The sequence below is a fragment of the Arachis ipaensis genome, chromosome B8, assembly GCF_059453495.1.
Source record: "Arachis ipaensis isolate K30076 ecotype BB chromosome B8, ASM5945349v1, whole genome shotgun sequence".
Lineage (NCBI taxonomy): Eukaryota > Viridiplantae > Streptophyta > Magnoliopsida > Fabales > Fabaceae > Arachis > Arachis ipaensis.
In genome coordinates, this window is record NC_142443.1 from 117049507 (window position 1) to 117117140 (window position 67634).

General features: G+C 35.3%; 3 protein-coding genes across 3 annotated transcripts in view; 2 read left to right on the forward strand and 1 right to left on the reverse strand.

Moving 5' to 3' along the window:
• The window catches only part of LOC107613866 (O-fucosyltransferase 20), a 4113-nt gene extending 2613 nt beyond the window's left edge, over positions 1-1500 (forward strand). The window contains exons 5-6 of the mRNA XM_016316040.3: positions 1-224; positions 584-1500. The exon at positions 1-224 is cut by the window's left edge and continues 35 nt beyond it. Coding sequence (XP_016171526.1) covers positions 1-224; positions 584-808 — 449 coding nt within the window. The 3' untranslated portion in view covers positions 809-1500. The remainder of the gene's footprint in view (positions 225-583) is intronic.
• Positions 1501-15579: 14079 nt separating this feature from the next.
• Positions 15580-20955, reverse strand: UPM1 (urophorphyrin methylase 1). The gene is made up of 6 exons (XM_088497108.1): positions 20607-20955; positions 19248-20186; positions 18613-18690; positions 18425-18494; positions 17645-17922; positions 15580-16182 (listed from the first exon to the last, which is right to left on the reverse strand). The coding sequence occupies exons 2-6, from the start codon at positions 19785-19787 to the stop codon at positions 16036-16038; spliced, it is 1113 nt and encodes a 370-aa protein (XP_088353234.1). The 5' UTR covers positions 19788-20186; positions 20607-20955; the 3' UTR covers positions 15580-16035.
• Positions 20956-36259: 15304 nt separating this feature from the next.
• LOC107611358 (uncharacterized) lies at positions 36260-37902 on the forward strand. Its single transcript, XM_016313295.1, has 2 exons — positions 36260-37085; positions 37166-37902. The coding sequence occupies exons 1-2, from the start codon at positions 36260-36262 to the stop codon at positions 37900-37902; spliced, it is 1563 nt and encodes a 520-aa protein (XP_016168781.1).
• Positions 37903-67634: the final 29732 nt, after the last annotated feature.

A 67634-nucleotide genomic window follows, 5' to 3' on the forward strand; every position in this document is an offset into this window, starting at 1 on the left:
GAATTTATTGGGCTGGAGGAGAACCATTGGGTGGAAAAGAAGCATTGCTTCCATTAATCCAAGAGTTTCCTCATTTTTACAACAAGGAAGATCTTGCTAATCCGGCAGAACTAGAACCATTTGCAAACAAAGCTTCTCTCATGGCTGCAATTGATTACATAGTTTCTGAGAAGAGTGATGTTTTCATGCCTTCTCATGGAGGAAATATGGGGCACGCAATTCAGGTATGCTTATCAAGCTAGGCTTTGAAATTGTTACATTTTTTCTAGAACTTGAAATCAGGAAAAATACATCTCACAATTTGAAATAAATTTCTCTCTAGGAAACATGAACACTATTTTTAGTAAATTCTTGAATAAATTCTATTAGTTTTGATGTACTGACGGTATTACATGTGCATCTAATTATGTATTACCATGTCAGTAAGAATAACTACTTTCAACAATCAATGCTTGAATGATCATCTATACAGACAAACGTGATTGAATGACTCTGTAAAATGATTTGTGTGTGGGTACATCAAAATAAAACTCCTTTAGTGATTATTGCTAATTTATGAAACTTTGCATGTTATTATTACCAGGGTCACCGAGCATATGCAGGACACAAGAAATACATAACACCAAACAAAAGACACATGTTACCATATTTTCTTAATTCTTCCCTCTCTGAAGAAGAGTTCAATAGAATCATGAAGGAATTGCACCAAGATTCATTAGGGCAACCAGAACTGAGGACTATAAAAGCTGGTAGGGATGTAACCAAGTACCCTATCCCAGAGTGTATGTGCAATAATGACTCCCATTAGCACCAAAGAGCCTATCCTATCAACAAGGAAAGTGAAACCGATTAGATCGGCGGTCCGGTCCAGTCCGGTCCGGTTCAAGGTTTATAACACTGAAGAAGTGGGTTAGCAGAATGTTTTCGAATTCCTGAAAATTTTACACTAAAATCTTATCTTGGAATGATTTTTCAATATAAGACCTTCAGGAATGGAAAGCATTTCACTAACTATATGTCGCCGAGGAAACTGCTATAGTATTCAAAACAAACACTTGTTTTGAATACTATGTGCCATTTTCAAGCACACCTCTACTTGCAGGTGTATTCACATTATCCTTAAATATGCTAAATTTGTATGTGAGGCAAAGCAGATTATTATTATGGTCGAAAATTTTTTACATCTTCTTGAAACATATTTAATACATCTTCTAACAATTACAATAACTCATTTTTGTTATTATAAATGAAAAATGAGTAATTGTGATTGTTTTTTGAGTAAGCATTAAATGAGTGTGGGATGTATGTAAAATTTTTTCGGTCATAATCAATATGACAGGTCATGTTAACTTAATAATACACAACACATATCATTCTTTGATTTTGTTTTAATTTCTTAAAAAGAGATTGTATAGGATACATCTCCTCCTCTATGTAATTCTTTGTACTACTCCTACATAATGAGATTTGTATAAATTATATAATTTTATATTCTTACCATTTTATCTTAACACCCACTTAAGATAATCACTAGAAGAAACACATTATGAACTTGAATTATTGATGTTGGTATGAAATGTTGTGAATATTTTGATGAAAACTTAACACAAAGCTGACATGTACAGTACAACTTGTTTTGTTGCCTTTATGAGTAAAGTGTTTCACTTAATTAATATACACTAAAGCTGGTTCATGTTAGTACATACTACTAGCAATAGAAAGTTACACAGGACCACTTCAATTGCCAATGTATAACATTGTTTAAAGTTTTGGCGTCATATTTTTCTTCTGCCACATTGTTATGCTGAGTTGTAATCTTCACTTCAGTGAATACTGCCAATTTTTCAGAGCACATACTCAAACATTGCCTAACTTTTTATTAGAAAAATCCACCCAATTAACCCAAACTTTATTAGCAAATAATACCCTTTATATTTTAGAATCATAGTAGTGCACTGCAATTGCTCTCTATATATTTGTTATATTCAATTAGATGTGTCCCTTGCAGCAAAATATAAAATCCTCATTGTCTTTCAATGTTTTGGATTAGAATCTAGAATCAAATTGACTAGGCTTAAGGTTACTGAACAATCCATTTTAGCTAAAAAAAATGATAGTTGCACAATTTTTTAGTTACGCATTTTATTTTTTGAGGAAAAAAAAAAACAAACTTTAATGTTTACATCCATGTGAAAAATTGTCTTTTTCTTTATTAAAAATGTGTATAAAAGAGATGTATAAAAAGAATAGTATAAATATCGCTTTTTTTTAAAGAAATTCTTAAACTAGTTTCATCAAAATTTTGATTATTTTATAAAATTATAAAAAATGTAGATATTTGTACATATAAAAAAGAATGAAATAAACACACCCTTAAATGCAATTTAGAATGAAAACTTTTAATTTTATTCATGGGGTATGATTTGGGCTCTATTTAAAACCTTCCTCCTATGAACAAGGACATGTGATTAGCTTTAAAATCCTCATACAATTAAAACAAGTCAAACAACATTAGGGCCTACTCAGATTTTGGAGTTTCTACTTGTCAATTTTTTTCTGCCAGCATCATCTATAATTGGTTAAGTTTGAAAGCAGTGAACCTGCCGTGTGTAATAATGGTACCTTCTTAAATGATTTTGAATGATTTCGTTTTAACAGCATGTGCTTGCAGCTCTTCAACAAAAACACATGAAAATTATAAATTATTCACTGCGATTTTGCTGCTCTGCATGCATTCACCAATCAGCATTTGGATGAATACAATGTTATAGTCCTATAAATTTTGTATGATTATCATAAATACCTTGTTCAAGTTTCAAAATTTGTATAGACCAATTGGTAAAGGGTAATGCTAGGAAGAGAAGAGCTTAAGATATCTTATTTAACATAGTATTTATAATTTTATTTATATAGTATTTATAATTATATATTTATTATATTTTGTCATAAAATTATTTTTTAATTCTCCAAAAAATTTGGTTGAATTTTTTTTAGGCTTTCAGCTTTCTTGCTTTTTTTTATTAATTTTATGTTAAATTTATTTCTTTTTGAGTCAGTAAAAATAAATTCTAAAATTTAAGTTTTATATAAAAATTATAATATTATGTTATAAAATTACATCTTTTAAAAACTTAAATTGATATGAAAAGATACGTAAATGATTATATTTCTAATATATCTAATTTTATCTAATTATTTAATGATAATTAAGAAACGCAAATTAAAATAAAATAACTTTAAATGATTTTGATTATTTTTTATTATTTTTCAAATATTTTTGTTAGTAAAATACTAGAATTTCATATGGTCTAGAGATGAAAAGACCTAGTCATTATAAGATCTTTGACATCTATATATATATATATATATATATAGCTTTTGATATTGGTCTAGGCCTTAATAAAGAATCAAAACTTATACATTGTGTCCTCTAGTTTAGTTCCGTGATTCTGTATATTATGGAGATATGAACGTTTGGGAAAATATTATTAGTTTACATAGTTTTCTATGGCAAATGCTAATGTATTATAAAAAAAAAAAAAAAAATAAGTACAGTAGTTTTTAAATAATCCATTTACCTAAAAGAACTAATCGAATATATAAACGATACCATTGAAATAAGTTTACATTATTTTTCCGAACACACCATCGGGCATTGGCTCCCATAATATGTTGTTGAAGTTTCAAATTGGGTATATATAGAGATGAAATGTGATCGAAGGTGGGTTTGATTTGGCAATGTTGTGGCAAAGTTCCTGAGATTCCTTGATCAGAACACAAAGCTGAAAACTGGTCCCACATAAGACAAAGGGTACCAGCAGTTCAGTGCTATGCTTGTAACCTTGTGGGTGACCTGCAGTGCTAAGTGAGCATCAAAGCAGGTGTTGTAGGGGGCCCCTTTATATGTTGCAGTCTTATTGGAAAATTTTATGCTATCATGAAAAAATGTATAAATAGTTGTGGATAGGGAATGATAAAAACACAAATACATGCAGGGATTATCTGTCACGGGGATTAAAACGAAAATTCATCAAATATCTTTGAGACTGAGACAATCACCCTCCCCCCAATATAGCTATTATTAGTTTTGGTAATGAGATTTAGGCAATATTATCATTGAAATATAATAGATAATACATAAATAATTTTATGATTTTAAATTTATTTTAAAATGATATAGATAAATTTTTATATTATATTTTAATTTTATTTTTTTAATGAATAAGAATCAATAAACTTTTTATCTTTTAAATTATATTATATTATGCTATTTTTATTATTTTGTGTTTCTTTTATATATTTTTTTAAGATTTTATGAGTTATAATATTCACATCTTTCGTCCATCTCTAAAAAAATCAATAAATAAAATTTTGTTATGAAAATAGAAAAAGGAAAAAACAGAAAACATTTTTTTTTTAATTTGAAAACGGGTTCGGAAAGGGAGAGGTACCCGCCACCGTAGAGTCCCATCGGTTGTGGAAGGGCTCATTGCCTCATTGAACACTTGTTTGGACATAAAAAGCATGGCCACTTTATTGACCCATATTGAATTAGTGATATTGACACTTCTTCCACACACTGTTGAATTTTTTCTTGATGCTTGACCAAAAAAAAAAAAAACTTTTTCTCGATGAAAACTATCAAAATTTGAGTGAAGTACCAACCCGGCCCTATCCATTTCCAAGAATGACAATGCAACTCCTTAAAATAAAATCAATCCACTTCGATTCCTGTCCTTTAATTGTCACACAACACGGTCCCTGTGGGCATTTTTCTGTCAACTCTGAACAGAAAATGCTGACGGTCAGGTTCAGAAATAGACAGGGGTCTAATTGTCTCTAAATTTAAATTGGTTAGGGGTTTATTTGTCCTTATAATTTTTTAAACAATATTTTTTTAGATTATTTTTTTATTTATTATATTAATATTCTTTTTCCAATAAATTATTAAATATATGGTATAATAAGTACAAACTAATTAATAAATTATTCAAATTTAAAAATATCATTTATTATCAAACTAAATAAATCATTCTCAAATATAATTTTTAAATATATAAATAATAAATATTAAAATTCAGTTAATACATTAATAATAATAATCCTATGATATACTATTAGTATTATGATCTAGATAATTTTTCACAATAAAATAAAAACTAATGAACACATTACTTGATATATAGTAAAATATTTTTGAGTAATAACAAATTTAATTTTTTATCTCTTTAAACTAAATTAATAATTCTATTTAATATCTTTGTACTAAAATACACTATGAACAAGCTACTAATACTAAATGAAATAATTAAAATATATAACCTTTAATGAAATAATTAAATACTAATTGAAATAATTCTATTTTTTATCTCTTTAATTGAATTTTAATATACTTAAAATTTTAATTAATCTATATTATTCTTATATTGATAAATCTTTATCAATCTATAGCCTTATGATTATATGATTATATGTATTATTAATAGATTAATAATATTATTGATACTTTAAATTTGTTGAGTTTATAAATGGTCTCCATCATATATATTATATTATATTTTAATTATTTCATTTAGTATTATTAGTAGTTTATTCATAGTGTATTTTAGTATAAAGATATCAAATAGAATTATTAATTTAGTTTAAAAAGATAAAAAATTAAATTTGTTATTACTAAAAAATATTTTACTATATATCAAGTAATGTGTTCGTTAGTTTTCACTTTATTGTGAAAAATTATTTAGATCATAATACTAATAATATATCATAGGGTTATTATTATTAATGTATTAACTGAATTTTAATATTTATTATTTATGTATTTAAAAATTATATTTGAGAATGGTTTATTTAGTTTGATAATAAATGATATTTTTAAATTTGAATAATTTATTAATTAGTTTGTACTTATTATACCATATATTTAATAATTTATTGCAAAAAGAATATTAATATAATAAATAAAAAATAATCTAAAAAAATATTGTTTAAAAAATTATAAGGACAAATAAACTCCTAGCCAATTTAAATTTAGAGACAATTAGACCATGTCCATTTCAGAACCTAACACGTCAGCATTTTCCGTTCAGAGTTGACGGAAAAATACCCACAAAGACCGCGTTGTGTGACAGAATCAGGGGACAGAGACCGAAGTAGATCGATTTTATTTTGAGGGGTCGTGTTGTCATTCTTGAAAATGGACAGAGATCGGGTTGGTACTTCACTAAAAATTTCCTCTTCATAACACCCAAACAAGAATTCGCCTACGGAGCCATTGGAGTATTTGTACAATGTATACAATGAACTATTTATTTGGCCCAATATAAGTTACAAAATGAGCATTCAAGATAAAATACTATTAATTTTTCAAACACAATGTACCCATACTATCCAGAATAACCATCCGGATACCAGAGATAATAAACATCTGATATTCTACTGAATCAAACATCCCTAAACCCCATTATACACATTATACAAATACTCCGTTGACTCCTTATACTTTTTCCCTAAACAAACTTTAATTAGTCTAATATGATCGCGTATTACATATATCCAACCATGTAATACAATATGAATTTTGTAATTAAATCCTGTCCTCACAAAAATTTGAGTTAAAGTTAACCCCCACTCTTTTAAAATGACAAAATAACACTCTTCACTCTCCCTCTTCACTCTTCCTCCGATACATTTTTTCTTGTGCCCCCAATATCATCACAACCAACCCCGCCCCCCCGCCCCCGCGCATGGATGCATCCTTCCACCGCCGCAAAGACAATTGTTGATGCCACTGCCTCAGGCAAATCTTGTCTCTCTCACGACTTCGTTTTTCTCTGCTTTTTCTTTTTTAAACTCATCAACTCTGACAAATTTGACCAAAGCTATTGGTTTTTCTTATTTTTTGAGTATTTATTTATTTTAGTCATCAAAGAATTTTGGATCAGACACTTTATTCTTTAACTAAAATTAATTATTCGATTGGTCCTTAACAATTAATTCCATCAGTCACTTAGATTTTTGGCTCCGTCAACTCTAACGGAAGATAAAATGGTCCTTGACAATTCTAATAGGAGACCAAATGATCCCTGACAACTCTAACAGGGAACAAAATGATCATTTTGTTCGAAAACAACACTGTTCTTTCCCAATTTTTATTGTATTTCGCACAACTCTAACATTCATACTCTCCTTCTTCACCTTTATAGTCTTCTTTTTCATCTTTTTCTTCCTCCTCTTCAGTTCCAAGATCAAGTCATGGTGTAACTACCACGCGTGTCGTACCTACCTCAATATATCATGGACTACAAACTTCCTAAATCTCTGTGGCTGGTACCACTCACCTCCTCTGCAATTCACCAACTAAAAGCATCCACTTCTACGTCCTCAATAACAATATCACCTCCAACCCCGATAACGTCCACCACATTATCAAAATCAAGTTGCACAACTACCCCAAAGTCACACCTTTCTCCACTTTTCGGTAAGCAATAAAGATTGTTAGACATTAGGACATCATGAGAAGATTCTCTTTCGACATCATATGTAAATTCTCATTTAGAATGGACCTCGAGTTCTTTATTCCTTTTTTTTTCAGAGTCCAAGTTAGCAAACAGTCTCGACCTCACACCCAAGCTATCAGTACAACCCATTGCTGCTCATATGTAAACTGAAGCAATTCCTAAACATTAGTTTAGAGAATAAGCTAAAGAAAACGATCAGAGTGGTGGACAATGTGGTTATGGAGATGATAGGGCAGAGGAGGAAGGAGATGGCAACGACGAAAAGTACTTGAGAGACATTATGGGTGTGTTTGGGAAACTCGTTGGAAGGGAAGAAACACGTTTAGACTTCTTGAAAGTTTCAATTTTTGGTCTAGCAAATTTTTTTCTCATGAACGCAGAAGTGATTTTGCTACCAAAACCACGTTTACAAGAAGCAACTATTTTTAACTTTTTGTGTTTTCTTAACGGACTTTTAACCATAGATACTAACCATTTATTTACCTTTTACGAATTTTGTCCTTTATGTATGTTATTGTATTATTTATAAAATTCATGTTATTTCTATTTATATGAGTTTTATTTTTTTATTATTTATTGTTTTTATTTTTTTGTCAATTGTTTGTTTAACATTATACGCTTTTATAATTGTGATTTTTGTGTATTATGTTTGTTATTATCTTTTTATAATATGATTGATTGATTGATTCTATTAGGTAAAGTAAATTAAATAAAAAATTAACTGTAAATAATAATAGTAAAAAATTATAGCATATTAAAAAAGAGTACTAAAAATACTAAAAATATATTATATAAAAAACATCATCAAGAACTTTCAGATTTGTTTCAATCACTACAAAGTAAATATTTAATTTTTTTATTATTTTTAGTACTCTCTTTTATAATTGTAATTCTCGTATACTATGTTTTAATGTAATTTTTTATAATATAGATTATGATTCCATTAAAAAAGATAAATTAAATAAAAAATTAATCATAAATAATAATAAAATCATAAGCATTGGATTCCAAATTAATATTAAGAATAAGATTATTAAGAGTACTAGAATAAGAGTACGATGTAAAAAAATACTAAAAGTAATATTCTCACGTTAATACTTAGAAAAATGTAACATATTTGATTAAATATTCTTTTATATATATATATAATTTATATTTTTTATTTTTATTTAAAAATATATTTTGTCTATTTTTTTATGTTATTTTTATTTTAGTAAGTAAATATTAATTTTATTATAAAATTAACTAATAAGATCTATTTAAATATCTAAATTAAAATGATAGGATAATATAAAAAAATTATTTAAGTTGATGTCCATTTTAGTAATTTTTTATCAAAAAGTGATTTTGAATAGTATAAGTCAAACAACATTTATTTTACTATAGTCCATTTTGATACAAAAATTACCAAACATAAATCACTTCAACATAAACTTACTTTTTACCAAAATCAAGTTTGCAAAATCAATTTTATGCAAACTCTCGTTTGTAAACTGTAATCCAAACACACACATACTCATTAGTTTCCTGAGTATGAATTGGTTGAGAACAAGTTGAGGACTTTTCTTATTGTGAATATTAAAGTTGTAAAGTGTACATTGTGTAACTTGAAGTTACAGTGTTAAACTGTTAGTATTATGCGAGATATGATGGAAATTAGGGGAGAACAATGTCGTTTCCGAACAGAGGAGATCATGGACCTCTGTTAGAATTTTCAAGGACTATTTTGTCTTCTATTAAAGTTGACGGAGCAAAGAACTTAAGTGACCGATAGAATTAATTGTTAAAGACTAATCAAATAATTAATTTTAATTGAAAAAGAAAGTGTCTGATCTAAAATTTTTTGAGAACTAAAATGAATAAATATGTTTTTTTTCCTTCTTTTAACTAAATTGACAATAGATCCTAGCTGAATTTCTATATCACTCGGTTTTTCATTTCTCAAGTTGTGGGTCTTTTTTTTATTTTAGGACTATGCATTTTTGTTTTTTATAAAGAGTTGCTACCGTTTACTTGAATAAAAAAACGTAATCAACCATATCAAAAATACTAATGCTTAAAGTTGGGTCTTGATGATTAGGGATATTGGTATTGGTATGTTGCATTCCCTGTTGGCACATAGATCTGTTTTATTATACTTGTTTTTGATTTATTTTTGTTGTGGAGGTTATGTTGTTTATTGGATGTGGCATTGTGGCATGTAGTGTAGCATTTTTTATTGTTGTATTTTGCGTATTAGCCATAGATTTCTAAAAATAGTTAGCTTGCATCCATGTTCATGAGAAATAAATAGAGGAGGAAAAAGATTAGAGAGAAGTAAGGAGAGTTATACGAGTGATTTATAAAGAGTAAACGATAGGTATAATGGTAAATTTATTTTTCTTTAACTTTTTTTATAATATTTACTATTAAAAAGGATTTAATTAAAAAAAATATTAGTTTAGGGATCCAATTAAAAAGAAAAAAATATAAAAACCTAATAAAAACTGATAAATGTAAAATTTTAGATTTTTAAAAATTAAATAATTAATTATTTATGAACTAATATATTATATTGAGATGTAATTTTTAAAAAAATTATTTTTAACAAAAATAATTAAATAAAATTTTATGATTATTAAAATTTAATTTAATTATTACTTATTCTATTAAATTTAGATTATTTATCAAAAAATAATTTAATAAAATAAAAATTAAATTCATCATCATCATCATCTAGCCAAAGGCCATTTGGGAAGTAGCAATGAAAGCAAGCCAACGTGGCTTGAATTTAGGTAAATATATATACATATGACACCAATTCACTTCCTATATTAATCATTATTATCAACATCTTATCTTCCTTCATGAACCACCGAAACCATCAGCAAAATGAGAGACAAATCCCGTGAGAGAGAAAAGAAATGTCTCCATGGAATCGTGATCTTCAATCTTCGATTTTTTGTAATATATAACTCCAATAAAAAATTTAATTCAATAAAAGTATTTGTATTTTTTCTTTACGTGTTGGTGTCACTTTTGTTCGGTAGAAACTGACGATGACGTAGTTTTTTTTTTCTTGAATTCAGCCAATTAGAGTTCTAGGAGGTACAAGCGATTTTTGAGGTTTTTTCTTTAATGGCTTGGTCAGAAAGCTTTTTCGAAATTTCCATTGTTTTGATTTCGTACGGAAGTAGGGTTTGATAACTTTATAATAATTAAATGTGAATTTGATAAGTGAATGTTGATTATTGTTTGAGTTTGATTGAGTTTATGTTGAATTTATGTGATATATTGATGAATTTGTGAAATTCATAGCTTGGCTGTGATGAAACCCGTAAGGATTGAATTGTTTTGGTGATTTTTGGGGCTGGAATATCGTTGAGAATAAATTATAAATTGGTGGGGTGTGATGGCCGAGAGATTAAATTAAAAGTTACGAAGAATCGGTAACCGAAAAACTTAAGAACAGATTAAAGCACAAGTAATATTTTGAGAGGAAAGGGCTAAGGATTTCGGTTTTGGCATAAGAGGAAGATTAGTATTCAAACTTTATTTTTGAAGGGTAACATTGTATTTGTATATAAAAATCGAGGTACAATTTGTAATTATATAAGTTTTCGGATATTTTGGATAATAAATAAAGTACGGGGATAAAACTGGATATTTTATAAAAGTTTAGGGTTATTTTTACAAATACGAAAATAAGTGAGAGTTTCAAATATAATTTTATACAATATTAAAATTAAAAATAGGATATTAAAAAGTTCGTAATTTAGAAAGTAATTAATAAAAATTTAAAAAATAAAAATAAGATTTTATATATTAAGTTTTAAGTATATATATATATATATATATATATATATATATATATATATATATATATATATATTATCTTATTTATATTATTGTTATCATTTTATTAAAAATATTTAAATTAGAGAAGAGCAAATAGAAGAACTCTTAAAAACTTTAGAGGACGCAGTTTATTTAAGAATTTTATAATTCTTTTCTATAAGACACTTAGGGAAAGGCGAGAGAATAATGTGAAGATAAATTATATTATGGAATGATAGGAAAGAAAAGAAAAAGAAAGAAAAGCAAAGCAAAGATTAAAAGAATTTAAAGAACCTCTGCCACATGAGAGCAGAGAATAGGAATAAAAAAAACGAAAGAAAGAACGAAACGAAAAGGGGATAAGTAGAAGTAGTATTGTTTGGCCTTGAGAACGAGTTGAGATAATTATGTACCTGCTGAAAACGAGCAGAGATATGGTGGTGAGTCCACCGAGATTTGCTTCCAGAGATACATCGGCCAATGCAGGGGATGGTCGCACCTGTAAGACAGAGGTTGCTTATAGAGGTTATCAATACATACATTGGCTAGAGAGAGCATCACCTGTAAGACCGAGGTTGCTTACAGAGGTTATGTTTGCATATATCGGCTCAAGAGAGTCGTACTTGTAAGACAGAGGTTGCTTACAGAGGTTATGGCACTGAAAACCAAACTCAGACAAAGGTTGCTGAGTTGCGTCGGGTGCGGGTTAAAACCGACATATGAGCTCATTACCTGCAATAGGGATAAACATGTATATATAAAATGATTGTTTAAATTCTATGTTCTTTAATTGTTGAACTAGATGGTACCTTGTTGATTGTTATTGCTGACAAAGTATATATAAAATGAACTTAACTCCTAATCCCAACCCTACTAAGAACTCCCAAATTCTTACCCCATATTTTCATCCATTTCAGCTACAGGTGCAAATGTTTAGTCCGGAGCTACATGAGCATAGAAGATTATATTCATGAGTTGAGTTGTTAGAATTTATTTTTCCCTCCCCGGCTATTATTTTGGTTTTTAGAGTGGTAGGACTTATAATGGAAATTATTTAAATAAGTATATATATATATTGCTATGTGAATATATATGTATTTTGTGATTAAGAGGTTTAAATAAAGAACTTTTTATTTTCTTGATTAAAGTTTCGGTTCGTGTTTGCGAAGGCTCAATATTAAATAAAGATAGTATATAATTTAAAAGGTTTAGAGATAAGTAGCGCTCAAACTTTTAGGACGATAATGAAATGCTAAAAGTTAGGGTGTTACAATGAAACTATAAAGATCAATAAAATAATTAAACCTATAATATACAAAATATAACAATCCAGTCATGGTTGCAGGATAAATAGCTAGCCTATATAATAAGTTTGAGAAATTTAGATTGAATTTCAGTTTCATGACTCCGCGTGGCACATGTAAAACAACTACAAATAAATAAAATAAGTAAATACTTTAAAGGGATAAGTATTATTTTGGTACGTAAGGTTTGAAGTTAAAATCAAAATCGTTCATAACTTTTTTTCTATTTAAAATGGTCTTCAAGGTTACATTTCAAATTAAAATAATCTTTTAAAATTTTTTTGCACAAAAATATCTTTATGTTTATGTCTGATTTCAATTCTATCATCCACCACCACTCTTTCTTATTCTCACCAACTACCAGCCATTCTCCTTTTTACAACTATATATCTATTTCATCTATTATCAGCAATAACATAGTATTCAAATTCAAGATTTCATCAACAATAACACAACATTCAAATTCAAGAACAACACCAATAACATTATTCATTTCGATTCAATCCTTTAAACTCAACAACATCATCACAATAATTCATGTTTTTTGAAAATAAGAGTGAAAAAAATTAAGACAGACAAAGACAAGAGAGATGTGAGTTCAATGAGAGAGGAGAAGAAGAAAGAAGAAGGAGAAAGGAAGAGTTGGGCAATGACTTCGTTGTCGTTGCGGCTGGTTGGGTCGCTGAAAAAAGAGATTGAGAAGAGACGGAGAACATCGGGAGAGACAGAGAGAGGGGGAAAGAAGAGGAGACCTGAAATTTGTTTATCCTCTTCTACTTCCGTTGCCACTACCGTCTAAACCACCGCCACTGCTACTCTTCAAAATTGTCGATGAAAAAGGGAGAAAAAGGAGATCTGAAACCGCCATCGCTGTTACTCCTACTCCCTCTCTTTGTTTACTGTGTCGACGGCGACGGTGGCACTATACCCCACCAGCATTGTCTCTTCTCCTCCTCTCTTTTTCTTCCACCAAATTCTGTTGCTCCTACTCCCTTCTCTCTGTTTGCTTTTCTTTTTTTTCTTTCATATGAATGTAAGTAAGTGAAAGGGAGAAGAAGAGTATGATGGTGATTGAGATCAAAGAGAAAAGATGAAAGGGAAGGGTTAGTGAAGTAAAGGCAAAATGATCAAAAGGTTAATTTTGAAAACAATTTTAATGTTGAGAATTATTTTGAATAATAAAAAAAAAATAGAAATAATATAATTTTGAGCCCAAATTTTAGGAATCAAAACATTACTTATCCCTACTTTTAAACTAATCCTTACAAATTTCACACTTGAATTTAATATGTTCTTTTTCTTTTTTAAATAAACTTGATACTCAATATTGTCTTCATGAATCCAATTAAGGTGAAGACTTACAAATAGTTGTCCACGTAAAGTTAATCATTCAAATTCTTTAGATAATTTAACAAACAATAAAGCTTTACATCCAAGCAAAATACTTAACCAAGTCTAACAAAGTTGTTATAACAACTTTTTAAATCACGCGCCTTCTTTTCCTTCTCCTTCCCTGTTTCCTTCTCCTCCTTCTCCTCCTCTTCTTCCTCCTCCTTCCTCTTCTGAATTCGCGCACGCAGGTTCTTCTTCTTCCCTCCTTCTCCTCCTCCTCCTCCTCCCCCTCCTCCTCCTCCTCCTTCTTCTCCCCCAATGTTGCGTCTTCTTTTTTTTCTTTTCTTTTTTCGTTATCGTCATCACCAATAACACCAACATTTTGGTAACATCTTTATTAGTTCTGATTTTCTCTGATGCCACCATTAAATAATTTTGATTCATTTCTTAGTTTATTTCGGTTCATTTGTGTGTTAATTGAGATTCACTTGATACTGCTGATAAGTATTGACCAAATTTTTTATTCTTTAAGTAATTTCGGTTCATTTCGATCCAAAAATGAATTTGATGTGCTTTTGTTAATGATTAAGTATTTTTAACTGTTTGTTCAAATCTGAACTAATTTCGATTCATTTGTGTACTAATTGAGGTTCACTTGATGCTGCTGATAGGTAGACCAAATTTTTTAGCAAAGAAGAATGAAATTATTCATTATCACTTTATTCAATTGCATTAGATTCCACTCCATTCCATTCAATTAGTTCAGTTTTGAACAAGCAGTCAAAAATACTCAATTATCAACAAAAACATATCCAAATCATTCCTGAATCCAAATGAACCTCAATTAAACTAAGAAATGAACCCAAATTACTTAAGGAATAAAAAATTTGGTCAATACTTATCAGCAACATCAGGTGAACCTCAATTAACATACAAATAAACCGAAATTAGTTCAGTTTTGAACAAGCAGTAAAAAAGACTCAATCATCAACAAAAACACATCAAATTCATTTATGGATCCAAATGAACCTCAATTAAAAGGAGAAAAAGAAAAAACACAGCAACAATAACAACAATAAAAGAACGCCGATTGAGAAAAAACACACACAGAAGAAAGAGGAATACAAAGAAGAACGAAGAAAAAGAAGGAATTTGAAGACAAAGAAGAAAGAATGCGAAGAAGAATAAAGAATAATGCGTAGAAGAAGAAACGCGAAGAGTTTGCGTTAGTGAAGCACGTGTTTATACGCTTGTGTAATAAAAATGGTTTTTGTTGAATTTAGACTAACTTAATTGAACTTGATTGCCAAAAAGATTTGGATGTGTAATTCAACTATTTAATAAATTTGACTAAATTAAAATATAACCATTTCTAACTATCAATGCTATATGAATACAAGTACATATGAACTTTCACCACCAAATTAATCCATGCAAAAACTTTTGATATGGAAGTGTGTGTCATAATTTTAACTGCTTTGTGATTGTACCCCAAATACAAATATCTACGTTAATTGTGACAATATAATAACAAAACCAAAACAACGATCTCATAGAAGCTTCAAGTTACATAATGAAGGCAAATATGGCTAACTAGTAAGTTAAAATTTACAACAAAAAATGTTCTGATTGGCAATAACAAAATTCAACAATCAAATTACAGTTTTATGTTTACATGATTCTTCCTCCTTCAAAGAATGAAGCTTAATAGCTTATACAAAATTTTACCTAGCAAACATAAATAAAAAATCTTGAAAGAAATAAATGACACTGCAGAAACCTGCATTCTTATTCTCCACAAAAATTGGGTGAAATGCATGCATTTTCCCTTGTTTCAATCCCTGTCCAGATTCTGAAATATGTAAAACCCAAACTTGTTCTGAAACAGTTCTTCCCAACTAAATCAGGAAAGAACATCTGCATCGCCAAAAATATCGCATTGCTTGCTTGCTTTCCGGCTTCCCAGGGATAGTATGACTTCATGGCTGATCATCAAGCCAATCCTTGCGAAAGCAATGCTTCATCTCGGTGAGCTTTTTCAGCATCATTCCCAACACCATCCATCATGCCTGCATTAAACATGATTCTTCTTTTGTAGACATTGGCCAAAACGGAGATAGCTCCACCACTTTCCCTATTATAATCAGTGTTGGTGACACCAAACCAGCGGATGTAATCTTCTCGGAAAGGTCCTTCAGTTTTGCGAACACCTACACGATTTCAAATAATATGCATGATCAGAAGAACCTAGTAGCTTTGATTATGCACAAACAAATAACAATGGTGACTTTGTAGGTAAGTTGGATGCAACATCTAAACAAAAAACAAACACAAAAATAAAAACAATTATAATGACTTGGCCTGTAGACTGTAGTTCCAGATGCAACTTCTTAAGAACTTTCAAATTCGTTCTTTTATTATCAAGAGTACTTTGTAACAATAACTTTTTCAAGATTGATAACAATGAAAGGCATCGTTTCTTACAAAAACAAGGTGGTCGTATTTAGAGAGGGACAGACACAAGTAACTCCAATACTGCACTTGGAAGAATAGTGGGTCCTGTGCAGGAGCCTTATATACACATTCATTAAAACTAATAGTTTCAATTTTTTATGTAAAAGGATGAAATGAATCATAACAATAAATAAGAGGAACAAGGGACACAAAGTTGTGTTGCAAGAGTATAAGCCTTATCATGAATTGCAAAGTTATTCTTTGGGAAAGCATGACTAAACAACCAAGTGTTTTGGTTGTGTACATGCGAATTATGAGGAGAGTGAATGATTGAAGGAAAGGATCAATAAAAAGACTTCAAATATAACAAGAAAAATAAACTTTTGAAGGAGGATTTTGAAAGAGGTAAGTTTGAGAGGCATTCAGGATAAATGCAGACATAAAGCATAGGATTCAATCTAGATGGACAAATTGAAGAAGAGCCATTCAAGTATTATTTTTTATGAAAAAATACCATTGTTTTTATTTATTTATTTATTTTCTTTTTTGTATTCACAACTATAAGATCACAATGTTGTATAGAACTGAAAATTTGGCAATACGATCGAACTAGTAATGAACGCATCGAAAAGAAAGTTGGGATAAAAAGAAACAATGTGATAATGATGATAAATATCCTCTAGAGAAGGCCTTTAGTAGCTCTCTCAAGTAGAATACGTAAACTGATGGTAGTTTAATAGCTAGCTAGAGATAAAGGGAGAATTATTAAACTATAGGTAAGACAATCAAAAGAGGTTTAGATTTTAATGGTTTGAGTTAAAAGGTGATTTATGACAAGACACTATGGTTTAATACATGTAATTACCACCATCTAGTGGGGCAAGACCTAACTATTACTATCGCTATATAGATGTGTACGTATTTTCCAACTAACGCTCAATATCATAGGTTTGTTGCATAATAAGAATTTCACGAGTTTTAAGATAGCGCATTAATAATTTATTAATTTTCCATATGATACTAAAGCAACTCCAACAGCAAAAATGTTACTAGTGAGGTAAAAGAGAAATGGTTAATTCCATGGTAAGTCATAGCGCTCTTAATTTAATAGTGTCAGTGTCAATGATGACTATAAATGAATGCTATGTGACAAACAAACAAGTAGTTAATCAATTTGATATATTGAGAACGTGAAAAGGAAGATATAGTTATGCTTACCGTGCGCTGTTGAGGTGTTGTCCCTCGCTCAATGGCTGCAGCTGGAGTCTCGGGGGACAAACCATGACACATTAATTTCTGTGCAAGTGAAGGGAGGGTTGACAAGCCCATATAAACCACCAATGTAGAATCAGGATCGGCTGCATTTTTGGCTACAAATAGAGGATCAGTTCCACCTTTCCTTGAATGCCCCGTGAGGAACCTCACGCTATTTGCAATACCACGATGAGTTAACGGAATCCCCAGCTCTGCTGCTATTCCAGATGCTGCAGTTATGCCTGCAAGGAATGAGAATAACTGATTATGGTAAAGTCACAAACCAAACACGATCAACTAAAAAGGGGAAAAAAACCTAAAAGAATAAGTGGTAACATGAACACCAATCATCTTCCCTGTCAAATTGCCAATTCAACAAGGCACTTTGTGCTTTGCGATGTAGAGTAACCAGTGAGTGTATCGTATTCTAATGAAAAGTGCCACTTTAAGTTGGATTAACCATAAACTTGCTTAGAAAGCAATGGATACACAATGAAAATACTCGGTCACTATTATATAAAGTATAAGACATGCCTGATTGATCCACAGATACCTGTTTCAAGATTAAATAACAAACCATTTTCCATAATGACTATTGACTCTATTTGGCAAAAACCGATTTTTATCCGTGGCAACTATATAACACAATGGAGCATTGGTGCCATCAACATTATGATTTATTAGGATCCAAAATCTTTGTAGTGCCAAATTCGTCTTAGTAAGATAAAGACACTAGAAGCATACCTGGAATAACTTTCACTTGGATACCTTGTTGCTGCAAAAAATCCATTTCCTCTCCACCCCTCCCAAACACCTACATATACCAAACAGATGTAAAAAAAAAAAACATAAAATAGCATACAGTTGATCATCCATGACAATGCAATGCATCAAATTGCTTCACCAACAGACAACCCCAAATGAAAACTTACCAATGGATCACCCCCTTTAAGTCTCACAACAGTGGCCCCGGCTTCTGCAAAGCTCAGAAGAAGCTCATGTATTTCCTCCTGCCACAATTCAACCAACAAAAAAAAATTCCATTTTTATCAATATAAAAGGGGGTCTAAAACACCAAATCCTAACTAACTCAAGCAAGAACTCTTCATAAAGGGATCAAAACATAGTCACTACAAAACCCGATATGGGTATAGGAAACCCGGTATGTCTCACCACGCAATTCGCTACATTTTGTTATAAAATTACTAGTATTCCTTTAGAGAGATCTCGGTAATTCAGTACACGATACACAAGTGAAAGAGAGAATTCATTAGGGAAAACAAACACAAACTACAAAAAAGAAAAATTACACATACAAAATCAGAAAAAAAATTGAAAATTTCAAATTGAGCCATAACCCATCATAAAAATTTTTTAAAAGAAACCAAAATCAACGTGTAAACAACAAACATCAATGCATATCATCAACACAAACAGTCAATACTCTAATTCAAGCAATAAAAAGCTCTACTACAACAAAACATAGTCCAGATATATAAAATCGGAAAAATTCCCAATTCAGCAATAAAGACCGATCAGAAAAATTGAAAAGAAACTGAAACAGTACCTGAGTTCTGCTATGGTAGCCAGCAGTTTTTCCCACATAGAGAAGCCTAGCATGAGGAGCAACCAAATCCAAGACATCATTAGAGACCAACCTATCATACAGCAACAAATCAGCACCTTTGATAACTCTCACAGCCTTCAATGTCAACAACTCAGGGTCCCCCGGACCAGTTCCAACCAAGAATACATTCCCCAGTACACATTTTCCTTCACTGCTACACTTCCCTTCACTCTCCCTCTTCTCCCTCAGCACCTGAAGCAGCTTCTTTAGTTCTGGAAGCTGGAGAGCTATGTCATCTTCCCTTATGGAGCCCAAATTGGAAGACACTATAGGCTTATTGTTGGTGGCGGTGTTGGTGTAGAGCCATTGGTCTCTTTGGAACCTCTCTATGGAGTGCTTCTCTGTGAAGGGTGAAGAAGAAGAAGAAGAAGAAGAAGAAGAAGTGGTGCAGCAGTTGATGGAAAAAACTCGGTGGTAGTGGGTTGTGGTGAAAGCGGAATAATGAAGAGAGGGGAATGATGCAATTTTGTGAAGAGCCATCTGGGGTTGTTAGTAGAGAGAAAGAGTCGGGGTGGTTTGAAGTAGGGGTGTTCACAGTGAAGTTTGGATCAGTTTGAGCCAAAACCTAAGGATCCAAACACTAATATTCCTTACGGTTTGGTTAGGATTGGATAATTTTTCTACAGATAACGATCGAATTTCCAGCTGTTTGGGTTGGATTGGATGCACAGCTTTTGAATAACAACAACAAAATGAAAAGTATCACGTCAACACCAACAATCCAACATTACTTAAAATCATTCCTCAAAAGCATAAGGTTCATAATATGTCATAAGATTCTTTAAGAAGCTAAGAATGCTTGGAAATGAAGCTGTGATAAACATCCGTTCAAATCTTCACCAGAATCTTCTTCATCCAATTCAGGAATTCGGGCAAGATCTAAGACAAATAAATAAATAAATAAATAAATATTAATAAGTTGTGCGAAATATTGGTAGTGACATTGTGGTTGAATGTTGAAACCGGAATCAAAACTTCTGCTTTAAGCTTCTAAGGACAATAAAATAAATTTGTAATAGAAAACAAACATAATTCAAAACAATCATTGACTAAAAAAAATTAAACAGCATCAGCAACAAGAATGTAAGAATCAAGAAACAACAGCAGCAACACTACCAACTACCAACTAAGAATAATAATTTTAGCTCTTAGATTCTAAGGATACTGAAATAAATTTATCATCGACAACAAAGACAACTCAAAATTATCAGAGGCTACCAAAATGAAACAGCAGCAGTAGTAATAAGGGTTTAAACAGAAGAAACAACAATGTAATTAAACAGAAGTAGAAAACAGTACCAAGAGCAGCGACGAAGCTCAACGAGATGGCAATGCTCCACGAGAAGCGGAAGTGAACTCTGTGCCACTGTGAGTCGCGGAGGAAAAGTTGGAGACGCTAGGGCTCTGTGTCTCTGGGACGAAGAAGAAGAAGAAGAAGAGAAGGGGATACGGCAGCAAGGAGGGACTTGAAGGTAATATATAAGAACGAGAGAGAGAGAGAGAGAGAGAGAGAGAGAGAGAGGGTGTTTGAATTGGAGTTGAGTTGTGTTAATGTGTTGTGATGTGTGAGAATGATGGACTTTGGGGAGATTGAGGAGACAGCGTACTTTGCCTTTGGGCTTTGGGAGGGGCAGGGCGTCTTTGGCTCACACTCATGGTTCAGGTTATTTATTCTTCTATTATTTATTTTCATCCAGTCGGTCCTAAATAAATTTTTATTTTTAAAATTATATATTTTCATTAAAAAAAATCCTGCTTCGATTTATGCATTTCAGTGTTTGTTTTTATTAGCAAAAAATGTATTTTAAAAAATTAAATATTCTTATTAAATTTTAAATATGTATAAATATTTTTTTAATAAATATTTTTATTAAAAATAAATTATTTATTTTTTCTAAAAGTTAAAAATATTTTTTTTAAATAAATAAAAGTAAAATTTTTTTAACTATTTTTTTACTAAAAATATTATTTATCATAATTATTAATTACAATTTATACTTTTATCCTAATTCGCCGTCCATATTTATAGTTAGGGATAAGTATGATTTTGGTCCCCAACGTAGAGACTGAAAATTTATTTTGTCCTCGGCCTTTTTTTCGTTATAAAATGGTCCCCAAAGTTTCAGTTTGTTTTAAAATCGTCATTTTTACCAATTTTATTTTTTATTACCAAATTACCCTTCATTAAAAAAATAATAAAATAAAATAAATATAAAATAAATAAATAAAAAAAAGAAAGGGACAGAGAGAATAAGGGGAGGAAAGAAAAAGAAAGGGGGGTGGGGCACGAGAAGGGGGGAGAGGGAGGGGGGAGGGGGGAGGGGGGAGGGAAGGGAAGAAGGGGGAAGAAAGAGAGCACCACTGCACCGCCGCACCGCCGCCCTGCCGCCTGTGATCTGCCACTACTCCCTACACTAATGGCAAGAGAGGAGAGAGCAGAGGGAGAGAGAAAGAGAATAGAGGAGCGCCGCAACCCCTCCTCCTCCTCCACATCGTCGTTCACCGCCGCAACCCTTCCTCCTCCACTTCGTCGTTCACCGTCGCAGCCCCTCCTCCACCACCACCACCGCCGCAACCTTCTCTCTGTTTCAATTTTTTATTCTTTTTTCTTTAATTTTTCAGATTTAAAGGATTCTATTGTTGTTGTTGTTCTGCTGATTGTTATCCATTATTGCCTGTTTTTTTTCTGCGTTTGTGCATCTGCTTATGCTTCTGTTAATGTTGAGGAAGAAGAGGGGTGTTGAGGAAGAAGATGAGAGGGGAGGGTATTTTCGTCCGAAGGACGATTTTAAAACAAACTGAAACCTTGGGGACCATTTTGTAGCGAAAAAAGGCCGGGGACGAAATAAATTTTCGGCCTCTACGTTGGGGACCAAAATCATACTTATCCCTTATAGTTATATATTTTATCAAGATTTTATACGCTCTCATCATTTCTATTTAGGGCAAAAACACTTTTTAAAATTGCTCTCCAATGGTACCACATCTCCAACATCCAGCTCACTTCAAATTTATGGGCTTGTTTGCTCTCTACAAGAAGAATAGACTTAAACAAAATTAATATATCCTTGAGCAATTTGAAAAAATTTGAGAGACAAAAAACATTGGAAGAGATAATAATGATGATAATGGCAGTGATGATAATAACAAAATTAAGAGAGAAGAACCAACTCAAGAAGGAGTAAGAATAATTAAGAAAAATTATAGATGTTATAAATATATTTAGGATTAAGTACAATTTTGTTTCCTAACGTATAAGTCGAAATTTTTTTTTTGTTTTTGACTTTTTTGCATATAAAATCGTCCCTAACGTTCAGCTAAATTTTAAAACTATCCTTCGAACTAAAATACCCTTCTCCTTCTTCACTAACATATTCAGTTTTTATTCTTCTTTTTCTTTTCCGTCGCAGCAAATCTCTTCTTCTTTTTCTTCTTCGTCATTACAGAATCAGGAACAACAATAATGAAGCAGAAACAAAGAAAGAAAAGAACAACAACAATTCATTTCAACTAGCAGCAACAGCAGAAGAGAAGAAGAAAAGAGAAACCATTACCATCTCTCTCAACTCCGAAGAACAACAACAAAGAAGCAAAACAAACAGAAGAATCAGAAGAAACATAAAATTAATCATTTTCTTTCCCCATTTTCCTTCTCTATTCAGAATAAGAAGAAATAGAAGTAGAACAACAATGAAATCAAAATAAAATCAGAATCAACAACAATAGAATTAGAATCGAAATAATGTAATTAATAAAATCAACAAATCAACAATGTAATTAACCAAAGAAACAGAAGCAAAATCAACAATGTAATTAACAAAATCAACAATTTAGAAGTAGAATTAGAACCCTAGGGAGGAGCAGCGGTGACTGGCAAGGAGCAGCGACAGGCGAGGAGTAGCGATGACTGGCAAGGAACAGCGGCGAGAGCAAAGCAACAGCGACATGCGAGGAGGAGGAATAAGACACAAGAACCCTAACCCTTGCCCAAATTTCAATTCCACATATCTTTCGATCCAGAGCTCCGATCGCCGCACCGTTTGCGGCCATACGTTCATCTCGCCGAGCTCTTCATTTTTATCCGAACAAAGTGGTAAGGAACTTTGTTTTTTTGCCTAGCTCTTTCCTTCCATTCAGACTTTGTTTTTGGGGTTCATGGGTTTTGAGAATCTGTGTTTTAATGATATTAGGTGTGTTCTAGTGGTGGAAAATCATTGGGCTTTGCCCCAACTGTCCATGGAAAAGGTAAAAACCTTCAAACCATTGTGCCCTATTTGAAATTATGAATCTTATGTTAATTTTAGTGATATTATGTGGAATTAGATTGAATTATGTATTTTTGGAGACAAATTGGTGATATTGAAAGCTCATTGAACTTTGGATGCTGAAAATCTAATTGGTGTGGACTTGGTGAAGTGAAAGCTTGAGGAACGAGGGAATTTGAGGTGTTCTCTCCTATCTCCCGCTCCACTCTCTCTCTCTCTCTCTATCCTTCTCTCCCTCTCTTTTCCCATGCTCTTTTTCTCTCTCTCCTTCTCTCCCTTTTCTCTCTCTCTCTCTCTCTCTCTCTCTCTCTCTCTCTCTCTTCCTCCCCTATTCCTCTCCCTCTCCTCTCTCTCTTACTTATCTCTCTCTCTCCCCCTCCTCTCTCTCTTCATTCTCTCTCTCCCCATTCTCCTCTTTCTCCCCTTCCCCTCTTTTTGTCTTCCTCTCTCTTTCTCTCTCTCTCCCTCTCTCTTTTCTCTCTCTCCCCCTCCTTTCTTTCTATATCTCAAAAAGAGAGAGAGAGATGATGATGAAAAAGAGGAAAAGAAGGGAGAGAGGATAGGGAGAGAGAAAAAGAAAAATGAGAGAAAGAGAGAGAGAGAGAGAGAGAGAGAGGGAGAGAGGAGGGAGAGAGGGAAAGAGAGAGAGAGAGAAGGGAAAGAGAGAAGGGAGAGAAGGAGATTGAGGAAGGAAAGAGAGAAAGAGAAGGGAGAGAGAGAAAGAGAGAGGAAGAGAGAGAAAGGAGAAGAGAGAGAGAGAGAGGAAAGGAGAGGGAGAGAGAGAGAGGAAGGGGGAGGGAGAGAGAAAAAAGGGAGAGAGAGAGAAAAATGAGAGAGAGAAAGAGTATGTAAAAACTAATTTTGGAGTTTGAATAAAACCAGTTTTAATTTGGTTTAAAACTAAACTGAACCATAAAAACTATGGTTTTAGTTCAATTTCAATTCAATTCAGTGAAACCAGTTTTTTTGCACATCTTTACTTTCAAGTAAGTCTCATAGAAACTTACTATATTTTAAAGATATCCGCAAAAATAGATACCGTGTAAAAACCGCAAGAGAAAAAAATAATGAATATCTCTATATTACAACTATGATATCAGGAGAAAAATATATATTAGAGAAACTACCCGTTCTCTCTTCTGGTTTATACTACACTACTATTGACAATGTGGAATCACATGCCATAGTAAACTAGAAGTTTACAAATATAAATGTATTTACAGTTTGGAATTAACCGGTTAGGACATCCGGGTTCAATCATGATGAGAAGAATCATCGAGAATTCATCTGGTCATCCTCTAAAGGAACATAAAATTCTTCAATTTAATGAATTCTCTTGTGTTGCTTGTTCTCAAGGAAAATTAATTACAAGACCATCACAAGAACAAATTGGGATTGAATCACTATCTTTTCTAGAATGTATTTAGGGTGATATATATAGGCCCATTCACTCTATGTGGACCGTTTAAATATTTCATGGTTTTAATAGATGCATCTTCACGATGGTCCCATGTTGTTTACTGTAAACGTGCAACATAGCATTTGCGAAATTGCTAGCTCAAATAATTAAATTAAAAACTTATCTTCTAGACTATGTTATAAAGATAATACATCTTGATAATGCTAGTGAATTTAGGTCCCAAGTATTTAATGATTATTGTGTGCCAACTAAAATTACGATAGAAGAACCTGTTGCTCATGTACATACTCAAAATAGTCTAGCAGAATCATTAATTAAATACCTCCAGTTAATAGCTAGACCATTACTTATAAGAACTAAACTGCCTGTTTCAGTATGGGGATATGCTATTTTGCATGCTGCAACACTTATATGCATCAGACCAACAAGTTATCTTAAATTCTCTCCATTACAAATAGTTTGCAGTCAGGAGCCAAATATTTCTCATCTTAGGATATTTGGATGTGTGGTTTATGTCCCGATCGATTCTTTTCTCTTATAACGTGCTCGAGGTTTTGTCTGAATTCTTTGTTTGCAAAAGATTTAATTGTCTCCCTAATTCTATTTCTTACTCGCACGTAATCGGGCATGAACTTTGAACTCTCCGAGGCGAGCCTAATTTTGTTTTGGTACACAACCAAGCGAATCTTGAATCTTTGGAAACTAGCAGTCAAATTGCTTTTCTCTGTGAACTTGTGTTTCTTCAAAAATCGACGGATACTTACTTAATTTAATATGCCTTGATTCTTTCTAAACAAAGTGTTTGATTTGGCTTCCCTCCGTGAGATATATATTAACTCTTATCCTGTGTATTTCATAAAATTTTCTACAACTTTATTTAATCAGAACACAAGATATCCTTCTGATTTCTTGCGAACACCGTTTGGAATGTTCGTTCGTCCTTTGAGCTTAGAATCTTTTTGGAAATTAACTCGAGCTTGAATGACAAGGAGTTCACCAAATGTCCAACTTAAGGACAATAACTAAAAGTGCTAGGTGGGAGACAACCCACCATGGTATGATCTTTTCGTTTTATTAGTTTTAATTTATTTCTATCAGTTTTAATTTTCAGTTCTGCATATTTACTTTTATTTTGCATAAAAAAGGGGGATCGACGCGCAAGCGTCTACGACGCGCACGCGTCGTTTGTGTATGCGCAACTGAACAGAGAGTTGCGTGAGAGACGCGCGGCAGGGGTGCGTGGCGCACAAGCCACCCCATGCGTACTCGTACCTCACGCGTACGCGTCCCCTGCAGAAATTTCAACCCACGCGTAAGCGTCAGCGACGCGTACGCGTGGGGATGAAAATCGATGTAAAGAGCGTATTGAACCGAGAGTTGTGTGGCCATGGTGCTGGAGTTACGCGAGAAGGCACGCATACGCGTGACCGACGCGCACGCGTCATATTACATTTTTCGCCACCCACGCGTACGCGTGGGCGACGCGTACGCGTCGCATGGCTGTTTCAGTTTTCACGCACATGCGTGATGCACGCACGCGCGTCGTGCCCTGTTTTTCATTTCTTACGCCTTTCTTCTATCCTTTCTTCTTCTTTCTTCTCTCCTCTCTTACTCCTTCTTCTTTTCTCACTTTCTTCTCATCCTTATTCTCTTTCATTCTCTTTTACATACTGCGTTTGCATACTTTCCTTCATTGCATTTTTATTTTATTCATATTTTTATCTCATTTTCTAATTTCCTATTTTACCATTGGTGTTAAATGTTCTTATTCAACTGTTGTATCTTTTCTGATATTATTTTGGTGCTTAGTGACTTATTTTACACTATTGGGTGATATTATTTATCTGTCAATGTCAATCTTTTGTGATACCTGTGTTCCTTTTGCATTGATATGAATTTATATTGTCTCTCATTACCTACTAGCTCTTCCCCATTGTTGCAGTTTTTGCACTATTAATATGCCATTTGCTTCTACTGTTTTCTCACTTGCATGTTGTAGCTACCATGTAATTGAGACCCTCATTATTCGTAATTAACCCACCCATATTTTATTTGTTTTCTATCTTTATTTATGTGTTACTTTTCTTCTTTTTTCTCTTCTTTCAGGATGGCTACCGAGAAGGGAAAGGAAAAGCTTCTAAATGGGGCACAGACAAGTCCATCTGCACAATCTTTGGAGAAAAGCGTCAGTTGGAGCAGCCCGTCCACTTGCACATCTTAGCATGCACCGAGGACGGTGCAATCTTTAAGTGTGGGGAGGTCGATACCAACTTCCTTGGGTTAGTTATTTCTTACTTCAACACCAATGTTTAATTTTTCTTGTAAATTAGTTGTTGCATTTACATGTTATGATTGCATGTTTGTTTGATTTTGTGCATTTAGCTACTACTTGGTTGAAGTAACATTTTCTTTTTCAAGAAACTTTTTATAGTATTTCACTAATTTAAATTAAAACTTTTTGTTAAACCTTGCTTGAAGAATTTTATTTTGGAACATGGTTTAGAGTTCGAACGCACAAAACCAGTGAGATTTTGAGCCTATTAGATTGGTTGCATTTTATCAACCAATATTTTATTTTTGGTGTGTATTTTTCTCTCTAAAATTGTGATCCTTGTCTTGCTTAATTCTATATTTCCATTATTTGATGTATGCATGCGCTTATATGATTGAGGTCTTGTTTCACTAAGCTTACATACCCATATGGCCTTAACCTTTTCATTATTCTTTGTAAACCAATGTTGAGCCTACTTATCCCATTTGTTCTTTACTCTAGCACATCATTAACTCTAAGCATAAAACAATAATGTCCTTAATTTGAATCCTTGGTTAACTTAGACTAGTGAGAGTGTTCATGATTTAAGTGTGGGGAAGTTGGGTTTGGAAACATTTGGTTTTAAGAATTGGGTGTTGTATATCTTTATGAAAATGTGAAAGAAATGTTTAGGACATGTTCATGCATTCAATAATTTAATCATATGCATTGAGAAAAAAAAATCTAAAAAAAATAAAAAAATAAAAAAATAAAAAAATAAAAAAATAAAATTAAAATTAAAAAGAAAAAAAGGAGAAAAAGAAAAGAAAAAGAGCAAATAATAAAAGGGGACAAAATGCCCCAAAGTAAATTGTGATAGCAATGCATATGTACTGTACTCAAAATTAGATGCATGAATATGTGGTGAACATAGTAAATGGGTAGTTAGATTTTGTATTGTGATTACATGGATTGTCTTAAGTTAGGTGAGAAATTTAAGTTAATTAAGTATTCAGATTTTAGTCCACTTGGCCAAATACAATCCTACCTTGACCCTGACCCCATTACAACCCTTAAAAGACCTCTTGATATGTGTATTTGTGCATTAAATTTTTGTTGATTGGTAGAAGAAGAGCAAGCCTTAGAAAGCAAGGTTAGTAGAGAATTGAGAGAATCGAACTTTAAACACTTGAGTAATTAGATGTATACACTCCCGGTGAGGGTTCGATGCTCGATTCTTTGTTCCCGGCTTTCATGAGCTATTTTCTTCTACAAGTTTAATTGTATTTTATTTTGTGATTTGAATTAGTGGAATCCAGTTTATGTTTGTCTTGGAGAATTTGTTTACTTTTAACCAAGTAGGTAAAAGCATTTTTGCATGTAGTTGCATTTATATAGATAGGTTGTATTTCATAATATCTACCATTCCTCTTCACTACTTTGTAACTTCTCCTGAGCTTAGCATGAGGACATGCTAATGTTTAAGTGTGGGGAGATTTGATGCACCACTATTTCGCGGTACATTTTGTACTTAATTGAGTGGATTTTATCCACCAAACTCACACTTATTCATATAATTCGCATGTTTTACATTTTCCTTCCTAATTTTGTGCTTTGATTGAAAACATGCTTCTTTGACCTTAAAATTACTAATTTTAATTCTCTCTTATTACCATTCGATGTCGTGATATATGTGTTAAATGTTTCTAGGGTTTATAGGGCAGGAATAGCTTAGAGGATGGAAAGGAAGCATGCAAAAGTGGAAATAAAATTAGAGAGATTGAAGGAATTGTTAAGTTGTCAACCCTGACCTCTTTGTACTAAATCGACCATAACTTGAGCTACAGAGGTCCGAATGAGACGGTTTTAGTTGCGTTGGAAAGCTAACATTCGGGGCTTCGAAATGACATATAATTTGTCATAGTTGCCATGCTGTTAGGCGATGCACATGCGTGGATCACGCATACGCGTGACCTCGCGAAAGTTCAATCGACGCGTACGCGTGGGCGACGCGTACGCATGACAGAGCCACGTGCTGGACGTATCACAAATCGCTGGGGGCGATTTTTAGGCTATTTTGACCCAGTTTTTGGCCCAGAAAACATAGATTAGAGGCTGCAAAGTGGGGGAATCATTCATTCATTCATACAACTTTCATTCACATAATTTTAGGTTTTAGATGTAGTTTCTAGAGAGAGAGGCTCTCTTCTCTCTCTAGGTTTTAGGATTCTAGGTTTAGCTTTTCTTAATCTCAGATTTCTACTTTACTTTAATTTATTTTTCTTCTACTCTTATTAGTTCTAGAACTTTAGTTTATCTATTTCTCTTGTTGGTTTATTTATTTTCCCAATTTGATTTATGAACCCTTCATGTTAGATTTGATTTTATATTTAATAAAATTTGAGGTATTTCATGTTTATTACTTCTTGCTTTAATTGTTATCATTGATGCTTGTAATTATTGGTTTTAGATTTTACATTCCCTATTACTTTTCTATGCCTTTATGTTGTGCCTTCCAAGTGTTTGGTAAAATGCTTGGTTGGATTTTAGATTAGATTTTTATATTCTTGGATTTGGTTGAGTAATTGGAGACTCTTGAGTTATCAAACTCCTTTGTTGATTGATAATTGAAAGTTGCTGGTTGATTTGTATCCCTCTAAAGCTATTCTTTCCTTAGGAGTTGACTAGGACTTGAGGAATCAAATTGATTTGTCCACTTGACTTTCCTTCATAGTTAGAGGTTAACTAAGTGGGAGTAATGGACAATTTTCATCACAATTGATAAGGGTAACAAGGATAGGACTTCCAGTTCTCATACCTTGCCAAGAGCCTTTCTTAACTATTAGTTTAATTCTTGCAATTTACTTTCCTTGTTCCTAATTCAAAAACCCCAAAAAGATAATTTTCCACAACCAATAGTAAAAATACTTCCCTACAATTTCTTGAGAGATGACCCGAGATTTGAATACTTTGGTTATTATTTTTAGGGGTTTGTTACTTGTGACAACTAAATTTTTCTATGAAAGGATTCTTTGTTGGTTTAAAAACTATACTAGCAACGAGAATTTATTGTGAATTCTTTACTAGCAAAAATCTGTTCATATTTTACCTCAAGAACTAAGTAGTGGGTTTTGTAGAGCTCGTCGCAGTGAACGCGTGGCCGTAAACGGTGCGGCAATCGGAGCTCCGGATCAAAAGTTATGGTGGTTTGAAGATCAAATGAGAGTTAGAACTTTGGAAGAGTGTTCTTCCCCTCCCTTACTCCATTTCAGCGTATTTGGAGGTTTAGAGAGGAGAGAGAGTGCTGTTTTTAGGGTTTTAGATTTTGTTTGGTTGGGCCAAGGGCCCAATATGGGTCCGGTTGGCCCGGTTTGGTCCGTTCGGTCCAATCTTGGGCCGATTTCTTTAAAATTGGTATCAAAATTCTCGTTTTAATTTCCTCTATCATATTAAGCCATAAAAATAACCTTTTAAACCCTCTAGATAAAATTCTAATTTATGGGTTAATTAGTCATTAATTAACCAGATTTTACATTCTACCCACTTAAGTGAGAATTTTGCCCACAAAATTCGAATTCAGTTACCTGAGAATAGGTGTGGGTATACAATCCGCATCTCAGACTCAAGTTCCCAAATGTGCTCCTCAACACCAGCTCGACTCCATGCCACTTTGACTAACAAAACCTCCTTTTCATGCAACTGTTTGATACTAGTATCGTCAATTCTTACCGGAGTCACCGGAAGCGTCAAATTTTCTTTTAACTGAACCGATTCAGGTTCTAACACATGGCTAGAATTAGGAGTATACTTCCAAAGCTATGACATGTGAAATACGTCGTGCAGGTTCGAAAGGTGGGGTGGTAGAGCCATCCGATACGCCACCAGTCCGACCCTTTCCAGGATCTAAAACGGACCGATGTATCGATGATTCAACTTCTTTGCTTTAACCGCTCTACCTACTCCTGTGGTTGGAGTAACCTTAAGAAAAACATGGTCTCCTTCCTCAAATTCCAAGGGCTTTCGCCTCTGATCGGCGTAACTTTTCTGACGACTCTGCGTAGTGAGCATCCTGTCTCAGATTTTCTTGACTTGTTTAGTAGTCTCAGCTATCATCTTTGGCCCCAACAAGCTTTTCTCCCCAGCTTCATACTAACATAGCGAAGATTGACATTTCCTCCCATACAAAGCCTCATACGGAGCCATTCCGATGCTTGCATGGTAGCTATTATTGTATGCAAACTCTACTAACGGCATGTACCTATCCCAGCTCGCCGGTTGGTCCAAAAGGCAAGCCCTCAACATATCCTCTAGTGTTTGGATCATCCTCTCGGATTGACCATCTGTTTGAGGATGGTAAGCCGTGCTTAAGCTTAATCAGGTTCCGAAAGCATTCTGAAATGCACCCCAAAACCTTGAAGTGAAACGAGGATCTCGATCAAAAACTATAGTAGTAGACTAGTAGGCACACCATGAAGTCTCACAATCTCCTTTATGTACAAGCGTGCTAACTCCTCAAGAGTGTAGTTCATCCGAATGGGTAGGAAGTGAGCTGACTTCGTCAGTCGGTCCACAATTACCTAGACAGCATCAAAACCGGCCCTAGTCCTTGGCAATTCCGACACAAAGTCCATCGCAATGCTCTCCCATTTCCATTGTGAAACTTCTAAAGGTTGCAACGTCCCGGAAGGTCTCTGGTGTTCGATCTTTACTTTCTGACAGGTTAAACACTTTGAAACATATTCCGCCACGTCATTTTTTATACCCAGCCACCAAAACATCGCCTTTAAATCATGGTACATCTTAGTACTCCCCGGATGAATAGAGAATCCGCTTTTACGTGCTTCCTTTAAGATATCTTGTCACAAAGTCCCAACATCTGGCACGATGATCCTACCCTTGAATCTCCATAGCCCATCCTGATCCTCTGACACTCTCCACTGCTTTCCTTGCTCAATAGCTGGCGACACCTTCGGTAATGCGTCATCATTTTGATGAGCCTTTAGGAGCTCAGATTTAAAGTCACTTGAGATTTGTAATCGACTCAAACACAGAGTTCCAGACACTTCTTGAACACCAATCTTCAGACTCTCGAATGCCTTGAGCAACTCCTCTTCTCGAAGCATCATCCAAGCAGCATACAATGACTTCCGACTTAACGCATCCGCCACTACATTCGCTTTCCCCGGATGGTAATTCAACTCAAAGTCGTAATCCTTCAGTAGCTCCATCCACCTCCTCTGCCGCATATTAAGCTCCTTCTGATCAAAGAGATATTTCAGGCTCTTGTGATCAGAGAAAACTTGGAACTTAACCCCATAGATATAATGCTCCATACCTTCAAGGCAAACACAACCGCAGCAAATTCTAAATCGTGCGTATGGTAGTTAACTTCATGAGGTCTCAACTGTCCTGAGGCATAGGCCACCACATTATGATGCTGCATCAACACGCACCCTCTAGACCCTTTAGTGAGGCATCGCAGTACACCTCATATGGTTTGTTCGGCTCAGGTAACACCAACACAGGCACGATGGTCAACTTTCGCTTCAACACTTGAAAGCTCTCCTCACACTCAGGAGTCCAAACAAACGGTGTATCATTGCGGGTTAACCTTCTCAATGGCAAAGCTATTTGTGAAAAGCCCTTGATGAATCTCCAGTAGTAGCCAGCTAAGCCCAGAAAACTCTTTATCTCAGTCATTGAAGTTGGTTGCCCCCACTCCATCACTACTTCCACCTTAGAAGGATCTACAACTATCCCCTATTTACTCACCATGTGATCCAGAAACTTCACCTCACTCTTCCAGAATTCACATTTAGACAGTTTCACATAGAGTTTCTTTTCCTTTAGTATCTGCAACACAATCCTCAAGTGTTCTGCATGCTCTTCTTCAGTCATGGAGTAAATCAGTATGTCATCAATGAAGACAATAACGAATTTATCTAGAAATGGACAGAAAAGTCTGTTCATATAATCCATAAACACTGCAGGAGCGTTTGTCAACCCAAAAGACATTACAGTGTACTCGTAATGACCATAACGAGTCCTGAAAGCGGTCTTAGGAATGTCCTCACCTCTTACCCTTATCTGGTGATAACCGGATCGCAAGTCGATCTTGGAGAAAACCCCAACTCCTTGTAACTGATTCATGAGATCGTTAATCATCGGCAGTGGGTACTTATTCTTTATTGTGACCTTTTTCAACTGTCTGTAATCCACACAGAGCCGCATACTCCCGTCTTTCTTCTTTACTAGTAACACTGGTGCGGCCCACAGAGAAACACTTGGTCGGATGAAGTTCTTACCCAACAGATCCACTAACTGAGACTTTAGTTCGGTCATTTCCAACGGTGACATCCTATAAGGAGCACTCAAGATTGGTCCGGCCCCAGGCACCAACTCAATAGCAAACTCAACCTCTCGGTTAGGTGGAAATTCATCGATATCGTTGGGAAACACCTCCGAAAACTCACACACAACCAGAATTTACTCCAAGCTCTGATCATCACCCGAAACACCCACAGTTAACAACAAAATACGCTGACATTCGGTCCCAGAACAATTCACCATCATAGATTTCAAGTAATAACCAAGGTTCTGAAAACCAGTTCGGATCGGCCAGTCGAACCGGTTGAACCGTGAATGACGAGGCAGAAAATTGCCAATTAAGAATTTATAATAAGAACAACATTGCAAGTACAGTTCTTAACTGACAAAAATTCCGCTTATCAATTTAAAAAGGATTGTCACAAATTTAGAATAAAAATACTGGGAGTAGGAATCCCAGGTCATCTCCCAACGAGTTGACAAAAAAGTGCTATTTTATTAGTCAGGAATTTTTTGAGAAATTTTAAGAGTGGGAGAATGGAAAAATAAATGATTGTAAATTAAAGCAACGAAAATTATCAAGAGAGTTTATATAATCAAAATAAAAACCCTTGACCGGTGGAAGTTCTATCCTTGTTGGATTTTTCCAAGTGTAATAGCAAGAGGTTGTTGTTTTCACTTAGTTAACTCTTACCGAATAAAGGAAAGTCAAGCAATTAAGCCAACTCTTATTCACAAGTCCTAATCCTCTCCTATGGAAGGATTAGCGTTAGTGACTAGAGAGCCAGCCAACAACTTCCAATTTCTAATTACACTTGAGTATTCCAACTCAAGGGTCTCCTTTTAATCAACTCCCAAGTCAAGTTGGGAGTCTACTCCATTGACATGAATACAACCTTCACAGACATATAAAGAGGATAAAAAGAAGACATGGTAAACTAAATAAAATAATAACTGAAAATTAATTAAAGATAAAAATAGTTCTTTGCATTAATAAATCCCAAAATAGAAAATATCCATACTTATATCTGAACAGGGTTAATGGGCAATTAAAAAAGTAAAGGAATAAGAAAACAAACTCGAATAATGGAAACTTCAACGGAGGTAGTGACTCTTCTCAATATCCAAATCAAAAGCATAAAACTCTAAAACTGTGAACGTGAAGAAAACCTAGAGGAAGTAGTATATCCTATCTAAGATTCAAATCTAAAACTAAAAACTGTTCGAATGAGAATATCTGTTGAGTCTCGGCTTGTCCCCTGGCTCTAGTCTGTGTTTTTGGGCCGAAATCTGGGTCTAAACTCAGCCCAAAATCGCCCCCAGCGTCTTCTGCGTTTTCTGCACGTGGCGCATGTCACGCGTACGCGTCAGTCACGTGTATGCGTCGATGGTCATTTTTTTGCGTGTCATGCATACGCGTCAGGTACGCGCACACGTCACTGTGTGAATCTCCAAATCATGCGCACGCGTGAGCCATGTGTGCGCGTCACTTCTCGCTGGTTATCTTCTTTATTTCTTGTGCTCCTTCCATTTTTGCAAGCTTCCTTTCCATCCTTTGAGCCATTCCTACCTTATAAAGCCTGAAAACACTTAACACACAGATCACGGCATCGAATGGTATAAACGGGGGATTAAAATACATAATTTAAGGGCTTAGGAAGCAAGTTTTCAACCATAGAACAAAATTGGGAAGGAATTGTAAAATCATGCAAATTGTATGAATAAGTGTGCAAATACTTGATAAAAACCACTCAATTGAGCACAAGATAAACCATAAAATAGTGGTTTATCAGTGAACCGCACAGAAAAATGAATCGGTTAAATAGCAAAACCACAGAATTTAAAAACTGGGATTGAACTGGTGAATCGACCGGTTACCGGTCAGTGAACTGAACCGTGACTCGGCCGGTTTTTTGGCTGGGCAGCAAAACGTTGCCGTTTCATGCTTTGCTTATCCCTAAATCGAGTAAATCCCTAATTCGTTCCCCGAATTCCCCTTCTCGTCGAGCTTCAGAGGTGAGAACGCCTCTCTGACCCTCACACGACAGGGGTTCTCATCGAGCTCGTCGTCCCTCACCTCCGTCCGGCCACCGCGTCGTGCCGCCGCCGTGGTTCCTTCGAACAGCCACCTAATCGCACAGCAGCCGTCGTTCCTTCGAACAGCCACCTCCATCGCGCAGCAGCCGTCGTTCCTTCGAAGGTGCTCCACCACTGCTTGGTCACTCGGCGTCGCTGTGTCCCACTCTCCCTATTACATGTTCTGTTGAAGGCGCCTTCGAGCTTCCAGAGTTCCAAGTAATTTTTTTTAGATGAACTCTAAAACTTAGATGACTTGTTGAAGTCACTGAAGTGTGACAAGATGAACTCTGAGACTGTGAACTCTGTTACTGTGAACTCTGTCTCCCTATTTTATTTTTCTTTGAACTGTGTAGTGTGAAACTGTGAACTGATTCAACTGATCCTGCTAATCTGAACAGTGAACTTTGGTTAATAATTGTTGTTTACTGAACTAATTTTTCTTTGTTTACTGAACTGGATTTTGTTGTTTGTTGAATAATTGTGAATAATTTTGAAAAATTTTGGATGTTGTTTGTTGTGAACTTGAGAGTTGAGATTATTGGGTTGGAGTGGGCTGTTGTGATATAGAAATTGAAAAAAACCATTGTTGGATTGCTGGTAATGTTTAGGTATGGATGAAAGTATCAACCAAGAACTACGTAGGAATAATAATGCTGAAAATAATTATGCTTCGAATGACCCTTCTCTTCCTTCCGCATCTAACAAAAGTCAATCACAAACTTCTAATGTTCGGGAGAAAACTAATCTTGCTTGGAGATACGTTGCTTTACAAAATATAAATGAAAAACCGCATTACCAATGCTTATTTTGTCTGAGTACTTTTGGGGGTAGGGGAATTAATAGAATGAAAAAGCATTTGGCGAAGATAGGTGGAGACATTAAGAAGTGTTCTAAGGTCTCATATGATGAAGAAAAACAAATGGAAGGTTTATTGAAAGAGATTCAGAAAAGTAAAACTAGTAAAAGGAAAGTAAGTTTCAATGAAGAGGGTAGTGATGAAATTGAGGATGCAATTGACGAAGCAATAGCGCAAGAAAAACAACAAACTCCGAGTCAGTTACTAACTAAGCAGGTGATTGGAGGTGATCCCAAAAAGAAAGCAAAAACCATTATTCCTCCTATGTTTGCATCAAGAACAACTCTGGGAAGTCAACCAAGTCTGAAAAGTGTGTTTCAAAACAAAGAGGCGCTTCATGAAGTTGATAAGCGAGTGGCTAGATGGCTTTTGGATTGTAGGATTCCTTTCAATGCGGTTATGTCACCCTTTTTTCAAGATATGTTGGATGGTGTTGCTGGCATTGGGCCTGGTTATAAAGGTCATTCTTATGATAAACTGAGGGTTAACTTATTAGCCGATCTCAAAAGGGAGTGTCAAATAGTTGTTGATAGTTATAGGTCTGCTTGGAAAGAAACTGGATGTACTCTCATGGCTGATGGTTAGACAAATCAAAGGCAAAGAATGTTGATTAATTTTTAGTTTATTGTTCGAAAGGGTAGTGCTTTGTGAAATCTGTAGATGCTTCAAATGTGGTAAAAAATGCTTCAAGCTTGTGTGACTTGTTTTCGGAGGTGATTAAATGGATTGGACCTGATAATATTGTTCATGTAGTGACTGATAATGCGGCGAATTATGTGGCTGCGGGTAGGCTTATTAATAAGAAGTTTGAAAATATTCACTGGTCACCTTGTGCTGCTCATTGCTTGAATCTTATTCTAAAAGATATAAGCAGCATGCCACATATTTCTAACCTTACAACACGTGCTTCGAAGATTACTGTGTTTGTGTATAATCATACGATGTTCTTGTCCTGGCTAAGACAAATAAATGATTGGAAGGAGATTGTGCGCCCAGGTGCAACTCGTTTTGCCACTGTCTTCATCACATTGCATTGTATCTTTGAGTGCAAAATGGATTTACAAGCATTGGTTGTTGATCCACACTTTATCGAACATAAATTAGGAAGGAGTGCTAATGGTAGAGCTGTGAGTGCAATTATGCTAGACAATAAATTTTGGGATGATTGTTTTACTGCATGCAAAATTGTGAGTCTGTTGATTAAATTTCTAAGATTGGTAGATACCGATGATAAACCATCATTGGAAATTGTTTATGAAGGTATGTTGAGATCAGAAAATGGAAACAAAGAAATGTTCAAGCATAGTAAGGCTGCATATCAACCTTACACAGAGATTATCAACTCAAGATGGGACAAACATTTGAAAAAAATCTTCATGCAGCAGCTTATTTCTTGAATCCTGCTTGCTTTTTTATGAAAATTATAGAGAAGCACCTGATGTCATGCGAGGTTTACTTGATCTTGTTACATTGCATTGCAAGGTTAATAATTTAGATTCAGTTGAGGCAATGAAAGAAATACACTTATATAGAGATCGAAAGGAAAGCTTTGATAGTCCTGAAGCTTTTCGAGCTGCAAAAAAACTTCAACCTAGTAATAATATCTGTTTGATAATAACTTATTTAGTTATTTACTTATTTTATGTTTTCGTTTCCTTAATTTGATAACTAATACTTGAGCTATGGGATTGTAACTTGTAGATGAATGGTAGAGGTTGTTTGGTGGTTCTGCTCCATGTTTACAAAACATGGTAGTTCGCATTCTTAGCCAAGCATCTGCTTCTTCAGGGTGTGAAAGGAATTGGAGTCTTTTTGATCAAATTTATACAAAAAGAAGGAATAGATTGGAGCATGATAGGCTAAGTGATATTGTGTATGTTACATATAATTTACGTCTTAAATCCAGGTAATATATATTTCATCCTTTCATTTCATATCATTAGATTTTGTGTAGTTAATATACTAGGCTTATCATATATTGTATTTAATTTGTTAGGACGGAAAGAAAAAAAAGAAAGCAAAAGGTGCAATATGATTCAATTGATATTGAAAGTATTGATATGGTTGACTTTTGGGTGACGAAAGAGGTTGAAAAAGAGCCTGATCTTCCAAGTAATATTGAAGACTTGCTTGGTGAGTATTATAGTTTATTGATCAGACAATAAATTACAATAGCTTTGATCTTTAATTTATTGATAATGTGTTATATTTTGTTAGATGAGATTGATGCTGGTTTAGATCAAGGTGGTGGTGGTTGTAGTAGTAGTACATTTTATGCTGCACCACTTGCTTTTTCTGGTCCAAGTAGTGGAAATGAAGGTGATGATATCAATGACGCAAATCTGCAGCAAGTTATGGAGGATTTTGATGATTGATGACAAACTTGGATCATTTTGATGTTGCCATGTTATGTTTGATTGGTTGTTTTATTTTTTGACTTTTGAATTTGTATTTGAATGAGATTATTACATTCTGGTTGTAGTACTTTTAATTTGAATGATATTTTAAAGTTTACATTAGACTATAATTATATTTTAATGTGTTTATTTTTATATTTTATATTTTATTTTATTATAAAACGGTTTTTTGGGTTCCACCACGGTCGAACCGGTTGAATCTATAAACTAGTGAACCAATAGCTAGAGCGATTTGATGACCGGTTCGGTTCTCAGAACCTTGGTAATAACTATTCAACACAATCGGCCCTTCTGTATCTTCCGGCATAAAGTACACCAATTTTGCAAAATAGTCGAGCAGAACATGGTTCTTAGATAACCAGTTCAAATCCAAGATAAGATCAAGATCGGTCATCGGCAAGCAGATTAAATCATGGACAAAATCACGTTGCTTGACCCTAAATGAAACTTACGGACATCCTAGCCTAGTTACCATGGCTTCATGGGTGGCATTATACACCTTTAGGTCATAACCTAAAACTACAATCTTCAATCCTAGGTCCCTAGCTTTTTCGAATGCAATGAATGAATGTGTTGCTCCCGAATCAAATAACGCATTTAAAATTTGACCAGCCATTTCACAGTTACCTCGGATAAGTGTATCGGATCCCTCGGCACCCACAGCTAAGGTGGTGAACACCTGACCAGCCTGCTGTGCTCTCTCTGCACCTTGCTTCTGCCTCTCCGAACAGTTTGAGGCTTTATGCCCCGCCTTGCCACAAGAATAGCACAAGCCCCATCCGGGCTTGCACGGGGCTCCCGGATGATGACTCCCGCACCTAGCACAAGCTTGCTCGTTCTGAGGCTGCTTCCCAAACCTCTTCCCTTGGGAGTTGTTGTTGTTAGGCCTCCTGAAACTATTCTGACCCTGAGTCTGATGTAGTGCAGAGCCTCCCTGCTTTAAAGACGAACCTCTAGGAGCAAAGCTCTTTCCTCAGTTCTGTGGGAATGGTCCCCTATGGCTGCCTCTCTCTGCAGCTGCCTTCTTCACACAGTCTTCAGCAACCCTGCTCTTATTCACCAACTCTGAACAAGTTCTGATATCCATTGGTCCCACTAAGCTAAAGATATCACTCTGGAGCCCTCCTTCATACTTAATGCACTTCCATTCCTCAAAGTCTCCCGGAGCTCCCTGACACATGCGGAAAAACCTGAATAGCTCCTCAAACTTGTCTGTATACTCAGACACGGACATAGCACCCTGCTTCTGTTGCAATAACTCCAGTTCCTTGGCCGTCCTAGCAGAATTTGGAAAGTACTTCTTATAGAGTTCCACCTGGAAGGCATCCCAAGTGATAGGGTCATCACCCTGCTGCAGAAGACGTCGGGTTCCCTGCCACCAATGCGATGCTTCCCCAGTGAGCAGATAGGTAGCAAATTCAACACATTGCTCTTCAGGTACCAACTATGCTTGCAGTGCTCGCTCTAGAGCCTGAAACCAGGTATCGGCTTCAGTCAGGTTGGTAGTTCCTTTGAACTTGGGTGGATTAACCTTTAAGAAGATTGCCAGTGTCATCAGGTCCTGATCTCCACTTCCGCCATTGCCATTATTATTCATCTGTTGCCCAAGAGCCGCCACAGTGGCCTGCATCGCAGCAGGCATGTTCTCCAATGCCGCCATAAAGTTTACCGGGTCATTTGGGTTGATCCTCGGTCCCTGAGCACTAGTACGACCTCTCCCACAACCTCGACCGTGTCCACGAGGTGCCATCTAGTTCCTATACACACCAAACAATCGATATTAAGTTGATCAGTCTCAATATCGGAAGTCTAGTGCTTCAAAGTCTCAAATGCATACTCATGAACGTTTATGCCAGGTATATCAGTTAGATATTCTAATAGCACATAAACACACATATAGAGAATGCACAGAAGCATAGTCAGTCCGTCCCTCAGGCTCTATAGGAATGAACTGCTCTGATACCATAATGTAACACCCTACCACACAGAGCCTTATGCTTTAGTCATAAGACAGAGGTGGCGAGGTATTACGACCTCTAGAAATAAAATTTAGTACATATAGTAGTGTGAGAAATCTTTATAACTAGGAGCCTTTGAAGAAAAAGGGGTAAAACAAAATCGTTAAATTGAAAAGCGCAACACTTCGATCGATAACATGACGAAATAGATAAAGGACAAACTAACGCGAATACATAACAAGAGAGTGCCAAAGATACGAATATCGAAACTCAAGACCCGGTTTGCGAAGATAACCGGTCCGAGCATAAACGTATATATATATATATATATATATATATATATATATATATATATATATATATATATATATATATATATATATATATATATATATATATATATATTCTCCAATAGAAACCCAAAAGACAAATTACCAAAAACCTATTCTCCAAACAACCTCTAAGAGGATTCAAAACAGTATATATTTATTTAGTGGAGATAATAAGTATCTACATAAAACCAAAATAAAGTCCCGAGAACCAAGGATCTTCGCTAATCCAAAAGTCTCCAGCATACCTCAGCGAGAAGCCTCATGACCTGCATCTGAAAATCACAAAATCCGCATGGGTGAGAACTGGAGGTTCTCAGTATGGTAACAGTACCCACATATCTAACGTGTAATGTCCTGGGAAAGCCGAAGGTAATCCTAGAACTTCCAACAGATAAATCAAAGCTTATAAACAGACTAAACCATAAATGGCAACTGACTAAAGATCTTCAGTCTAACTAACACTCCCCTTACCAAATCCTACAGACCTCCCAATCGCCATCAGTAATTTGATATTGCAAACACAATTATATCAACAAGGAAATGCACAAATAGGAAGCAGATACAACAATTATACAATTAGCAGGTATTATGCAGTCAATTAGGCATTCCAAACAATTCACATACTATGCACATGATGTATGCCTCTCCTAGTTGCTGATGAGTCTCATCTGTCGGTTATAAAGCCAACCCGACAAGTCCTGGTAGCTAACCATTGGACTGTCCCTCTGTCGTGCATCCCCAACTCGAATTATACTCAATCATTCATCAATACATATTCACAACACCCACACTGGTGTTTATTCACGGGGGCGAGCTCATCCGAAACTTTCACAGTGTCCGGCCACACTTACGACATAGGTCAGCAGAGTATCGAGTCTCCACCTGGAGCACGTGGTGGCTAGCCACTGCTTTCACCCAGGAAAACTCGTATCTCAGATAGTGGAAGTACAACATTCACATTTCATTCAATACACATATATGTAATCATACTCAGCCATAATTCAATAATAGCTCAGCCGTAATTCGGCAATATCTCAGCCATTTGGCTCATAATACAATCCATATCCAGCCAATTCATTAACAATTACAGCCCTTCGGCTCATGGCATATAAGGCACTTCCACAATCATCCTCCCTATCTCATACAATTATCTTGATCATCATTGATCATAAATTCTCCCCTTACTTCATTCACAAGTTACCACATTCCCTAGTTCCTTCCCATTGCTAGGCATATCACAAGGATTTAAGACACAAGGGGTGAGATTGGAGGCTTAGAAGTCTGAAATTTGGCTTTGAAAACTCAAAAATTAACCTTGGGGTGAAAACGGAGTCACGCGTGCGCGTCGCCCACGCGCACGCGTGGAAAGCAGAAAAGTTATAGTGACGCGTACGCATCGCCCACGCGGACGCGTGGGTGGGAGAAAAGCAAAGTGCCGCCTGCGCGTCAGCCACGCGTACGCGTGGGTGCGTTTTGTGCTCCTCGCACAAAACCCGCACAATACTCGCACAACTCTTGGGAATTTAGGCTGGGCACCTGAATTAGCACATCGACGCGTACGCGTCGGCCAGGCACACGTGTGAGGGAGTGAAAATTTGAAACTGACGCGTGCGCGTCGGCCACGATTACGCATGGAAGTGCGATCTGCCAAAAATTTTACTAAGTTAAAATGTTGCAGAATTCCAATTTCAAACCCTAATCTTCCGACGGGCATAACTTTTTCGTTTCAAGTCATTTTCCATTCGTTCTTCAAACAGCATAAACTTCTCGGATCCAATTTCATTTCTAAACAAGTTTGACATAATTTGGGGATCCAGAGACCAAGATATGCTCCGTCAAAGTAAGCCCAAAAACCACGTTTTTTTCATACAAAACCACAAAGTTCCATTTTCAAAACAAACCAATTTCAACCCTTTTCAAAACCAACCAAAACATACCAAAAATCAACCTCAAGCCTCCTCAACTCATATGTTAACATTTTTATCAAAAGCACAACCACCAATCCACCATTTTAACCAATCTAAATTAAATAACTCAATTTTAATCACAATATCATATTATATATATCTCCTCATCCCAATTTCCAACAATACCATTTCCAATCAACCATCACTACATACAACCAATATCATCTTCACCATCAACATCGTTTCACCCACAATTCAACCTCAACCAATCATTAAGCATATATCAAAACATGCATATCTCTCATGCATCATACCATCACAATATCAACATTCATTAATTGCATACATAACCACACAATTTATCTCAACCATTCAAATCCTATCTTAGGGCCTCTAGCCTAAGTTTTCACACTACATTACATTTTAGATACAGAAAATCGAGACCATACCTTAGCCGCTTTCCCACTTAACCCGGAACACCTCCAAATCACTTCTCCACAAGCTCTCAAAGCTTCAACACCTCCAAAAACAGATTTTGTAGCACACAAGAGTTTATTCCAAGCTCTCCAAGACCTCAATCAAGCTTCATTATTCACATACACACTACTTAAGCCACAATTATCACATCCAAACACAACAACTCAATACTCAAACATCATAAACCAAAAAATTCCACTAGGGTTGAGAATCTTACCTCACCCAAGGATCAAGAAGACAAGATTAAACCTCTCCTTCAAGCTATTTGGATCCTATAACATCAAAGAGCCCAAAATCTCAACACATTTTCCCAAAAATTCGAATTTAAGGGCTGAGAAAACTGGACTAAAATCGTGGCTTATCTCAAGAACAAATTAGTGGTTTTTGTAGAGCTCGTCGTGGTGAACGCGTGGCCGCAAACGGTGCGACAATCGGAGCTCCGAATCAAAAGTTATGGTGGTTTGAAGATCAAATGAGAGTTAGAACTTTGGAAGAGTGTTCTTCCCCTCCCTTACTCTATTTCAGCGTGTTTGAGGATTTAAAGAGGAGAGAGTGCTGTTTTTAGGGTTTTAGGTTTTGTTTAGTTGGGCCAAGGGCCCAATATGGGTCCGGTTGGCCCGGTTTGGTCCGTTCGGTCCAATCTTGGGCCGATTTCTTTAAAATTGGTATCAAAATTCTCGTTTTAATTTTCTCTATCATATTAAGCCATACAAATCACCTTTTTAACCCTCTAGATAAAATTCTAATTTATGAATTAATTAGTCATTAATTAATCGGGTTTTACACATCAGCTATAGGGCAGGCATACATCATATGCATATGCGTGTTTTGTTTGATTGTGCATTAATTGGGCTTGCCTATGTGATTATTATGCTTACCTGCTATATTTGCTGCCTGTTGTATCTATGTTCTACTTGTGTTTACTTTGTTTGTATTGCTTGTCTCTGCATCAGAGTTTTGGAGGATTGGAGAAAGGCAGAAATTAGGGCTTAAGTTATAAAGGAATTAGAAATAAGAACCTTAGATAACCTACCCTGTTTATGGTTTTCAATTTATAAACTTTAAGATTTAAATCTGAGTGTCGGAGTTCTAGAATCACCTTTGGTTTTCTTGGGACCATATATATTATGTATGTGGGTACCATTACCATGCTGAGAATCTCTGATTCTCATTCCATATATATGTTGTTGTTTTCATATACAGGTCAAGATGTGCCTTGGTAAGCGTCTGTAGGTTCCTATGATTTTCCCAGCGCCAAGTGCCCATGATCAAGAGCAACCAAAAAAGCATTTATGCTTAGCACCATGGGCCGGCGGCCAACGCCCATGTACTCATTCAAGACCCAGGTCTTCCTTAAGCAAAAATGGACAATTGACATAGTTCACACACTCCAAGAATTTAAGATTTTGATCGAAGTTAGTTCAGATTTATGATATTGTTAGGTGTATCTTATTCTTCTTGAAAAGATAACATTAGATTTAGTTTGAATTTAAAATTTAGTTTAGGATTTAAGATATAAATAAGCAGAGGACGATCTATTGAGGGATCCATCAACCAACATTTATTAGCATCTTTCATCTTCTGTTTATTTGCTAAGAGTTACTAATTTCTTTGTGTTAGGATTAGAAACTCTATTTAGTTTTATGAATTGGTAATTGATTGTCTCTTTTATTTTGATTAATGTATTGATACTTTTCAAGAATTGAGTTTCGTTTTTATTCTTAATGATTGGAAGTATTGAAAAATATTCTAAATCTATTTTGGATTCCTTTATTATCTTTGGAAAGCTAATATTGTGATTAGTTTAAAACTCATTCTCATAATTTTTCAGTTGACTAGGAGTAGTATTGAAAATTATCTGACTTTAAATAAGAACTGTGCTTAATCTCTTCTTGCCAAGTAATTGATCAAGGAATTGGCGATTAGGTGGGATAAAGAGAAATTGAATTGTCAAGAAATTGATATTTGATTATATATGATTTATCGTGAAAATATCTTTGCATAAATCAAAGTAATAGTTGTCCAACAATATATATATATATATATATAATCATAGGTATCAAAAAATAAGTTAATAGCTATAATTAATGATTATAATTAATACATATCAATTCAGTTTAGCATTAATTAAAAATTTGTTTTTTTTTTAATTTTAAAACAAATAAATCCTACTATTATTATTATTATTATTATTATTATTATTATTAAATGAATACACAATTATAATTAATATTTTTTTACGTAATCATAATATTATCCATAATTATTATTATTCCTATTATATCTTTGTATGAATGCATTATAAAAAGAAAATTATCATATATTAATTAGATTATTCATTAATATGCATAATTAAAATTATTTGTTTTATTAAACACTTTTAAAAAGATAATCAATTAATTACTTTTTTTATTAGACATAATTAATTAGAATATGAGTTCATGTCTTTAGTTGTGATTTATGAAGATTACCGTGATTAACAGATTACTGTAGTTTATAAAAATTTCATGTGCAATAATATTAATAATAAAGAATGAAAAATTATTGAATGATTGTAGGGTAAAAAATAATCATTTATATACATAAGAAAATAATCATAATCAATAAATAATTAATATATGTGACTTAAATATATTTAAATACAATTAATATATATATGTATATATAAATAAAAAATATTTAAAATTGTTTAAACAAAATAAATATATCCCGAGAATACAAAAATTATTAATTAAACAATTAATATATATGTATATATAAATAAAGAAATTATCAATTAAAAAAATTATCATAGATTTTTAATTTTACAATCAATCATGCATAATTAGAATAATTTGTTTTGAAAATAAATAATTAAATTAAATTAGTATTAATTGAATATTTTTATTCCTAATACAAAGTAGATAAATCCTACACTATATATGCTCCTATGTGATTGCAAACTTTTATATTTGTCGCTTACATTTTTCTTAATCATTGTTATAGTTACTAGGTTATATTCTAATCTTGAGTTTAATATATTGTAAAATTTAGTTTTTTTTTTAAATTTTTTTAATTTATTTTTTTTTATTTTATCTTGATTTCTTTGCTGGTATATATATGATCTTGTTAAGAATCTCAAGACAACATTTAGATATAAAGTTTAGAAACTTAAAGTTGGAATACTTCAATACAAGAATAGAGATACAACCTGTGAATATACAATGATCAATGTTAGAGACATAGACTAAACTTTTGGTTGTTTACAAAAAAAAAATGTGCACGCACATTTTCTCATAAAAATTAAGACGTTGATTTATTGCATATTAATGTCTTTTTCTTTAATTAAACCAATTATTTTAAGATTTTTTTTATGTATTTTTACTTAGTATTTGCATAAACAAAAAATAAATTGAGCTTAATTTAAAGTTAAATATATTAAAAAATATTTTTCATTAAAAATACCTTAGATATAAATTAAAAATTAAACTTTTTTTGTGCATCACACGAGTACATGCACTAATTTTATATTTCAACATATATTCTGTACGAGTGGTTGATTTGGTGGCTGATTTTTAATGTACACCTAGCATCTATAGTAATAATAATTTTTATTTTTTTTTAATTAGTCACTTTTATTTATTATTTTGTGTCTTTTTAGGTTATAATTAAATACTCTATAGCAAGTATAATACTATTAGATATAATACAAATACATATATAATGTAGCACCCCAATTACCCTAAGTCTTACCTCTAGCCGTAAATTAAAGGTTAATCAGACGTTACAACAGTCCTAAGACTTATACATATTTATATATAGAAGGAAATAATATATTCTAGAAGCCTGATGAAGGATTAAGTTCAAAGACAGAATTACAAAAGCGTGAAACGTTCACAAATAAAACATATATAAATATAAGAATATAATAATTATAGAGAACTAGCCGCAGCTTGCGGAGTTTAAACCGACTAGTTACAAATAGAAAGATACAGAGTTCTAGAATTAAAACAGCTTATACAACCTATCTCTCAAATAAGCCTCTAAGGCCATAAAGATAAATATACAAAAGGTGAGAGACTACTATGACGAAAGTAAAATAGAAATAAACAAGGAACGAACCATACTCCACTCTGTCACCATATCCGCAATCTCACCGAAGTAGATTACGACCTGTAACACCCTAACTACCAAAGCTCACGCTTCCGGCTGCGCCACTCTGATAGCTCGGACATTACGACGACTTTTATATTATTTAATACTAAAATATGAGCCTGTTTGAAACTTTAAACCGCAACACCGCTCCCAAAAATACTCTCATCCGATAACATACATCCATAGATACCATACAACTTACAAAACTCATAAAGAGTACATCCATGTATATACATATATATATATAATATTACAAGCACTAACCAATACAATTCCTATCCCTCTTACAAAATATATCAAGATAAAGGCGAGGGTACAATAAACCATAACTAAAACAATACAGAGCATCACAACAACAATTAAATAAACTCTTCGTAACTTCTGCGCCCATATCCTGAAAGGGAAAAAAATGTAGGGGGGTGAGAACATCATCCTCGAAAGGGTTCTCATTAGAGGGTTTTTAGGAATTACTGTAATAGGATACATTAAGATAAACCATACCAGTGATTAATAACCGTCTCATGCCTCTTTTCAAAAACGACGGTTTACAATAAGAGTAAAGTCGGAAATCTTTTCTAAAAGAGGAACCGTTCAATTCTCAAAAACTCAAAAGTCTTTCAAAACGGTTTATCTATGCGGAACCAAAATAGCCTTTCATAATTTTATTCCAAACCAGAAACACAAAAGTGAAATCAACCATCGGTTCACCTCATTCCAACCACAGCCCTAGGCCCAAACAATCCAACCAGCAACCAATCACCACAATCCAACAGAGTCCCAGTAGCAAACACAAATAGAAGGATGGAAGCACAAACAAACAGTTATTGCAAGTAGAACAATTAGCAATTAGTCACATAGGCAAACCAAGTATAATATGCACACCCAAACAATGTCACATAAATGCATATGATGCATGCCTGTCCCTAGTGGCTGATGATATCATCTGTCGGTTATATAGCCAACCCGACACGTCCTGGTAGCTAACCATGGACAGAAACACCCCTCGCGGAGAAAGTAGGTTTGAGCTACAACCCCATTGCTACTACCCGCTCAACCCAGAGCCAGTGGAACAACCACTACTGCGGCTACTACCCAGGCGGGTGTTTAAAAGCTCAACCTGGAGCGAGTGGAATCACCACTACTACCGCTACTACCCAGGCGTCACAATCTCTGACCTGGAGCAAGTGGGACGAACCACAACCCTTGCTACTACCCAGGTATCTCAAGCATATATTCATTCAGTCCCAACCATAGATCAACATCCATCTTAGCCATCCGGCTTAAATTCATAATTCATAGTCAGCCATACGGCCCATAACTCATTCGGCAATCAGCCATAAATCAATATCATACACAGCCATTCCGGCTCACGGTTCAATCCAGAACCAGCCAATATTCATAATCATACACAGCCATTCCGGCCCATAACAAAACAGCACTTCCTCCATCCAACATCATCAAATTCATAAAACCGGCATTTAAGCCATAAATCACTTTTTCTCAAATCGCTTCACTTTGAAATCAAGTTTCAACTCTTTTTAGCCTTGGCTTTAGAAATCTCGTTTCTCAAATCATCTCAGGCTCATAAGCCAAATTTACTTAAAGTGAGTTCCCTTTTTAAAACAAAGCCACCATCGCCATTCTCTTTCCAAAACTTCCAAAACCATGGCAAGTTAAGGATTTATCTCAAAGTATTCAAAATCACCCATACAACAATGGGATTTCATAACAAAAGTTTCTCGGCAAAGTCCCAAGTCTTTAGGGGAGAATAACATATCTCATTTCGCCAAATTCATTTAAAATCATTAAAACATTGGCTTTCTGATTTGAGTAAGCAAATAGGATCTAAGCCAAACCGAGTAATGTAATCATTTACTTCTTTCAAAGCCGTTTCCTTTACTTAGGCAAAACCAACTTCAACCCCCATGATAAATTCTAGAACGTTTCAACTGTTCAAAATTGTTTTAGTCTTGCAAGAATTCAGAATTCAAAGAGTACTTAAAACCTTTCTCAAAACATTTCAAAATGAAACTTGTCAATAGACATTCAGGTTCTTTCAAAGTCATTGAAACTTCTTTAATTGAAACCCCCAAGTCAAATTCAAAGGCATAAACCCTTTTCACATCCAAACAGCTTTAAAATACAAGTTTCATCTAAATAACCTTCTCCTGAAAGAGATACAATGCCTTTCTTAAGAAGCAAGACTAAATCACAATTTCCTCTTTATTAATTCATTTCAAAAGCATGAATCATCCTTTTCTCAATAATTCAAATAAAATAGTAGAAGTCTTTAACTCATCATTTTCTAGACAACATTTCAATAAAGACTCGGATTTTATATAAATTTCGGCAGCACCTCCCCTAAAACTTAGACTTTTGCCACCCGGTTCGGGTCCCAACTAAACCGTTTCTCATTCCTTTTCAACAGCTCAAAACCAGAAATCAATTCAAAAGCAAGCTAAATCCAACGGTCGCCTCAATGGCATACCTCAAGGAAACCATTTCAAAAATCAACTCAATATCAACCGATTTAACTCATTTATAAAACTTTAAAGAATCGGTTCAGCAATAAATCATTTATCAAAACCAGAGCAATTAAAGCAACCCAGGCTGAATTTCAAGAGCATTCTATCTTTCACATCATCAAAATAATTGACTCAATTTAAACCAATCCTCAACAGATTAAACTCATTTCAAATATTTAAAGAATCAACTTCAAACATTACATTTCACAAGCCACACAACAATTCAGCCAAGCCAACATCCATAATCATTCGAGTCAATCAAATAATACATAAGGCAGATACAATCACTAATTACACCATATCTCACATTAGTATCCATATGTAATAATTCCAATAATAAGCTGTAGTTTTTGGAAAGCGCCCCTACCTCGAAACGCAAATCCATAACCCAAAAGTCTCATAGAGTCCTTTCCGACTCAATCCGAAATCAATAACCAAAATCCCGGCTCTGCTTGTTTTTCGCAACAATCTCAACGACTCTAGTCGCAACATAGAACAATCAGGACTTTACCACACGTTACCACAATTCATATTCATTAACCAACACAGCAAAATACTAACGCGAGGCTTTCCGAAACATACTTACTTACCGAAACGAAGAAGGAACGGATGAACCGAATAGCGGCGGTCTTCGAACCCGTTCGGCGGCAGCTTTAATCGTGACCCGCAATAACCGGAGCTTGACCCTATGTTACAAAACCTCAGAATCTGTGGCTAAATATAGCAGCATATTGATTTTCAAGAGCTCCGGAATGAAGATGCTTACCAGGAGAAAGGATTAAAGACTGAATCAAACTACAGAAGTTCCGGTGATGGTTCCGGCGGCCACAACAGCTTCTCTGGCAGCCATACACGACAGGAGACAACCCCGTTACAGCTGGTTGGGCAACGACAGCTTCCGACGGCCATAGAAGCTCCGGCGGCCAGAACAGCGGCACGGCTTCGCCCTCCTTCTTTCACGGCTCCCACGACAGCAACTACAATTTAAAACCCTTACCGGCAGAGCATCCTCCGGCGATGGTAATGGCGTTTCCCGGCAGCCAGGCACGGCGAAACCAGACAGCGGCGACAGCTCGTTTGCGGCAGTGACTTCCTCTGGTGGCGCGGGCAACGACGGCGCTGATAGCTGAGCTTGTGAACGACGGCGGCGCAGGGGCAGTTTCCTCCCCTCTCGAGCACGCCACTTCCTTCTCTCTCCTCGAGGCTCGACGGCGGCAGCAGTCCGAGACGACAGCGACAGCACACGGCGACGCATCCCTGCGCAGTGGGTCGCGCTCCTCCTCGCGTCACTGGCCCGCATTTTCCACCCTCAACATCGCGCGATCTCTCTCTCTCCACTGAGCTCCCTCTCTGTGTATCAGTTCGGTGGTGATGGCGGTGGCGAGGCCCACCGGTGCCGGCGCTCTTCCCTCTTCTCTTCTCCTCCCTGCTGCACTCAATCTCCCTTTCCCCTTTTTGCTTCGTTTTTTTTTATTCCTTTTCTCTACTGCTGCTGCGCATGAATGGAGAAAAGGGGAAAAAGGTGTGTGGCTGCTGCTGGGTGTGGTGAAGAGAGAACCGGGTCTTTGGGTTAGGGTTTCAGGGTTAGGGTTTCATTTTCAAAAATTAGGGTTAGGGGCATTTTAGTAATTTCAAATGAAATTGGGAAAAATATAGTAATTGAAACCCAAATTAAATCCAACACTAATTGTATATAGAAAATACTATTTGCTCACCAATTTTACAAATTATTTTCAATAAAATGCCCAAATCAAATAATTAGAAGTAATATAATTAATTTCTCTATTTTTCAAAATAGCTGTACTAATATTTAAAATATTACTGATGTAATCCAAACCATGTAAAACCCCTATTATTTCATAACTGACAAATTTATAATCTAAATATAGAAAATAATCGAATAATTATAAAATTGGATAATAATCATAACCCATCTCAAATTTGATAAATCAAAACTTGCCTTAATTTTCTTTAATAGAGAAATTTCTGAAATTAAGGTTACAGAAACACTGAATTTGAAATTAGTTAATGATAGCCCTCTTTCAAAGGTCTTGGGTCTTACATTCTACCCACCTTATAAAAATTTTCGTCCTCGAAAATTGATACAAAACGAAAAAAAAAAATTCATAACATTTCACCCTTGAACACATTTAAGGAAGAAGCAAAATATCTCAACATATAATCATATATACAGTTTTCAAATACTTGGGTGGTCGTAGGTATAAAGATACAAAGCCAGGAGTGTGATTGTAAAGCAAACGTTACAAGATAGGCTCAATGCACAAGGTCACATAATCTCAAGACTTTACAAAAACTCGAGGTGCCAAAATAGAGTGCAAACCAGGATAGGCGTTCTCAAAGCAAAGTGGTAATTAGTGTGGTAAAAGGGTGCAAAACATGTTGGTAGTAAAGTAAGGCATCGAGGGCTATAAAACAAGATGGGGTTAAAACGACGTGCTTAACATCCGCATACTAATCTCATTTCAACCTCAAGGCTTCAACTTTCCAACTCCGTCAAGCACTTTTCAACCTCATAGCCAATCATAAGCCTAACACCCGCAAGCTCGTTTGCAAGGGACAAAACACCCACAACTCATCATAATGTTACACACCTACCGCTTCACCTTCCATATATACATGTCACATCTTAAAGAACTAATGCATCGCGTTACTACGTCTACAAGTTGCACGTGATATCAAAACAATTCTCGAGTCTACTCAGAAGGATACAAGATTCTAGAAAGGAGAGTCAAATGTCAAAGATAGTACTCATAGATTTGAGAGAATGTATCCAATTCCAGATAAACAAGGGTGCTCAAGCAAAGAAGTTTGCTAGAAATAAATCAATTGACAACTTCAAAGATAACCCTTGGATCCAAGAAATTCAATAGGACCAATAAGAAGAAGAATCAGTGCATTAGTTTGAAACAAGTCCAAGCTGAGTCGAAGAACTATGTGGTTTACAGAAGAAAATATCTCAAACCCAAGACAAAGCTCACAGAACTCGAGCACGATTACAAATACTTTCGGATACATTGTTCATGAAAGAGTCGAAAACTTGCGGAAAAACCACTTTGCAGTCTAGAAGAAATGTTGAGCAACAAACATTCTTCAAAAGAGTAGCAAAAGCATAAATGTGGCTTTACTTCAATACAATTTCATGTTGAAGTAGATCATGTAGAGTTTTAAAAACAAAATGCACACAAGTTTGGTTAAGAGCTAAAATATTTCCTCAAATATTTTAGAAAGATAATTAGATGCACAACTTAACCAAAAGCAGTTCATAAAAACTCGGAAGTAATCAAATGCTTGTTCAAAATTCTCAAAATTTCATATTCAAACAAGCGTGTATAACATTTATAGTAAGTACGAAAGAGGGAGTTAAACTCTCTTTAGAAAAGAAATTCTGAGGTAGAAATTTGCTTACAATTTGGTAAAGGAAATAAGTGGTGCGTTACAAACGAACCGGTTTCCACTAAACAAGGAAACTTTCCAAAACTTCATTTAAAATAGTGCATCCCAACTTTAAATTAACTTCTTCAAAATTGAACCATGGTTTCAATCTAAATCAAGCACAGAAAATAAATTCCGTTTAAAACTTCTTACAAGAGAATTCAAAACTTCTTTAAAAGTTCAAAACAAGACTCCAAAAGTATACTTGAAATCACCATCTCAAAAGGATATTCAAGGATATTAGGATGTACTTGAAAAGGAGTCAAGCTATATAAGAAAGAATCTTAAATCAAAGTAGTTCAAACAAGATCCACTAGGCATGAGGCATCAAACAAGCTTTTAATTGATTCAAAAGAATACGAAAGTCATAGGAAAATGCAACCCAATCATTAGTAATTTCCCAAGGATAAATCTTTGACTAAAAACTCTTGTAAAGATAATGAGAGATTAAACGATGCACTGTTTTGAAACGAATCAAACTGACTTATATAAGAATGAGGTTCACCAGAGAAGAAAAACCAAGATCAATGGTAGTGTTCACAAGATGTAAAAGATTAGTTGAAAACAAAGCCAAGCACGACACCTATGGAGATGGAAGGCTTAAGAGAAACTTTAGTCCGTTCATAAGGGGAAAGCCATGAGTCCAACATTTTCAAAAGAACAGCAATGGCATAAACCATATAGCATGCTAAATCAAACTCAATTCAAAATAAGTTAAATAACGCTTATCAAACGAAACTCAACCGGAATAAAAGTAAAAAATCCTTTCTTTTCAAAATCTTGAAAAAAATATCCAAATACATAATCAAATGAAGATGTGCAGTGGAACTATAGTAAAACCACTAGAAAGTCAATTGTAATTTAAAGTAAATACAGTTCCATAAACCAGTAAAAATACGGACGGGGCCTTAGAATTAAATAGTTATTAAACTGTATAAGGAATTTTCAAAGTTCCACATATATATAAGTGTATATATAATCAACAGCAAATTTTTATAAAAATCTCAAAATTGGCTGTAATCACTATCAAATAAGAGAAAACTGAATCAACAATTTCTCTAATAATGGACTCGAAATCCGGAGTTAAAATGCACAGTGCAGTAGGACAAGTTCAAAGTCATGTCAAAGGATACATGAATCAAGAAGAACTCAAACAGAGAAAGATAGATACAACAAGGAGTTCAACCAGGCATATGCACTTAAGATCAAACAAGAATGCATATGAAAAGAGGAATAGAGTTGAAAAGTCAAACTATTTTTCAAAGCATTATCAAACAAGAACTTCAAGTTAGGACATGAAAGAACAGGTCGACTCGAACAAAATCCAAAACACACAACTGAATAGCCTCGAGAAATAGTTTCCAACGTTCCTAAAACCCACGATTCGCTTTACTCAAAACTAGTACGTCATCTATGATAACCCATTAGTGCTTTCATATACAAAATTTACTGGTATTAAGCCGGCCAAACTTAATATCAGGAAGTATGCAATGCAAGACTAATAGCGTTAATCGATAGACCGTCATGTGCATAAAGCTCTAATTCTTGTCATTCGACAAGGCCTAATACATGACAAACACTCAGAGTATGCAACTGAAGCATAGTCATTCCATTCTTCAGGCTCTACAGGAAGAACTGCTCTGATACCATAATGTAACACCCTAACTACCAAAGCTCACGCTTTCGGCTGCGCCACTCTGATAGCTCGGACATTACGACGACTTTTATATTATTTAATACTAAAATATGAGCCTGTTTGAAACTTTAAACCGCAACACTGCTCCCAAAAATACTTTCATCCGATAACATACATCCATAGATACCATACAACTTACAAAACTCATAAAGAGTACATCCATGTATATACATATATATATAATATTACAAGCACTAACCAATACAATTCCTATCCCTCTTACAGAATATATCAAGATAAAGGCGAGGGTACAATAAACCATAACTAAAACAATACAGAGCATCACAACAACAATTAAATAAGCTCTTCGTAACTTCTGCGCCCATATCCTGAAAGGGAAAAAAATGTAGGAGGGTGAGAACATCATCCTCGAAAGGGTTCTCAGTAGAGGGTTTTTAGGAATTACTGTAATAGGATACATTAAGATAAACCGTACCAGTGATTAATAACCGCCTCATGCCTCTTTTCAAAAACGACGGTTTACAATAAGAGTAAAGTCGGAAATCTTTTCTAAAAGAGGAACCGTTCAATTCTCAAAAACTCAAAAGTCTTTCAAAACGGTTTATCTATGCGGAACCAAAATAGCCTTTCATAATTTTATTCCAAACCAGAAACACAAAAGTGAAATCAACCATCGGTTCACCTCATTCTAACCACGGCCCTAGGCCCAAACAATCCAACCAGCAACCAATCACCACAGTCCAACAGAGTCCCAGTAGCAAACACAAATAGAAGGATGCAAGCACAAACAAACAGTTATTGCAAGTAGAACAATTAGCAATTAGTCACATAGGCAAACCAAGTATAATATGCACGCCCAAACAACGTCACATAAATGCATATGATGCATGCCTATCCCTAGTGGCTGATGATATCATCTGTCGGTTATATAGCCAACCCGACACGTCCTGGTAGCTAACCATGGAGAGAAACACCCCTCGCGGAGCAAGTAGGTTTGAGCTACAACCCCATTGCTACTACTCGCTCAACCCAGAGCCAGTGGAACAACCACTACTGCGGCTACTACCCAGGCGGATGTTTAAAAGCTCAACCTGGAGCGAGTGGAATCACCACTACTACCGCTACTACCCAGGCGTCACAATCTCTGACCTGGAGCAAGTGGGACGAACCACAACCCTTGCTACTATCCAGGTATCTCAAGCATATATTCATTCAGTCCAAACCATGGATCAACATCCATCTTAGCCATCCGACTTAAATTCATAATTCATAGTCAGCCATACGGCCCATAACTCATTCGGCAATCAGCCATAAATCAATATCATACACAGCCATTCCGGCTCACGGTTCAATCCAGAACCAGCCAATATTCATAATCATACACAACCATTTCGGCCCATAACAAAATAGCACTTCCTCCATCCAACATCATCAAATTCATAAAGCCGGCATTTAAGCCATAAATCACTTTTTCTCAAATCGCTTCACTTTGAAATCAAGTTTCAACTCTTTTCAGCCTTGGCTTTAGAAATCTCGTTTCTCAAATCATCTCAGGCTCATAAGCCAAATTTACTCAAAGTGAGTTCTCTTTTTAAAACAAAGCCACTCTCGGCATTCTCTTTCCAAAACTTCCAAAACCATAGCAAGTTAAGGATTTATCTCAAAGTATTCAAAATCACCCATACAACAATGGGATTTCATAACAAAAGTTTTTCGGCAGAGTCCCAAGTCTTTAGAGGAGAATAACATATCTCATTTCGCCAAATTCATTTAAAATCATTAAAACATTGGCTTTCTGATTTGAGTAAGCAAATAGGATCTAAGCCAAACCGAGTCATGTAATCATTTACTTCTTTCAAAGCCGTTTTCTTTACTTAGGCAAAACCAACTTTAACCCCCATGATAAATTCTAGAACGTTTCAACTATTCAAAATTGTTTTAGTCTTGCAAGAATTCAGAATTCAAAGAGTACTTAAAACCTTTCTCAAAACATTTCAAAATGAAACTTGTCAATAGACATTCAGGTTCTTTCAAAGTCATTGAAACTTCTTTAATTGAAACCCCTAAGTCAAATTCAAAGGCATAAACCCTTTTCACATCCAAACAGCTTTAAAACACAAGTTTCATCTAAATAACCTTCTCCTGAAAGAGATACAATGCCTTTCTTAAGAAGCAACACTAAATCACAATTTCCTCTTTATTAATTCATTTCGAAAGCATGAATCATCCTTTTCTCGATAATTCAAATAAAATAGTAGAAGTCTTTAACTCATCATTTTCTAGACAACATTTCAATAAAGACTCGGATTTTATAGAAATTTCGGCAGCACCTCCCCTAAAACTTGGACTTTTGCCACCCGGTTCGGGTCCCAACTAAACCGTTTCTCATTCCTTTTCAACAGCTCAAAACCAGAAATCAATTCAAAAGCAAGCTAAATCCAACGGTCGCCTCAATGGCATACCTTAAGGAAACCATTTCAAAAATCAACCGATTTAACTCATTTTTAAAACTTTAAAGAATCGGTTCAGCAATAAACCATTTATCAAAACCAGAGCAATTAAAGCAACCCAGGCTGAATTTCAAGAGCATTCTATCTTTCACATCATCAAAATAATTGACTCAATTCAAACCAATCCTCAACGGATTAAACTCATTTCAAATATTTAAAGAATCAACTTCAAACATTACATTTCACAAGCCACACAACAATTCAGCCAAGCCAACATCCATAATCATTCGAGTCAATCAAATAATACATAAGGCAGATACAATCACTAATTACACCATATCTCACATCAGTATCCATATGTAATAATTCCAATAATAAGCTGTAGTTTTTGGAAAGCGCCCCTACCTCGAAACGCAAATCCATAACCCAAAAGTCTCATAGAGTCCTTTCCGCCTCAATCCGAAATCAACAACCAAAATCCCGGCTCCGCTTGTTTTTCGCAACAATCTCAACGACTTTAGTCGCAACATAGAACAATCAGGACTTTACCACACGTTACCACAATTCATATTCATTAACCAACACAGCAAAGTACTAACGCGAGGCTTTCCGAAACATACTTACTTACCGAAACGAAGAAGGAACGGATGAACCGAACAGTGGCGGTCTCCGAACCAGTTCGGCGGCAGCTTTAATCATGACCCGCAATAAACAGAGCTTGACCCTATGTTACAAAACCTCAGAATCTGTGGCTAAATATAGCAGCATATTGATTTTCAAGAGCTCCGGAATGAATATGCTTACCGGGAGAAAGGATTAAAGACTGAATCAAACTACAGAAGTTCCGGTGATGGTTCCGGCGGCCACAACAGCTTCTCCGGCAGCCATACACGACAGGAGACAACCCCGTTGCAGCTGGTTGGGCAGCGACAACTTCTGACGGCCATAGAAGCTCCGGCGGCCAGAACAGCGGCACGGCTTCGCCCTCCTTCTTTCACGGTTCCCACGACAGCAACCACAATTTAAAACCGTTACCAGCAGAGCATCCTTCGGCGACGATAATGGCGTTTCCCGGCAGCCAGGCACGGCGAAACCAGACAGCGGCGGCAGCTCATTTGCGGCAGCGACTTCCTCTGGTGGCGCGAGCAACGACGGCGCTGATAGCTGAGCTTGTGAACGACGGCGGCGCAGGGGCAGTTTCTTCCCCTCCCGAGCACACCACTTCCTTCTCTCTCCTCGAGGCTCGACGGCGGTAGCAGTCCGAGACGACAGCGACAGCACACGGCGACGCATCCCTGCGCAGTGGGTCGCGCTCCTCCTCGCGTCACTGGCCCGCATTTTCCACCCTCAACATCGCGCGATCTCTCTCTCTCCACTGAGCTCCCTCTCTGTGTATCAGTTCGGTGGTGACGGCGGTGGCGAGGCCCACCGGTGCCGGCGCTCTTCCCTCTTCTCTTCTCCTCCCTGCTGCACTCAATCTCCCTCTCCCCTTTTTGCTTCGTTTTTTTTTATTCCTTTTCTCTACTGCTGCTGCGCATGAATGGAGAAAAGGGGAAAAAGGTGTGTGGCTGCTGCTGGGTGTGGTGAAGAGAGAACCGGGTCTTTGGGTTAGGGTTTCATTTTCAAAAATTAGGGTTAGGGGCATTTTAGTAATTTCAAATGAAATTGGGAAAAATATAGTAATTGAAACCAAATTAAATCCAACATTAATTATATATAGAAAATACTATTTGCTCACCAATTTTACAAATTATTTTCAATAAAATGCCCAAATCAAATAATTAGAAGTAATATAATTAATTTCTCTATTTTTCAAAATAGCTGTACTAATATTTAAAATATTACTGATGTAATCCAAACCATGTAAAATCCCTTTTATTTCATAACTGACAAATTTATAATCTAAATATAGAAAATAATCCAATAATTATAAAATTGGATAATAATCATAATCCATCTCAAATTCGATAAATCAAAACTTGCCTTAATTTTCTTTAATAGAGAAATTTCTGAAATTAAGGTTACAGAAACACTGAATTTGAAATTAGTTAATGATAGCCCTCTTTCAAAGGTCTTGGGTCTTACACGACCTGCATCTGAAAAACAACAACAATGTATGGAATGAGAACCGGAGGTTCTCAGTATGGTAACAGTGCCCAATGATGTAAGATGTAAGGCTCCGGGACGCCGAAGGCAATCCTAGAACTTCACATCACATACGGATATTCAACTTAGAACAAAATAAATAAATAAAGAACTTAACCATAAACCATAAGTAGGGTTATCTAACTTAAGGAATTTCTAACTAGAACTAATCACCCCCACTGTATCCCACAGTCTTTGCCAACCTAGCCTCCGTGCGATCCCATCGCCACCGCCTACCTAACCTCCTTAGCACCAGACAAACACAATTAATGCAAGCAAGTAATACACAGGTAATAATCATATATAGCAAGTATTTCAAGAAGCAAGTAGGCATATTATACAATTAGTCAAACCCAAGTAGTCAAAGCAAACAAGCATGTAGAAGGTGCATATGATGAATGCCTATCCTATTGGCTCGTGATATCACTTGTCGGTCCGTAAATGCCAACCCGACACATCCTCCCGGATGTAGCCTTTTTTGCCACGCTAGGGATATAGTGCTCTGCATACTCATGCAGCAGCTATTCTGCTACGCCAGGAATATAGTGCCTTGCACATTCATGCAGTAGCTCTTCTACTACACCAGGGATAGAGTGCCCTGTACACTCATGTAGTAGGGAGTCTACTACGCCAGGGATATAGACCCCGCACACTTCATGCAGCAGAAAAGGAAAATAACCATAACAAATTATGCAGCAGAACAATCTGCCATGCCGGGGATATAGGCCCGCACACTCTCAACGTTACTAGTCATGCGACAAAAATATCTGTCACACCGGAGACATAGGCTCCGCACACTCTCAACAACAACTGGTCATGCAGCAGAACAATCTGCCACGCCGGAGATATAGGCTCTGCACACTATCAACAATCCAATAACTTCATCCTCAAATCATCACCAGACATCACCATTTCTCATCTCAAATCACTTTCAACGACATCTACTCATGCAGCAGAGAAACCTGCTACGCCAGGGATATAGTCCCTGCACACTTTCCTTCCATACTCATCAAGCTCATAATAACCATCATCAATTATTAATTTCCATCTCAAACTCATCAGTTCATCAGTATCTCAATTTATTGTCAGCAATCCCCAAGTTCACTACTTTTCTTTCTCCCTCAACCAAACTCATCCTCAGTACACCAGAAACCTAAACCTCCATTTGCTAACTTTCAAAGTAAAACCCCAAATTAAACCTCCTAAGACTTTTCCCATATTCCAACATCCAAAAATTGAGCTCAAGAGTCTTAAAACGGTGTTATGGAAGCTTACAACCTTGTTGGGAAGATAGAATAGTTGAAAATAAGGAAAATTTTGAGAAATAGGGCGTGTGCAGCCGCACAGGGGTGTGTGCGTGCGCACGCCTAGGAGATTTTAAAATGTGTGCGTATGTACAGGGATGTGCGTACGCACAGGTGGCAAAACTTATAGAATCTGTTCACTCGTACAACCTATGCCAGCACCCCTAACAGAATGGCCTTTCTCGACGTGTGCGTCCGCATAGGCCTGTGCGTCCGCACAGGTTGAAATTCTTCCTTAGATATGCGCGCGCACAAGCTGTGCTAGCGCTGCAAACAGAACGCATCTCCCTGCCCGTGCGTGCGCACAGGTCAAAATTTTTGCAGGGTGTGCATCCGCACGAGAGTGTGTGCTTGCACATATCAGAAATCATGAAATTCTGCAACTTAACAGAATTTCAGATTTTCAACACAAACTTTGAATGATCACAACTTTCTCTGCAAAATTCCAATTTTCATAAACTTTATATCGATTTAAAGGGTTTTCAAAGATCTTTAATTCTAAACAAATTTCAATCAATTTCGAAAATCGAGGCAAAAGTTATGATCAGACAAAGTTTACCAAAAACCAAATTTTACCCAAAATCACAATTTCCACAATTTACCAACATTTCTAACCAAAACCAAACCAAAACCACTTCAAACTCCAATTTCCAGCATAATCTACCCTTTACAACACATTATACCATTCTCAACCATCAAACCTCTCTAACTCAATCTTTTCATCATAACTCAACCATAATTCATAATTCACAAATTTAAACCTCAACTTCACACTTCTCACACAATTAACATCCTAACTTATCAACACCATTTTGAACCATCAAATTCCTTATTCATCAACATTCAAGATATCACAAACAATCATAATTATCTTCATTCAACAATGGCATTTCCATGAATCATCAACAACATCAACCACTACAATTTCCTTATATTCATCTCATAAAACTCGCATCTTCAAACAATAGTCATCAAAATCAACATTCATGTTACCCATATTAATATACACACCCAACCACATCACTCAACATCATAATTCATCATTATCACCAATGCTTCTCAGCAATCACCCTCACCCACAAATTCAATTATTTATCATTACTCATCAACCATATCAACAACCCTCATCAACAATACAAATCATCAATACTCATTAACACCAACAATCCCTAATAATCATCATCAACCACAATAAACCAATACAACTAACAATTAACATCAATTCACATTTAAATATTCATACACAAATAGCATTCAATCCTATCTTAAGGTCAACTAGCCTAAGTGTCCATGAACATTACATATTACATAAAGGAAATCGAAACCATACCTTGGCCGATTCCCAAACGCACCAAACACCAAAATGAAGCCACCAAGCTTGATCCAAGGCTTCAACCAACTCCAACAAATACCAAAGCTCAAACTAACAACACATATATATACTAACATCAAAATCTAAGATACACAAAGCAACTAAACACAAGGGCTTAGTGAAACCTTACCTTACCCAATGTGAGTAGGGGTAAAATCCAATAATTACCCGCTACTAGAGATCACCTAAACAAGCAAAATCCCAAAATCTACTAAAAAACCAAACATAAAATCGTGCAGAATCTAGGGCACAAAACTGGGAGTGAGATGCAAGTCCTTACCAAATTTCTTTAGATAGAAAGAAATAGCTCGTCGAGAGCTTCGCGTGGCCGCAAACGGCTCGTCAATCGGAGCTCCGGATCAAAAGTTATGGCTTCCGGAAGAGGAGAGTGAATAGTAACTTCTCTTCTCCCTCTCTTCCCTCTATGCTGCGCCCCTCTCTTCAAATGGAAGAGAAAATGAGCCCAAAGCTCATTTAATGAGCTTATATATGTTGGACCTTGGGCCCGATTTGGGCCCGATCCAATCCGTTAGCATTTTTGGTCTATTTGACCCACTTTGGGCTAAAACCTTTAAGATTAGTGTCCGGTCTTCGATTCTAATTTATTTTTCATCCTTTCAAAACAATAAATCAATTTTTCAAAATCTTATTTTTCTAAAATACACAGTACCGGACAGACTTAAACCGGTTCATTTGCCGGTTCGCAATCCTTTTCAGAAAATATGTTTTCTGACTCAGAAAAATCCATTGAAACCAAATTTCACCTTTATAATTTCAAATTAAAACTTCTAAATTTTGAATTTATTCCGAACACTTAAAATTATTATTTTTATTAAAACGATTTTGCGTGAAAAACTCGGGTTCTTATATATAATATTTCTATAACTGAAAATAACATTTAATTTTATTTTTTATGAATCATGACATCATACATTATTATTATTATTATTATTATTATTATTATTATTATTATTATTATTATTATTATTAAAAAGATAAATTATTGAAATGGTAAAAAAATGATATATACCTAACAAAGATAATATATAATCAAATGAATACAGTTAGGCTAAAGCAAAAAGAAATATATTTTAGTGTTTTAGAAAACTCATGTTCTAATACATAATGAGCCAATTATTTAACAAAAAAAAAATTGATTATAAAAGTAAGTGTAAAATATTAGCAAGAATTGAAGGGACAAAAAGTAAGAGGCATGGAATTACATAGGAAAAAAAAAATGTGAGATGGATATTGATATATATAGTAAAAAATGACTAAAAGTGAGTATAAGAATAAGAAAATGTATTTGGTGGTTGTGATTTGAGAATCAATATTTTTTTTACAACGAATTATATTATAGCGTCAAATATGTTGACAAAGTGTATTCTAATAACTGTTTGTGTACATTTTTCTCTTCAATCATTTTTAAGAAAGTATTATATAATTAATATACACAAATTATCATTTAATGATTATTTATGTTTAAATTTGTCAACAATTCTAATATTCTATTTTATATTATTTTAATGGTGATTGCTCTCATATCTTAATATTTGTGATAAAACTCGTACTCTATATATATGGACCAATAAAATATAGACATGTGGCATCATTAATCCCAGTCAATTAATAATTAAATAATTTTAAAAACTTAAAATTTAATGTATTTCAAAAGTATATTAAATATTATTTGTATACAAATACGAATACGTATATACTTTAATCATATATGATTAACTATGGTTAAGTATTTTTGTTTATTAAAATTAATACAAAATTAAAATGAAAAACCTCTTTCCTTTTCCATCAGTGTTCTCTTCCCAAAACACTAGTGATTGTCTTTTGTTCTAAGTTAGACTCCTGAATACCCAACCCCTCAGATCTGAACCTCTCCCACCATCGCCGTTCACCACCGCCGTTCGCCACCGTTCACCACCGCTCACCGACACCGTCAGATCCCTTCTATCTCTCACACCTTCGTCTATCTCCATCTTCATCACTGTCTATGCCATCGTTAGCCTCCGTGATCCCGATTACAGCTGTAACACCCTACCACATAGAGCCTTATGCTTAAGTCATAAGGCAGAAGTGGCGAGGTATTACGACCTCTAGAAATTAAAATTTAGTACATATAATATTGTGAAGAATGTTTATAACTAGGAGCCTTTGAAAGAAAAGGGGTAATTCAAAACCGCAACTCAAAAAATGCAACACTTCGATTTCTAACGTAACGAAACAGATAAAGGATAAGCTAATGCAAGAATATATCCAAAGAGTGCCAAAAACACAAATATCCAAAACTCAAAATCCGGTTGCGAAGAAAACCGGTCCGAGCATAGAAGTATATACAAATATATAAAGCAAGAAACCCAAGGAAAACCCCAAGGACAAACTATCAAAACCTATTCTCCAAAACAACCTCTAAGAGGAGTCAAAACAGTATATATATACATTATTTAGTGGAGATAAAAGTATGTAAGTAAAAACATAAGATCAAAAATAGAGTCCCGAGAACCAAGGATCTTCGCTAAATCCAGAAGTCCCCAGCATGCCTCAGCGAGAAGCCTCACGTCCTGCATCTGAAAACCACAAAATCCGCATGGGTGAGAACCGGAAGTTCTCAGCATGGTAATAGTACACACATATCTAACATGTAATGTCCTGGGAAAGCTGAAGGCAATCCTAGAACTTCTACCATATAATTCAAAGCATATAAACAGACTAAACAATAAATGACAACTGACTAAAGATCTTTAGTCTAACTAACATTTCCCCTTTCAAATTCCTGCAGACCTCCCAACTGCCAGCAGTAGTATATAATATGGCAAACACAGTTATATCAAACAAGGATATATACAATTAGGAGCAGATATGACATTTAGACAATTAGCAGGTAATATGCAGTTAATTAGGCAATTCCAAATAATTCACAAAATATGCATATGATGAATGCCTGTCCTAATGGCTGATGATATCATCTGTTGATTATATAGCCAACCCGACAAGTCCTGGTAGCTAACCATTGGACTGTCCCTCTCTCGTGCATCCCCAACTCGAGTTATACTCAATCATAAATCATAATTCATATCCAACACCCTCACTGGTGTATATTCACGGGGGCGAGCTGATCCGAAACTTTCACAGTGTCTGGCCACCCTTACGACATAGGGTCAGCAAAGTATCGAGTCTCCACCTGGAGCACATGGTGGCTAGCCATTACTTTCTCTCAGGGAAACTCGTATCTCAGATAGGGGAAGTGCAACATTCATATTTCATTCAATATGCATATATGCAATCATACTCAGCCATAATTCAATAATGGCTCAGCCATAATACGGCCATAACTCAGCCATCCGACTCATAGTTCAATCCAGAACCAGCCAATTTATTAACAAATACAGCCCTTCGACTCATGGCACATACAGCACTTCCACAGCTATCCTCCGTATCTCGTATAATCATCTTTGATCATCGTTGATCATAAATTTTCTCCTTTCTTCATTCACAAGTTACCACATTTGCTAGCCCTTCTCATTGCTAGGCATATCATCAAGTTTTAAGACACAAGGGGTGAGATCAAAGGCTTAGAAGTCTGATATTTGGCTTTAAAAACTCAAAAATCAACTTTGAGATGAAAACAGGGTCACGCGTGCACGTCGCCCACGCGCACGCGTGGAATGCCTCAAAACATAGCGACGTGTACATGTCCCTCCACGCGCACGCGTGGATCGGAGAAAAACCAAGTGACGCCTATGCGTCAGCCACGCGTAGGTGTGGGTGCGTTTTGTGCCCCAGGCACAAAACTGGCACAACTCAGGCACAACTCTCGGGAATTTTGGCTGGGAAACTATTTTGGCTCATCGACGCGTACGCGTGGGCCACGCGCACGCATGGGTAGTGAAACTTTGAAAACAACGCGTGCATGTCGGCCACGCCTACGGGTGGGAGTGCTTTCTGCTAAAAAATTTTCTAAGTTAAAAAGCTACAGAATTCACAATTTCAAACCCCAATCTTCCGACGGGCATAACTTCCTCGTTTCAAATCATTTTTTACCCGTTCTTCAAATGGCATAGACATCCCGGATCCAATTTCATTTCTAAATAAGTTTGGAACAAAACTGGGATCCGGAGTCCAAGTTATGCTCCGTCAAAGTATGCCCAAAAACCACATTTTCATACAAAAACACAAAGTGCCATTTTCAAAACAACCAATTCCAACCCTTTGTAAAATCAATCAAAACATACCAAAAATCAACCTCAAGCCTCCTCAACTCATATATTGACATTTTTATCAAATCATAACCTACCAATCCATTATTTTAACCAATCTCAACCAAGTAACTCAACTTCAAACACAATATCATAATATACATATTTTCTCATCCCAATTTCCAACAATACCATTTCCAATCAACTATTATTACACACAATTAATATCATCCTCACCATCAACATGGCTTCACCCACAATTCATCCTCAATCAATCATTAATCATATATCAAAACATGCATATCTCTCATGCATCACACCATCAATACATCAATATTCATAATCACATACTTAACCACATAATTTATCTCAACCATTCAACAACATCAACCATTCAAAACCTATCTTAGGGCCTCTAGCCTAAGTTTTCACACCACATTACATTTTAGATACAGGAAACCGAGACCATACCTTAGCCGATTTTTCTGCTTAACCCAGAGCACTTCCAAATCACTTTTTCACAATCTCACCAAGCTCCAACACCTCCAAGAACATATTTTTAGCACACCAAAGTCCTTTTTCAAGCTTTCTAAAATCTCAATCAAGCCCTAATATTCTCATACACACTACCTAAGCCACAATCATCATACCCAAACACAATATTTCAATACCCAAACATCATAGAACAACAAATTACACTAGGATTGAGAATCTTACCACACCCAAGGTTCAAGGAGACAAGATTAATCTTCTCCTTCAAGAGAGTTGGGTCCTATAACATCAAAGAGCC

Coding starts and splice junctions, on each gene's coding strand:
- LOC107611358 (XM_016313295.1), top strand. CDS start 36,260: ATGGATGAAAGTATCAACCAAGAACTACGTAGGAATAATAATGCTGAA. Junction 37,086..37,165: donor ATGTACTCTCATGGCTGATG/GTTAGACAAATC, acceptor TGAAATCTGTAG/ATGCTTCAAATGTGGTAAAA.
- UPM1 (XM_088497108.1), bottom strand. CDS start 19,787: ATGGCTCTTCACAAAATTGCATCATTCCCCTCTCTTCATTATTCCGCT. Junction 18,495..18,612: donor TTAAAGGGGGTGATCCATTG/GTAAGTTTTCAT, acceptor TGGTATATGTAG/GTGTTTGGGAGGGGTGGAGA. Junction 16,183..17,644: donor CAACACCTCAACAGCGCACG/GTAAGCATAACT, acceptor GAAATCGTGTAG/GTGTTCGCAAAACTGAAGGA.